At 39.0% G+C, this 72,089-nt stretch overlaps 3 protein-coding genes and 2 pseudogenes across 3 annotated transcripts; 3 read left to right on the forward strand and 2 right to left on the reverse strand.

Annotated features, from left to right (window-relative positions):
- Window positions 1-4,368: 4,368 nt before the first annotated feature.
- On the reverse strand, window positions 4,369-5,474 carry LOC118542648 (olfactory receptor OR51C1-like; annotated as a pseudogene).
- A 10,224-nt stretch (window positions 5,475-15,698) lies between these two features.
- On the reverse strand, window positions 15,699-16,644 carry LOC118542649 (olfactory receptor OR51C1-like; annotated as a pseudogene).
- Window positions 16,645-35,301: 18,657 nt separating this feature from the next.
- LOC118522368 (olfactory receptor 51E2) lies at window positions 35,302-50,716 on the forward strand. Its single transcript, XM_036071350.2, has 2 exons — window positions 35,302-35,358; window positions 49,524-50,716. The coding sequence occupies exon 2, from the start codon at window positions 49,573-49,575 to the stop codon at window positions 50,542-50,544; it is 972 nt and encodes a 323-aa protein (XP_035927243.1). The 5' UTR covers window positions 35,302-35,358; window positions 49,524-49,572; the 3' UTR covers window positions 50,545-50,716.
- On the forward strand, window positions 41,262-42,185 carry LOC118522371 (olfactory receptor OR51C1-like). Its single transcript, XM_036071355.2, has one exon. It carries the CDS (start codon window positions 41,336-41,338, stop codon window positions 42,080-42,082), a length of 747 nt encoding a protein of 248 aa, XP_035927248.2. The 5' UTR covers window positions 41,262-41,335; the 3' UTR covers window positions 42,083-42,185.
- Window positions 50,717-66,880: 16,164 nt separating the features above from the next.
- LOC118522369 (olfactory receptor 51I2-like) lies at window positions 66,881-67,841 on the forward strand. Its single transcript, XM_036071353.2, is given in 2 exon segments — window positions 66,881-67,623; window positions 67,625-67,841. Coding segments are annotated over 2 exon segments (960 nt in total).
- The last annotated feature ends 4,248 nt before the right edge of the window (window positions 67,842-72,089 follow it).

Genomic DNA, 72,089 nt, shown 5'->3' on the forward strand with positions numbered 1-72,089 from the left:
GATATGCATGATTTAGGGACAGGGAGAGGCTGGGAGCATTGCAGCCAGGGTTTGGAACTCATAGAAGGGATGCAGGTGCAGATCCTATTAACCACTTTGTGGATTCCATTGGGAAAACTTCCCACAAGTTAGTGGGGATGCCTCACCTCAGACCCCTTATCTGACCTATGGACACTCTCAGTACTGCATATACCTCAGCATCCATCCTCTGTGACTAGGTCCCTATATGCATCCCCATGGGTAGACTGTGCAAGCTTTTTGCAGATGGCCAGTGGACACACGAAGAACAGTGGATGGACTCTGCAGGATTGGGAGAAAGCACACAAATTGAATTAGAAGAACCATCCTAGAGAAAGTGATGAGAGGCTAGCAGCAGCCAGCCTGTCTCTGCAGGATCAAGAGAAGGCAAATAATCTTGGGACCCTTGGCTAGCTCAGTTGGTAGAGCATACCACTCTTGGTCTCAGGGTCGGAAGTTCTAGCCCCACGTTGGATGTGGAGGCTACTTAAAATTTTTAAAAAAGGCAAAACCACAAACATTGAAAAAAAAAGAGAGAGAGAAGGCATACAATCTTAAGAATAACTCCCCTCCCCAAGAGGAAACAAAATATGTGAGCAGTAGCATCCGGGCAAAAGATCTGAGTTGCCTCAGAATCCCTAACAAGGCTGAAACGTAATTTTCTTAAGACTTGTTTTCTAACATATGATTGATCCTAGAAAATGTTCCCTATGTGTTTGAGAAGACGTATTCTGACTCTACTGGAAAAAATGTTTCATATATGTCAGGGAGGTACATTCGGTGTAACAAATAGTTCAAGTCCAATGTTTCCTGGAAATCGTCAACTAGGTGCATTCCAGAAGATTATATGTAGAAATATGTGGTGAACCATGGAAGCACTTGCCTATAATTACTAGATACTTTTGCTATAATCAGCAGTCCAGATTAGAGCAACTAAGACAGCCCCTGTCATGGCTATATCAAACTTAACTGTGTTACATTTATATTACCCCACCATGCTAGCTATGAAAATACTATATCTCAGCTCTAGAATCACTATTCTCTACTATGCTTTGATATGAAAGCTGGAAATCAGGAAGCACGATTATCATTTGCCAGCTGGTTCCCTGCTATGTTCTGTTAATTGGAATATGCTAAAAGGAAACTGGAAGCTACTGGAAGGATGAGTATCCCAGCATGTTTGCTTGTTATTCCTGTCAATGTCACACAACAATGCCAACATCACTGGTTCCACATTCTAGTTTTATTTTTTCCCACACTCCCAGCAAAATCTCATCATGCTTCCTTGGAAGAAACAGAACCAGACACCAGTGGGGTGCTTTTCAGGAATCTGACTCTCAGGTCCCTGAGGGATCCTCCTCTTTGCTCCTAAGACATGAGCTCCAGCTATAAAATGCCCCTTCACAGCGGTTTCGGTCTTGGATTCTATGTGATCCATTCTCTCAGCTCCTGAGATACTACAACCAGCAGGATAGCACCTTCTCATATGGGTCTGAGTGTCAGCTCTAGGAAGACCTTCCACCAAGCTTCTAGGTTTTCATAAATTCAAACTCCTCTTTGTCCCCATAGACATACAGGTGGAAGTAACATCTGAAGTTATTACCTCTATTATTTCTGTATTCCTTTTGTGCCTTCAGTCCACCTAAACTTGTTTATCAAGTTCCTTGGATTAAATACTCCCAATGTTAACCACTGGTATGATTTCTGTCTTCCTAACTAGAGCATGATTAACATACCCACTTCAACATTCCTTGAAGAGAAAGTCCAATAAAGCATCACAAATCAAACCAGATTAAAATATCTCTGCCTCTGGTTCCTGGTACTTGTGAGATTATATTTGTCAAAAACAAAACAGACTTATTAATCATTAGACATGACATTAGTACTTCTGGAAAAAAAAAAACCATACACATTGTGTTGAATTAAGAAGAGTTATTTTTCTTTGGAGACATATCTAGTAAGAAGTTGCTGCAGCCAAGGTCAAAGAGGTTGATGCCTTTGTTCTCCTCTATGATTTTGATGGATTCCTATCTCACATTTAGGTCTTTCATCCATTTTGAGTTTATCTTTGTGTGTGGTGTAAGAAAATGATCCAGTCTCATTCATCTACATGTGGCTGTGCAATTTTCCCAAAACCATTTGTTGAAGAGAATGTCTTTTTTTCCATTGGATATTCTTTCCTGCTTTGTTGAAGACTAGTTGACCATAGAGTTGAGGGTCCATTTCTGGGTTCTCTATTCTGTTCCATTGATCTATGTGTCTGTTTTTGTGCCAGTACCATACTGTCTTGATGATGACAGCTTTGTAATAGAGCTTGAAGTCTGGCGTTGTGATGCCCCAGGTTTGGTTTTCTTTTTCCATATTCCTTTGGCTATTTGGGGCCTTTTCTGTTGCCATACAAATTTTAGGATTGTTTGTTCCAGCTCATGAAAAATGCCGCTGGTATTTTGATAGGGATTGAAATGAATGTGTAGATTGCTTTGGGTAGCATAGACATTTTAACAATATTTATTCTTCCAATCCATGAGCATGGAATGTTTTTCCATCTCTTTGTGTCTTCCTCAATTTTTTTCGTGTTCTATAATTTTTAGAGTACAGATCCTATACCTCATTGGGTAGGTTTATTCCAAGTATTTTATGGTTTTTGGTACAATTGTAAATGGGATCGACTCCTTAATTTCTCTTGCTTCTGTCTCATTGTTAGTGTATAGAAATGCAACTGATTTCTGTGCATTGATTTTATATCCTGCCACATTGCTGAATTCCTGTATGATTCTAGCAATTTTGGGGTGGAGTCTTTTGGGTTTTCCACATAAAGTATCATGTCATCCCAAAGAGTGAGAGTTTGACTTCTTCTCTGACAATTTGAATGCCTTTTATTTCTTTTTGTTGTCTGATTGCTGAGTCTAGGACTTCTACTACTATGTTGAACAACAGTGGTGAGAGTGGGCATCCCTGTTGTGTTCCTGACCTTAGGGGAAAAGCTCTCAGTTTTTCCCAATTGAGAATGATACTCATTGTGGGCTTTTCATAGATGGCTTTTTTGATATTGAAGTATGTTGCCTCTATCCCTATACTGTGGAGAGTTTTAATCAAGAAAAAGGCAAGAGAAACAAGAATAAAAATGAACTTATGGGGACTTCATCAAGATAAAAAGCTTTTAACAGCAAAGGAAACAGTCAACAAAACTAGAAGACAACCTACAGAATGGGAAAAGATATTTGCAAATGACATATCAGATAAAGGGCTAGCATCCAAGTTCTATAAAGAACTTATCAAACTCAACACCCCAAAAAACAAATAATCCAGTAAAGAAATGGGCAGAAGACATGAACAGACATTTCTCCAAAGAAGATATACAAATGGCCAATGACATATGAAAAAGTGTTCAGCATCACTTGGCATCAGGGAAATACAAATCAACACTACAATGAGATACCACTTCACACCAGTCAGAATGGCAGGAAACAAATATAAATGTAGTGATCTGAAGGAGTACCTGCACCTCAATGTTTATAGCAGCAATGTCCACAATAGCCAAACTATGGAAAGGATGAACTCTTACCATTTACATCAATGTGGATGGAACTGAAGGGTATTATGCTGAGCGAAATAAGTCAGTCAGAGAAAAACAATTATCATATGGTTTCACTCATATGAGGAATATAAGAACCAGCAGAGAGGATCACAGGGGAAGGGAGGAAAAATGGAATGGTAAGTCATCAGAGCAGGAGACCATCCATCAGGGACTCTTAACTATGGGAAAGAAACTGATGGTTGAGGGAGGGGAGGTGGGTGGGGGGATGGGGTAACAGGGTGATGGGCATTAAAGAGGGCACGTGATGTGATGAGCACTGGGTGTTATACACAACTCATGAATTACTGAACTCTACATCTGAAATTAATGATGTACTATATATGTTGGCTAATAGAATTTAAATTTTTTAAAAAAAGAAGAGTTATTTTTCATAGGCTGCTTATGCTATAAATCTTCCCAGAAGAGTTGTGGGAAAGTAAGAACATTTGATCAAAAAAGTTCAGGTTACTGACAAAGCAGTAAAACATGTATTGAAGATAACACTAGCTATTATATAAAAGGTTATGTAGTTCTAAGGCAGAGAAAAAGTAAAAATATTTGGAACAATTCCATAACCATGGGCAATGCCAATTTCATGTGCCAGATTTAGATGATAAAATTCAGTAACCGGCTATTGTTAACACACTTTTTATTCCTGCCTTCTTCTTTAAAACAAACATTTTGGTTATCTAATAATTGAAAACCTTTTATCACAAATGAATAAATGTTAACATCGTTGTGGTTGCCTGAGTAAATAATGATAGATAATTGTACCCTAAATTTTTCTTTTAGCTCATGGTCTTCTTACTTAAAGCTAAAGTGATCTTTTGAGATGCTTTTATCCCAAACATAAGTCTCAGCATTTAACTTCTATGATGGGCATTTTGCTCATCTATACAATAACAAGGAATAAAAAAAAGTGAAAAACCCATCTATTCCTTTGTTGCACTGGGCTGGAGAACTTTTAGCACAGCTCTGCGTATCTGTTTGGTCTACACACTATAGATGATGGGGTTCAGCACAGGGGGGATTAGCAGGTAGGCACTGGCAATCAGAGTATGTACATAAGGTGGAGACTGTTTCCCAAATCTGTGTACAAAGGACAGACTAATCAACAGAATATAGAATACAGCAACAGCCCCAATATGTGAGACGCATGTGCTAAAGGTTTTCTTCCTCTCTTCTGGAGATGCAATGCTGAGGACAGTCTTAATGATTAAAAAATAGGAAAAAATAATGAAGATGGATTCCACTCCAGCAGTGGTGATCAGGGCTATCAACCCAACTGCACTGTTGATCCTGGTGTCTGTGCACGAGAGCTTCATTACATCAGGGTGGAAGCAGTAGGAGTGGTGGAGCACGTGGCTGCGGCAGAAGGACAATCGTTTAAGAAGCAACACCATAGGAGTCAGTATTAGTGTCCCCCTGGTGATGATTGCTACTCCAATCTGTGCTATTTTAAGGTCGGTTAAGAGAGAGGATACCTAAGAGGACTAGAGATGGCCACAAAACGACCAAAGGACATGGCCAACAGCACTGAGGATTCCATGACAGTGAAAAGTTGAATGAAAAACATCTGTGACAAGTAGGCATTAAAGCTGATCTCCCTGACGTTGAACCAGAATATACCCAACATGGTGACCAGGGTGGATATGGACAGGCCGAGGTCAGTGGTGGACAGCATGGACAGGAAATAATACATGGGTTCATGGAGGCTGGGCTGGGTGACAATGGCAAAGATCAGGCTGTTTCCCGAGAGGGTGGTTATGTAGAGAAAGCAGAAGGGAATGGAGATCCAGGTGTGGAAGGCTTCCAGCCCAGGAACACCAGTTAGCAGGAAAATGATGCAAGAGGACGTGGTATTCTGGAAAGTTGACATGTTGAACTCAAACTGCATCCTGCAATGATAAACTGTATTTCTTTATAATGAATTTGACCTGAAAGTAATTATTTCACCTAGTAAACATTTATAAAGGACAACATCTGTATTATAGAAAGAGCTTATGAAGATTGGTTAAAAAATAAAGGAAGAAAACTAAGATCACATCTAATAAAGAAGCAGAAAACAGGAAATGAACAATTATGTGAGGATACAGAATTTGTATATAAACAAATCTAGCAGTGACCATCTTATTTAAATTCATTGTTAAGCAGACTACACCCATCACTTCCTGACTTTACATGGATACAGTCAATAAATACTTTTTGAAATGTGTATATTGGGTTGTATGAAATCTTAGATGAACAACAAACAGTACATGTAGGGATTCTGATATAGTAAATCAAGTAAATTGGCTTCTGAGGGCCCAAAAAGAATGTTCTCTTCATCTCCTGGATATGTTTTTTGAAGCAGGTTGAATATCTCCAGTCATAATAGCCTACATTTGTTGAGCCCCTACTATCTGGTAGCTGTTAGTAGTTGTAATAATATCCTGTATAGACATACAGTTTATCTGTATGAACTGTATCATAACTTGATACTGTATCTAATTAACTTTCATATCACATAACTAGTGTAAGCCATCAAGACAATTACAAACAGAACTATTTGAGTACAGAGGGTCTCAAAGGTAAGTATTAGGGGCGCCTGGGTGGCTCAGTCATTAAGCGTCTGCCTTTGGCTCAGGTCATGATCCCAGGATCCTGGGATCGAGCCCCACATCAGGCTCCCTGCTCCATGGGAAGCCTGCTTCTCCCTCTCCAGCTCCCCCTACTTGTGTTCCTTCTCTCGCTGTGTCTCTCTCTGTCAAATAAATAAATAAAATCTTTAAAAAAATAAATAATAAAATAAAATCTTAAAAAAAAGGTAAGTATTATGGATACTTTGATGTTTTAAATTTTTATTTGACATCCCAAATCAATTTTTTAGGACTGCATATTCTACATGCTGATGCATTCAAAGCATGGACTGATATATATATTGGCTAAGTTACTCACATGATAAGTTCCTAAATTATGTGTGCCCTGAACTTCTCCATCTCTAAAGTAATAATAACATACATACCCCATAGAATTATTATAAGGATTAAATTAGTTAATGTATATGAAAAACTCAGGGGGTATTTCACTGTGATATAAAAGTCACCAAGTACCAGCTATTATATTTTTAAAAATTAAATTTAAAATATTATATAATCATTTCTTTTCCTTCCTCTCCCACATCTATTTGCATGCCACTCCTCCTTAGCCATGGGTCTTATTGTCTGAGCTGAGACAAAAGATGAAAATATTATCTAAGTCTGATTTTGGCAATGACTGCTGGTTAATAACTTCTTCATATTCTTCTTCATATTCCCTTCTTCCTCCACAGCTAAGATTTTCTTCTTCATTCTTACATGATTCAGAAGAAGAAGAACTCTTGCTCACTTCCAAAGACAACCCTACCCACTATGTTGCCTCTGAATCAATTCTAGATATTTGTATAGTTTAACATTAAATTACTGAATGCATGCTGTAAACCAATAGAGGGATACAGAACCAAATTAAACATGGCACCTGCCATCAAGGATACTTAAAAAAGGATAAGGTACTTAGAAAAACAAAAATGTAAATGAGCAAATAAAATGCAATGTGATATATAAAATAATGAGTTTGTGTTTAAAATACACAGGTTGACTATATTAGAACATCATGTGGGGGAAAGGTCAAGAGAGGCTTCCTTGAGCACATGAAGAACACTTGTGCAGGGATGATAAGTAAAAATCACCATGACAATATCTTAAGCATGTCCAAGTGTCATTTCAGATATCAGAAATGTCATGAAGATCTGAGATACAAAGTGCTAAAAGTGTTTAAAGGTAGCAAGAATCCAGTATAGAATTATTTTATCACCATCAAAGGGTAAGGAATTTGGATTTTTTCTAAACACTGAAAAAATAAAAAATACATAGATTTCTTTCTGCCCTGTGAAATAACCCCACCAATTTTCCTTCTTTATTAAAATTTGTTCATTTTCATTTGTACCATTACCACAGTCTATAAATATTTCAACTTCTTTCTCAACCTAATCATAACATGGTCTCTTTCCTGTTGTACATATCTCCTTCCCTTTACCAACAACTTACTAAACATTTGTCTATCCTCATTTCTCTCTTAAATGGTTCACACCTATCACTGAAATTTGCTTTTTCTTGGACTGAAGCATACTCTGTTGCATTCTATTGCTGCATAAAAACCTAGCACAAAGTCATGGTTCGAAACAAGACATTCATTACCTCACATTTCAGCAAGTCAGACATCTGAGCACAGCATCAGCAGGATCTCTGCTCAGGGTCTCACAAGGCTAAAATCAGGCTTTCAGCCAGGACTGTGTGCTCATCCAGACATCAGGGTCCCTTCCAGACCCATCCAGACTGTTGGCAGCATTGCATTCCTTGTGGCATATAATTGAGGTCTCCTCTTCCTGGCTGGCCGTGGACTGGAGGTTGCTCTCAGCTCCTAGAGACTGCCCTCCACCCAGTCATGTGGACCTCTCACCACATGACGGGGGCAACTTCCAATCCAGCAGAGGAATCTCTCTGCTGCTTCTTGTCTCTTTTAAAGGCTCACATGATTGGGGCAGGCCCAACAGAATAATCCCCCTTTTGATTAACTCAACATCAAGTCATCACAAACCCTACTGACATCTGCAAAGTCTCTTTGCCATACATACAACGCAACACATCCCATCACATTTAGAGGCCCACTCACACTCAAGGGGTGGGTTGCATACTGCACTGTACTCATAGAGGACAGCCATCGTGAGGGCCCTTTTAGAATGCTGCCTACCACAACTGTCTAGGCCAGCCAATCTACAAACCTTTATGGGTTTGACTTCTAAAATGTCCTTTGACTGACCATCCTTACCCTCCACTTCTATCACCTCTATTGTAATAACAGTCTCATTAGTTTTTGCAGGAACTACAGCAATTTTCTCATACGTAATTTCCCTGCCCTGAGTTTCAAGTGTTTACATACTTTCTCCATATTGATGCCAGCATGATCTCTCAAAAATACATCTTCATACAGAGGCCTTCATTGCCTTCAGCATGAAGTCAAAACTCTTTCCCCCTTTATTACAGCAGTCAAGGATCTTCCCAATCTGACTGAAATCTACTCTTCCTGCTGCCCAACTTCTTTCTTACCCAAGGGACCTTTTGATATGATCAGCCTGGACCTTTCCTACTTCACCAAACTACCAAATACAGCAAGTTATTTCACAGTGCTTTGTTTAATTCATATACCTCCCACTCTTCTTTGAGTGAGCCTAAATTCTTTAGACGTATTGTTTGCTCCATGGATCCATTCATAAATTCCACATTAGTATATTATCTTTAGGAAGCATTTTGTGGCATCACTTTCTCTATGTCAAGGCAGAAAGAATTACTTATTCCTCTGGAGTAACATTCTTTTTTATTTATACATCTAGAATAGCATTAATTCCATTGCATGATCATAAGTTATTTGAAAATATGCCTCTCCAACTGAAATCAGCTACTGGCAGGTAGACCATTGTTTTTGATCATTATATTCCTGTTACCATGCCCTGTATTGTGCAGTGTGGGAAATCAATAGGTATTTTTTGATAAAATTAAATCCAAGAGTTGTAAACTGACAAGGGATTCTGGAAATATATCAGGATCTTGACACATTACAGCCTTGTGCACTTAATTCAGGTTGTGTGGCCTCAGATTACACAGGTGACTATTGGAAGAATCTCAGTGAACTCTTTTAGTCCTATAAAATGAGGTGTGTGTGTGTGTGTGTGTGTGTGTGTGTGTGTGTGTGTGTGTTGGGTTTTTTTTTAATGAAAGACTTGTGGTACTATTTTAGGGTAACTTTCTATGTGCCTCCCTCATTTCTTGATAGTAATTCTCTCTTATACAAAAACAATAGTCCAGTCCCATTGTAAGAGCATTCTGCAGGTCCTGTGCAGGACTACCTTGAGTTAACTCTCTCCTCTAATTACAGAAAGTCACTAATATGGTTGCAGGGTAAGGCAAATATAGTTTTAAATGTTGGCTCTGGAAATAAGTCAAACAGAGAAAGACATGTATCATATGACCTCACTGATATGAGGAATTCTTAATCTCAGGAAACAAATGAGGGTTGCTGGAGTGGGGGGTGGGGTGGGAGGGATGGGGTGACTGGGTGATAGACACTGGGGAGGGTATGTGCTCTGGTAAGCACTGTGAATTGTGCAAGACTGTTGAATCTCAGATCTGTACCTCTGAAACAAATAATGCAATGTATGTTAAGAAAAAAAAAAAAGAAGAAGATAGCAGGAGGGGAAGAATGAAGGGGGGGAAATCGGAGGGGTAGATGAACCATGAGAGACGATGGACTCTGAAAAACAAACTGAGGGTTCTAGAGGGGAGGGGGGTGGGAGGATGGGTTAGCCTGGTGATGGGTATTAAAGAGGGCACATTCTGCGTGGAGCACTGGGTGTTATGCACAAACAATGAATCATGGAACACTACATCTAAAACTAATAATGTAATGTATGGGGATTAACATAACAATAAAAATTTTAAAAAAATAAATAAATAAATGTTGGCTCTGAATCAGAGAAAGACATGTATCATATGACCTCACTGATATGAGGAATTCTTCATCTCAGGAAACAAACTGAGGGTTGCTGGAGTGGTGGGGGGTGGGTGGGATGGGGTGGCTGGGTGATAGACATTGGGGAGGGTATGTGCTATGGTGAATGCTGTGAATTGTATAAGACTGATGAATCACTACCTGTACCTCTGAAACAAATAATACATTATATGTTAAAAAAAAAAAAAAGAAGAAGAAGAAGAAGAAGAAGAAGATAGCAGGAGGGGAAGAATGAAGGGGGGGAAATCGGAGGGGGAGATGAACCATGAAAGACTGTGGACTCTGAAAAACAAACTGGGGGTTCTAGAGGGGAGGGGGTGGGAGGATGGGTTGGCCTGGTGATAGGTATTAAAGAGGGCACGTTCTGCATGGAGCACTGGGTGTTATATGCAAACAATGAATCATGGAACACTACATCAAAAACTAATGATGTAATGTATGGTGATTAACATAATAAAAAAAAAGGTGGCTCTGCCACCAGCTAGCTGAGGTTCTCCAAAGAAGCACTTCATATTAAGTTCTACTTCTGTAAAATTAAGTTTACCAACAGCATTAACTGTAAGGATTAAGTGAGATAGCATTTGTGAAGCATTTAACGTGCTAATTAGTACATGGGAAACATTTAACAATGGTAAATGGGGATGAGAATAGTGAATAGGGATGGGGTGGTGGGTGGTGGCAGCCGTTCAATGATTTTGAAATGTAGAACAACTAACCAGAAACTCACAATTGCAAGGACATGCCAACAAACTGCTCCAAGCATCAAGATATGTGGTCCACAGATCGACTGAACCCCATCAGTCAGAATATAATGTACCTGAATACAGATTTCAGCAAAAAACTTTTCATAGTTTTCCTGAGAAGCCCAGGAGAGCTTTTTGCAATGAATTAGATCTTCCTCATTCTGAAGGAAACCAGTGTGTGTAAAGCTTGATGTTTTCCCTGAATTCAGCAGTTTTACTTACAAAGTATGGAGCTTGTTCTTTCCTGCCCCATTTGCCAGAAAAGGGCTTGAGGAGCTGTGGAGGCTTTCTCCTCAGGGATAGACAGCATATATAAGGAGCCATGACTCAGGCTGCATAAAATCTCCTAATCAGAAAACCCCTGGTGGACTTTTCTGTGGCCCCTAGAGTATAGTATCCCAAGGGTTCATTCTACCTCATGACTTCCCTCCCTTTCTACTTTACTACACTTACTTTTGTCATTTCCATGCAGGGACTAGTATTATAGTGCCTGGACCTTGCATCACGGTAAAATTTTGCTAAAAGTAAATTTGTGAGTAAAAATTCCAAAACAAAACACCTGCTCTATGTACAAGCTCACTCCTGTCCCTACCTTACCTCAACACCCAAAAGATGAATGTGTCTTCCTCTAACATCAGTTGGGTGAATTTTGTACATTTTTAAGAGACCCCTTCATTCATGGGGGGAGAAAATCTTCATTGATTCTTTCATAGAACACTTTTAAGTATCTATCACATTCCAGGATTTTGCTACTGATGATACAAAAAATAGAACAGAGTCACTTTCCCCAGGGCTCACAAGCCAGTGAGGAAAGAGGCATCAAACTCACTGATTAAAACAGGGCATAATTACAGTGAGATCACAGAAGAAAGAGAATGTATTATCCAGGTCAGCACCCAGTCTGTATGGAGACATGGGAGAAGAGAACACCGAAAAACCAGGAGTGATAACATGGTCAGCACGTCTGGAACCCTGTGTACAAATGAGAGAGCAGGTGGCAAGTACAGCTAAATAGGGAGGCAGAATCTATGCCACAGAAGATCTTACAGGCATTCTAAAGCCTTGAAGTCTAAATAATGTAATAGAAATTGCACAGGATGGAATTTAATCTTTCTCCTTTCCTAGAAAAAGGCATTTCTACATCCTTGAGAAGCAACTGAAGGTTTCAGGCATCTTGTTTGAGGCTACATAATATATTGCAGTTCCCTGCTTGGTACAATATCAACCTGAATGATACAAATCTTAAATTTTACATCTAAGCCACAATACATTAGTTATAGTGAAGTATCTATCAATTAGGAACATTCTCAAACAGAACCTCAATGAGCTCATGTGGTTTTGGCAGAACACTCAATCACTTACCCTTTCAAATTCTTCATCAGATGAACCAGACTATTATTTTCAACATTGGCTCAGATAGTCATGAACAAGCATTGTTTCATAAGTCTATAAACAAAAGAAAAATCTGAAAATACATAGACCTCTGTGTTTGATGATATTGAATTCACAGGAAAGCACAGCTAAAAAGGAGTGAAAAGTGTTGCCTGTAAGATTAAAAAAGAAAAAAGTATATTTAGGTATTTTTCTGTGAATTATATCACTTTACAAAGAAGGAAAAGAAATATACTTTAAATTTTATTAGTGTACATATACCTCTTGCATGCAAAATGATATGTAATTTCTTATTGAAGCATAAGTCAACACTGTTGCTTTTCTAAAAACATTCTCTAATACATTTATGTTTTTAAAATTTGAACAGATGGTTTCCCAATTTACATTCCCACAAACAGTGCACTGGGGGGGGGGGGGTGACTTGTCTCCACATCCTCACAAACACTTGTTGTTTCTTGTTTTCTGATTTTAGCCATTCTAACAGGTATGAGGTGATATCTCATTGTGGTTTCGATTTGCATTTCCCTGATGATGAGTGATGTTGAGCATTTTTTCATGGGTCTGTTCGTCATCTGGATGTCTTCTTTGGAAAGATGTCTATTCAGGTCCCCCACCCATTTTTTAATCAGATTGTTTGGAAAATAGTATTTAGGTTCCTCAAAAAGTTAGAAATAGAAATAACATGATCCAATAACTCCATTATTGGGTATCTACCCAGAGAAAATGAAAACACTAATTTGAAAAGATATATGCACCCCATGTTTATTGCAGCATTATTTACAATAGCCAAGATATGGAAGGAACCTAAGTGTCCATCGATAGATGAATGGATAAGAAAAATGTGGTATGTACACACACTAAAATATTACACAGCCTTAAAAAAGGATGAGATCATGCCATTTGAGACAACATGGATGGACCTAGCAGTTTCCAAATTTCTGCTAAGTGAAATAAGTCAGACTGAGAAAGGTAAATACCATATGATTCTACTCATAAATGGAATCTAAAAAAAAACCAAATGAATAAACAAAAAGCAGAAGCAGACTTATAAATGCAGAGAACAAAGTGATGGTTGGCAGAGGAGCAGGGGAGTGGGGAGTTGGAATAATGGGTGAGGGGGAGAGATAGATACAGACTTCCAGCTATGGAATGAGTAAGTCACGGGAATAAAAGGTACAGCATAAGGAATACAACCAGTAATATTGCAATAACAATGTAACAGGAGAGATGGTGGCTACACTTGTGGTGAACATAGCATAATGTATAAACTTGTCAAATCACTAAGTTGTACACCTGAAACTAATGTAATATTGTGTGTCAACCATACTCAAAGAAAAAAATATATATGTTTCCTCACCTTCAAAGTTCTCCATTTTCCAAACTTTTCCTGAGAATCCATGAAATTTGAATCTCTTATGTTCATACTTTCATTGCTTAGAATTGAATGTGTATTACACCTCCTCTGTTAAACAGTAAATTTCTAGGAGCTATATTTTTCTCTTCAGGCTAACAGCTTCCCGAGTTATTGATATTCCCTTTAATTCAGGTTCTTCCTGGTAAAGAAAGAAATCACCATCCATGATTCCTCTTAGTATCTGCTTCAATGTTTTATCCAGTCTCATCCAAAAGAAACAACTGGCTAAACATTACTTCAATTTAGAAATGTTTAGTCAGATTGTTATTCCCTAAAAATAGAGACTATGTTTCCATTTTTCACTGTTTTAACACCAGTACCTCCCATAGTCCGTGCCAAAATGGTAATGCCCAGATTATGTAAGAAGAATATTTGCAAAGTTATGTAAAAATCAAGTTAATTCAATAAGCATGTATCAAATTAGCTATTATTAAGTACTATATTTGGGTCTGTGCATGATATATCAATCCCAAAGTACACTGCCTATTTTCAAAATTTTTACGTCAGTCAGGAAAGATGGACCTGACTGCCTGTAAGACAACAATTTATTAACGGCACCTACAAGAAGGACAAAAGCAACTAGAAGGGGAAAAAAGCAGGTGAATAATTCATTCATAGAGAGCAAAATTTTCAAAAAGGCAAGGAATTTATTGCGCTTTTTCAAAAGAGAAAACATCCCAGAGGAATGTTACCCTAACACGCATGATAACCTGTAGGTAGCTTGTTAAAATGCGAATTCTTGGGGTCCACCTAAAGAGCTTCTGACTTAGTTCCAGGGTGGGGTTGAGAATATTAAGTGGTTCTGATGCATTGGTTTTGGACCACAGTCAGTATAGTGATGGACAAAAACAGAAAGTGGATGTCATTTTATAAACCAGTAGTGTAGAAGACAGATTATGAAGACACATGGGAATGAGAATGCAATGGAAGATGAAGAACAAAAAAATTATTGTGTTTTGAAGTGGGTGTTAAATGGAAATCGATTATTTCATTATCTGAAAAATTTTAAAAGCTCATTATTGAGCATTTATAAACTGCAGGAAAGTATAAAGAAAATATAAACAAGCCAATCCCAGATGTCAAAAAAGAAGCACTTTGACATTTGGAACATGTCTATCCATACTTTCACAATGTATATGTGTGAATGGGCATGTGTGTACATGTGTGTGTATATTCACATGAAATCCATACACAGTGATAAATATCCTCTATACTAATCTTTCTTTTCTCTTAATAATATAGCATTTATATCTGTATCAGTATTTAGCTTGCTGCATGATAGTTTATATTTTATTTAATCAATACCCTAAAGTATTTGTTTAAGCAGTTTCCAAATTTTCATTGCAATGAATAATGATATCTTGAACATCACAATGCATCTTTGCCCACTTTCCCCCATTAAATACATATTTTGAAGCATAAATCATTGGATATTACACAATTAACTTTTAATACATTTACCAAAGGGACCTGAATAACTCTTTTAAGAATGAGGAAAGTATGCTTTTCATTTGATTTCTTTTTGTTTTCTATGCTTATTCATGTTCTGTAGTCATGAATAATAGTCTATTTGGGGAAAAAATAATCATTACCAATAAACGGTTAGAATTACTGTCATTTAGGCTTTCCTACTGATGTAAATGATATCAGACATCCCTTGAATTGCTACACCTTAGAGCTTGTAAGACCGTCTAAACTGTAAAGTCAATTTATGACTTCATTTATCCATTTCGTAGACATATTTTCACTGTGGTCCCTATTCTGTGTCAGCTGAAGCATTTGCGACTAGGCTAAAGGTACACGAGATACAATCCCTATCTCAAAAAATGCACAGTCTAGAACTTGGTAAATAGCAAGTTATTGCATCATCAGAATAGAATGAAAGCTTTTATAAATAGGCTTTTTCAAATCTAACAAGTAGCCAAATATGAGTCAGAGAGACCATGGAAAGAAAAGATATAATGAAAAATCCTTAAATGAGCTTCGAAGAGAATATTTTGAGCATGGCTTTGCGAATTTGCTTGGTCTTCATACTGTAGATTATGGGATTCATCACAGGAGGGATGAGCAGATAAACATTGGCAATGAGAGTGTGCACAAGAGGAGGGGCATGCTTCCCAAATCTGTGCACCAGTGACAAGCTGATCATGGGCATGTAGAAGATGGCAACAGCACTTATGTGTGAAACACAAGTACCAAAGGCCTTTTTTCGCTACTCTGGGGAGGCAGTGCTGAGCACAGAGTGGATGATCAGAACATAGGAGAGGAGGATCAAGATAGAATCGACACCAGCAGTAGAGATGACAATGGCCAAACCAAATGCACTGTTGGTCTTGGTGTCTGTGCATGAAAGCTTCATCACATCAGGGTGGAAACAATATGAATGGTGCAGAACATGGCTACGGCAGAAGGACAGATGCTTTAGAAGTAAGAGTAAAGGCACTAGAGCCATTGTCCCTCTAATAAACAATGGCAAAGCCTACTTTGATGATCCTTGAACTGGTTAAGATTGTAGCATATCTCAGCGGGTTACAGATGGCAATAGAGCGGTCAAAGGCCATTGCCAGGAGCACTGAGGCTTCCATGAATGTGAAACCATGGATAAAGAACAACTGGCCAATGCAGGCATCAAAACTGATTTCTCGAGCATTGAACCAGAAAATACACAGCGTGGTGACCAATGTGGACAGGCACAGCCCTAGGTCCGTGAAGGACAGCATGGGGAGGAAATAGTACATGGGTTCATGGAGGCTCAACTCAGTGAGGATGACAAACAAGATCATGCCATTCCCAGAGATGGCAATGGCACAGAGACAACAAAAAGGGATGGAGAGCCCGGCATGGTAAGTTTCAAAACCAGGGATGCCAGTAAGAAAGAAGACTGCAGGGTAGAAAATGCTCTGATTGAAGGACGGCATGATGAGTGAAGGAAACGGATTTCCCTGTAGGAAAGGACCATATCCTGTAAAGTAGGCAAGAAAGACGTTTTCACTCTTCTACATATCATACAATTTAGGATCGCTAGTGAGCCTTGTCTTGTCTTCAGTGGAAGCGCATACCCAGTTATCCTTTTCCTAGATTTAGAATTGATCTTGCATGAACTAGGAAAAGAGACAGAACATTAAATTGTATGAGGACACCTGGGTTTTAGCAAGAGTAACATGTTATATCTAGGCTTCAGTATATTTCCATATATACATGTATAAAAGAGGTTGTTAGAGTAGATCATGGTAATATATTTTCCAGCTCTATGATTCCATGTACATGGAGAGACAGGACATTTCTGGGCAACCCCGAGACAACACAAAAGGCAATTCATCCTGTTTTCTTCACTTCTCAGTTGCCCTTAAGAAGTCCATTAAGAGGGGACGCCTGGGTGGCTCAGTTGGTTAAGCATCTGCCTTCGGCTCAGGTCACGATCCAGGGTCCTGGGATCAAGTCCCACATCAGGCTCCTTGCTCAGTGGAGAGTCTGCTTCTCCCTCTCCCTCTGCCTGCTCCCTTGCTTGTGCTCTCTCTCTCTCCCTCTGACAAATAAAAAAAAAAATCTTTAAAAAAAAAAGGAAGTCCATTAAAACATAAGTCCTTATGCACCCAAGGAAAATAGGATCATAAAGACAATAGTAAATATTTTCTAGAAAAATATCACTGAATAAATTAATACACAACAGCTATTAATGAAAACTAACTACTACAGAAGAACAAATTCAATCTGGCAAATAGACAGCAATGGGTGACAGCTGATAAAAGTATTTCATTATTTAGGTAGTAGCTATGAATCTGGTATTGTTTAAGGGAAATTCTCCCTTAAGAAATATGACCCAAAGTTAACCTTACAAGAACAAATGTACTAACTGCAAGCTAACAGATAATAATTGGAGCAGAATTACCTGATTAAGATCCTTAATATTCCATTATTGCAAAAGGATAAGGAAATGGGTGGAAGGTTTAGGGGGTGTGGTCCCTCAGAAACCTTCATGAGTCTGGATTTATCTCCATTCAAGTGGAGGATGATGACTATGAACCATCTCCTCTCTGAGGATATGAGCACGTGGTCCCCCAGATCAAGACATCTGTAGGATCAAAGAAGTTCCTCTATACTGATTCTTGTCCTAAGTTTCCTGACACCCTATTTTTATCTACAGAAATAATGCTTGGTTTTTAAGGTATATGCTCCTCTTTTATTCATTCATGTATGTATTCACTCAACAAGTATTTAAATATCTACAAAATGTCAGTGAGTGCAGTGGACAGAATTAGAATTAGATCTGGTACTCTAAGAAGAGACATCTGTCCATAACTCTGGGAAAGAATATATCTAAGTGTAAGTCAACTTGATGAGTTTCATTCTGTTATATGAACAGGCAGTGGCTTTGGCTAGAGTGGGAATAATTCATTACATGAAGACAGCATTTGAAGAGAAGAAAAGAGAAAAAAGTTCAATAAAAAAATTAATGGTTAGAAAATTTGAATTGCAGGGCAATGTATAACAAAATAAAATCCATGAGTTTTGTGTCAATACTTGGACCTCAGTTGGAAGACAAACCTGACTTTTTCACCTGTGACTTCCATGCAAGAACTGGAATATGTACTTACCTTTACTTTCCCTACAAAGGGACTCCTGCCTTGATAATAAGGCTTATGAGTTGTCTAACTGATGGCTTGTTTAAAGTCACAGGAGCAGTGAAAAGGAGGTCAGAAGAAAGAGCCCTGGAGAATAGCAGTATTTTCAAAAAAGACAGTAGCAGCACCTAGTGATGAGACAGCAGAAGCATGCCACTAAGGGAAAATAACCCCCAGGAAAGAAAACACAAGGCTCTCATCAGTTTTTCTCAGACCTCTGATCTCAGAGGCAGGAAAAATGCCTGGCAAAACAGTTTCTAAGAGTATCTGTTCAATGAATGAATTCATTGTATCTGATAACAGTAATAGGCCCTAGACACTTAATATCAGGCATATATTGTGATTCCTGACAGATAGCCCCTTTGAATTATGAATAAAGTTCATAACCATATGGGCATGTATTAAAATAGGAGATCAGCTAACATTTTTCTGATTAATCTGGTATTTATCCTTGGTACTATGACTTTGCTCAAAGACAGACCCGGTGATAAAAATAAATTTTTCTATGTGAAATTGTAAGAACCTTAAATCATATCCTCTTTATTTTGAAGATGAAGAAGCAGGGTCTCAAGTTAATGCTCTTTTTATTACAGTTAAATAAATTAAGGGACCCCAATGGATTATCTAAGTATCCAAACTAGTCTTCTATGTAATAACAATAGTGATAATGTATTAAATGCCTACTATGTAACAAACAATTTACTTCATTGTATCTCTTTCTCTGAATCCTCTTTCCACTGCTTTGCATGCTTCTAAAGGTCTCTTTTTGAAAGGGAAACGGAATAGGACTATTCTAATGCAGGAAACTCCATTAGTAAAGCTTGTGGGAAAAGAATAGCTTTTTTTTTTTTAATTCTATGAGTATTAACCCCCCTTGGGTCTTCTTGCACTAAAACTAATGAGCAAATATTAAATAACTATTCATGGAAAGATATACTTAAATGTCTCTTTCTCCCCAATGGAGAATTCTCCCAAGACAAGACAAGGGCTTGTATGACTTACACATCCTTGTAACCAGGCTACCAAGAACATATAGACTGCCCCTACTACAAAGCTTTGCATCTATCACTATCACAAAATGCACTGGGTCTTATGAGCTCCTTTTTACAGATGAGAAAACTGAAGCTAAGATTAGAAAACCAAGGCTCAGAGGAATCATGTTGCTTTCTCACATTTATCCAACATGACAATGGCAAATCCAAGAATTAAACTCTGTTTTCTCTGACTTCAAATTCTGTTTTGCCACTACTTATTTAAAAGGAATTTAATTTTGGGGTTCCTGGGTGGCTCAGTCATTAAGCAGCTGCCTTTGGCTCAGGTCATGATCCCAGAGTCCTGGGATCAAGCCCCGCATCAGGCTCCCAGCTCAGTGGGAGGCCTGCTTCTCCCTTTCCCACTCCCCCTGCTTGTGTTCCTGCTCTCACTACCTCTCTGTCAAATAAATAAATAAAATCTTTAAAAAATAAAAATAATAAAATAATAAAAAATAAAAGGAATTCAATTTTTAAAATATGTTGAATGAACACATGCTCATAACTTCATGACTTTAATGTATATTTTATTACATTATTTTTAAATTGATATAATACATGAATATATATAATATATGAATTAGTTGAATATGTACTACCAAGTTCACCAATTTTATCTGACCTGTTGGTTTCATAAACTATCTGAAGATTGTACAGTTCTTGATGTATTTAGAAAAGATTTCAATGCACTAAAACACTGACCTCATGCAAAGAAGAAATCTTGAGTCTGGAAAGGTAGGTCATTTGCTCCTATGCCCTGCTCTTTGAAGAGTCATCCCAGGCGGCAGGAGAAAATTTTTTAAAGCCAGAGAGAGAGAGATATTATCTCAACCTCACAAACTTATGGGCAGAAAGATCCTTCTGTTCTAAGGCTAAGGAAACACTCCCTGATCAGTCCTGTCCCCTTAAACCAACACCAAAGTTCTCTTTTGCCAAGAAAACTCATAGAGAATACTCAGGTATCAGCTCTCAGAAAAGCAGCCTCTCTAAGGGGCCCAGAAGTTGCCTGGTAAGAGCCATTTTCCCAAAAGAGAATCAAACTCCTAGGAGAGAACTCTACACACCTGTGTCCCACTAACCCTTTGTGCCCTGAAAAGCAGACCATGAAGGGCAATTTCTTTGCAGTCTAGCTTCATTCTTACTGCACCAAAGAAAAATCCTGGAGATTCCAAGGGTCCAGTCTCATTCAAGAGCTTTCTGACCCCTGAACAGCTAGCTGTAAAGTTTATAAAGGAAAGCTTTGCACAGAGTAAAAGTAAGAGAGAAACAGCATTTAATGGATCACCCATGAGTTTGCTCACCAGGCATTTGCCAGTGTCACAGAAATCATGACATTGAACCAGGTAGGAAAGGAGTTGCTGAATAAATATATTCACTGAGGCTAGTGCAATAGTATTTGGTTCAGAGCCCATGACTGTTCCTGGGCATTCAGAATATCTTGGGAGTGTTGCTAACTTGTACACAGGCATACAAAATGATAACTTAAAAGAAAGTGATTCAGCAAACAAGCATATCAAAAGATGTTCCGCATCATATGTCATCAGGGTAATGCAAATTAAAGCAATAATGACTTTAGAATGGCCAAAATCCAGAACATTGGCAACACTGCCAAATCCTGGCAAGGAAGTGGAGCAACAAGAACTCCCATTCATTGCTGGTGGAAATGCAAAATGGTACAGACACCTTAGAAGACAGTCTGGAAGTTTCTTATAAAACTAAACATATTCTTACCATACAATCCAGCAATTGCATTCCTTATATACATACCCAAGGAGTTGAAAACATATCTACACAAAAATTGCACACAGATATTTACAGTACCTTTTATTCATAATTGTCAGAATTTGGGAGCAACCAGGATGTCCTTGAGTAGGTGTGGATAAATAAAGTATGATATAACCACAAAATGGAATATTTTCAGTACTAAAAAGAATTAGCTATTAAACCATGAAAAGTTAGGAAAGAAACCTAAATGCATATTATTAAGTGAAAGAAGCCAGTCAGAAAAGGCAACATACTGTATAATTCCAACTATGTAACACTCTGGAAAAGGCAAATTATGCAGACAGTAAAATGATCAATGGCTTGTCTGGGGCTAGGGAAGAGTCCTTGAGGAATTAATAGGCAGCACATTAAGGATTTTTAGGGCAGTGAAAATACTCCATGTGATACTATATAATGGTGAATACATGGTCATTATAAATTTGTCCAAACCCATGGAATGCACAACACCAAGAGTGAACCCTAATGTAAACTATGGACTTGAAGTGATAATGATGTGTCAGTGAAGGTTCATCAATTGTAAGAAATGAACCACTCTGGTAGGGGATGTTGGTAATGGTGGGAGGCTATGGATATGTGGGCACAGGCGATATATGGGAAATCTCTGTCCCTTCCACTCAAATTGCTGTGAACCTAAACTTCTCTAAAGAACCGGGTGTTATATACAATTGATAAATTATTGAACACTACATCTGAAACTAATGATGTACCATATGTTGGTTAACTGAATTTAAATTAAAAATTTAAAAAGGGGGGCGGAGCAAGATGGCGGAGGAGTAGGAGACCTGGATTTCCTCTCCTCTCAGGAATTCAGCTGGATAGGGATCAAACCATTCTGAACACCTACAAACTCAACAGGAGATCGAAGAAAAGAATAGCAACAACTCTCTAAACAGAAAAGCGACCACTTTCTGGAAGGTAGGACGTGCGGAGAAGTGAATCCGAGGCGTTATTCGGGAGGATAGACGGCGGGGGAGGGGCCTCCGTCGGCACTTCTGGCAAGTGATAGAGCCACGGAGCACAAAATCGGAACTTTTAGAAGTCTGCTCCGCTGAGGGACATCACTCTGGTGGCGAAGTGGGGGGTGGAACCCTCGCGGGACAGTGTGGTCTCAGGACCCTCGGGGTCACAGAAAGACCGGGGGTGCCTGAGTGCGGCAGAGCTCCCAGGTATCGGAGCAGGGAAGCCGGCTGCAGAGACGGAGCCCAGGCGTGGGCTCTCAGCTCGGGGTTGCTATAAACCGTGATCCGCGGCACAGTCGGGCCACTGCTCCTCCAGCAGGGACCCAACAAGCGGCAGATCCGGGGAGACTCACCTTCTTCCCCCGGGAGGAGAGGTGCGGGAGCGCACCGCGGAGATCGGCTGAGTTTGGAGACTCCGCACGGGGTCGGGTGCCAGATAGAAACGCGCGGTCACAGGCCGGGTGAGCGCGGAGTGTGGCTGGAGACCGCGGAGACGGGAGTGACTGACTGCTTTTCTCTGGGGGCTCGCTGAGGAGCGGGACCCCGAGTTCTCGGCTCCTCCGGGGCGGAGACTGGGAGGCCGCCATTTTCACTCTCCACCTCCAAAGCTGTACGGAAAGCTTGCAGGGAACAAAAGCTCCGGAGAGCAAACCCGAGCAGATTACTTAGCCCGGACCGGCAAGGGCGGGGCAATTTTGCCTCCGGCAAAGACATTTGGGAACCACGGCAACAGGCCCCTCCCCCAGAAGATCAGCGAGAACAGCCAGCCAAGACCAAGTTTACCGATCAGTGAGAACGGCAGAACTCCAGCGCTAGGGGAATACTGCACATAGAATTCATGGCTTTTTTACCATGATTCCTTAGTCTTTCAAAGTTAATTATTTTTTTTAACTGTCTTTTTTTCTTTTTTCTTTTTTCTTTTTTTTTGAATTTTTCTTTTTCCCTTTTTCAACCAACATCTTATCAATCCCTTTTTTAAAAAAAAAACATTTTTATCTTTCATTTTTAAAGTCATATTCTATCCCTTCATAGTAGTTACTCATATTTTTGGCATATATATATAAGTTGTTCTCTCTTTAAAATCTTGAGATAGTTTCTTCTAACAGATCAAAATATACTCTAAATCTCTAGTGTATGGTTTTTTTCTACTCCCCTGCCTGATCACATTCTCTCCCTTTTTTCTTTCTTTTTTTTTTTTTTAAATCCTCTTCTTTCTTTTTTCAAACAACTTATCAAATCCTTTTATAAAATTTTTTATAATTTCCATCTTTACAGTCATATTCCATCCCTTCATCATATCAACCCTTATTTTTGTACATATATAAGTTTTTCTTTCTTTAAAATTTTGGGAGGGACTTTCTTTTAACAGACCAAAATACACCCAAAATCTAGTGTGTGGCACTGATCTATAAACCAGCCTGATCATATTTGATCACATTCTGTTTTTTTTGTTTTGTTTTGTTCTGCTTTTGTTTGTTTTTATCTTTATCTTTTTCTTTTTTCTTTTTTTCTTTCTTTTTCTTTTTTTCTCTCTTTCCCTTTCTTTTCCCACTGCTTCAGGTCTTTTCTGATTTGTTTAGAGTATATTTTCTGGGGACGTTGTTACCCTGCTAGCATTTTGTTCTCTCATTAATCTATACTCCTCTGCACAAAATGACAAGACGGAAAAAATCACCTCAACAAAAAGAACAAGAGGTAGTACCGACTGCCAGGGACCTACTCAATACCGACATTAGTACAATGTCAGATCTAGAGTTCAGAATCATCACTTTAAAGATACTAGCTGGGCTTGAAAAAAGCATGGAAGTTATTAGAGAAACCCTTTCTGGAGAAGTAAAAGAACTAAAGTCTAACCAAGTCGAAATCAAAAAGGCTATTAATGAAGTGCAATCAAATATGGGGGCGCTAACTGCTAGGATAAATGAGGCAGAAGAAAGAATCAGTGAGATAGAAGACCAAATGATGGAAAATAAAGAAGCTGAGAAAAAGAGAGATAAACAACTACTGGATCATGAGGGCAGAATTCGAGAGATAAACGATACCATAAGACGAAACAACATTAGAATAATTGGGATCCCAGAAGAAGAAGAAAGAGAGAGAGGGGCAGAAGGTATAATGGAGCAAATTATAGCAGAGAACTTCCCTAATTTGGGGAAGGAAACAGGCATCAAAATCCAGGAAGCACAGAGAACCCCTCTCAAAATCAATAAAAATAGGTCAACACCCCGACATCTAATAGTAAAACTTACGAGTCTCAGAGACAAAGAGAAAATCCTGAAAGCAGCTCGGGAGAAGAGATATGTAACCTACAATGGTAGAAACATTAGATTGGCAACAGACTTATCCACAGAGACCTGGCAGGCCAGAAAGGACTGGCAGGACATATTCAGAGCACTAAATGAGAAAAATATGCAGCCAAGAATACTATATCCAGCTAGGCTGTCATTGAAAATTGAAGGAGAGATAAAAAGCTTCCAGGACAAACAAAAACTAAAGGAATTTGCAAACACGAAACCAGCCCTACAGGAAATCTTGAAAGGGGTCCTCTAAGCAAAGAGAGAGCCTAAAAGCAACATAGACCAGAAAGGAACACGAACAATATACAGTAACAGTCACTTTACAGGCAATACAATGGCACTAAATTCCTATCTTTCAATAGTTACCCTGAATGTAAATGGGCTAAATGCCCCAAACAAAAGACACAGGCTATCAGATTGGATTAAAAAACAAGACCCATCGATATGCTGTCTGCAAGAGACTCATTTTAGACCCAAAGACACCCCCAGATTGAAAGTGAGGGGGTGGAAAACCATTTACCATGCTAATGGACACCCAAAGAAAGCTGGGGTGGCAATCCTTATATCAGACAAATTAGATTTTAAACCAAAGACTGTAATAAGAGATGAGGAAGGACACTATATCCTACTTAAAGGGTCTATCCAACAAGAAGATCTAACAATTGTAAATATCTATGCCCCTAACATGGGAGCAGCCAATTATATAAGGAAATTAATAACAAAAGCAAAGAAACACATTGACAACAATACAATAATAGTGGGGGACTTTAACACCCCCCTCACTGAAATGGACAGATCGTCTAAGCAAAAGATCAACAAGGAAATAAAGACTTTAAATGACACACTGGACCAAAGGGACTTCACAGACATATTCAGAACATTCCATCCCAAAGCAACGGAATACACATTCTTCTCTAGTGCCCATGGAACATTCTCCAGAATAGATCACATCCTAGGTCATAAATCAGGTCTCAACCGGTACCAGAAGATTGGGATCATCCCCTGCCTATTTTCAGACCACAATGCTTTGAAACTAGAACTCAATCACAAGAGGAAAGTCGGAAAGAACTCAAATACATGGAGGCTAAAGAGCATCCTACTGAAGAATGAATGGGTCAACCAGGAAATTAAAGAAGAATTAAAAAGATTCATGGAAACCAATGAAAATGAAAACACAACTATTCAAAATCTTTGGGATACAGCAAAGGCAGTCCTAAGAGGAAAGTATATAGCAATACAAGCCTTTCTCAAGAAACAAGAAAGGTCTCAAGTACACAACCTAACCCTACACCTAAAGGAGCTGGAGAAAGAACAGCAAATAAACCTAAACCCAGCAGGAGAAGAGAAATAATAAAGATCAGAGCAGAAATCAATGAAATAGAAACCAAAAGAACAGTAGAACAGATCAACGAAACTAGGAGCTGGTTCTTTGAAAGAATTAACAAGATTGATAAGCCCCTGGCCAGACTTATCAAAAAGAAAAGAGAAATGACCCAAATCAACAAAATCATGAATGAAAGAGGAGAAATCACAACCAACACCAAAGAAATACAAACAATTATAAGAACATATTATGAGCAACTCTATGCCAGCAAATTAGATAACCTGGAAGAAATGGATGCATTCCTAGAGATGTATCAACTACCAAAACTGAACCAGGAAGAAATAGAAAACCTGAACAGACCTATAACCACTAAGGAAATTGAAGCAGTCATCCAAAATCTCCCAAAACACAAAAGCCCAGGGCCAGATGGCTTCCCAGGGGAATTCTACCAAACATTTCAAGAAGAATTAATACCTATTCTTCTGAAACTGTTCCAAAAAATAGAAATGGAAGGAAAACTTCCAAACTCATTTTATGAGGCCACCATTACCTTGATCCCAAAACCAGACAAAGACCCCATCCAAAAGGAGAATTACAGACCAATATCCCTGATGAACATGGATGCAAAAATTCTCACCAAAATACTAGCCAATAGGATCCAACAGTACATTAAAAGGATTATTCACCACGACCAAGTGGGATTTATCCCTGGGCTGCAAGGATGGTTCAACATCCGCAAATCAATCAATGTGATACAATACATTAACAAAAGAAAGAACAAGAATCATATGATCCTCTCAATAGATGCAGAAAAAGCATTTGACAAAGTACAGCATCCTTTCTTGATCAAAACTCTTCAGAGTATAGGCATAGAGGGTACATACCTCAATATCATAAAAGCCATCTATGAAAAACCTACAGCGAATATCATTCTCAATGGGGAAAAACTGAGAGCTTTCCCCCTAAGGTCAGGAACGCGGCAGGGATGTCCACTATCACCACTGCTATTCAACATAGTATTGGAAGTCCTAGCCACAGCAATCAGACAACAAAAAGAAATCAAAGGCATCCAAATCGGCAAAGAAGAAGTCAAACTCTCACTCTTTGCAGATGATATGATACTTTATGTGGAAAATCCCAAAGACTCCACCCCAAAACTGCTAGAACTCATACAGGAATTCAGTCAAGTGGCAGGATATAAAATCAATGCACAGAAGTCAGTGGCATTCCTATACACCAACAACAAGTCAGAAGAAAGAGAAATTAAGGAGTCGATCCCATATACAATTGCACCCAAAATCATAAGATACCTAGGAATAAATCTAACCAAAGAGGCAAAGGATCTGTACTCAGAAAACTATCAAATACTCATGAAAGAAATTGAGGAAGACACAAAGAAATGGAAAAACGTTCCATGCTCATGGATTGGAAGAACAAATATTGTGAAGATGTCAATCCTACCTAGAGCAATCTACACATTCAATGCAATCCCCATCAAAATACCATCCACTTTTTTCAAAGAAATGGAACAAATAATCCTAAAATTTGTATGGAACCAGAAAAGACCCCGCATAGCCAGAGGAATGTTGAAAAAGAAAAGCAAAGCTGGCGGCATCACAATTCCGGACTTCCAGCTCTACTACAAAGCTGTCATCATCAAGACAGTATGGTACTGGCACAAAAACAGACACATAGATCAATGGAACAGAATAGAGAGCCCAGAAATGGACCCTCAACTCTATGGTCAACTCATCTTTGACAAAGCAGGAAAGAATGTCCAATGGAAAAAAGACAGTCTCTTCAACAAATGGTGTTGGGAAAATTGGACAGCCACATGCAGAAGAATGAAACTGGACCATTTCCTTACACCACACACAAAAATAGACTCCAAATGGTTGAAAGACCTCAATGTGAGACGGGAGTCCATCAAAATCCTAAAGGAGAACACAGGCAGCAACCTCTTCGACCTCAGCCGCAGCAACTTCTTCCTAGAAACATCGCCAAAGGCAAGGGAAGCAAGGGCAAAAATGAACTCTTGGGACTTCATCAAGATAAAAAGCTTTTGCAAAGCAAAGGAAACAGTCAACAAAACCGAAAGACAACTGACAGAATGGGAGAAGATATTTGCAAATGACATATCAGATAAAGGGCTAGTATCCAAAATCTATAAAGAACTCATCAAACTCAACACCAAAAGAACAAAGAATCCAATCAAGAAATGGGCAGAAGACATGAACAGACATTTTTCCAAAGAAGACATCCAAACGGCCAACAGACACATGAAAAAGTGTTCAATATCGCTCGGCATCAGGGAAATCCAAATCAAAACCTCAATGAGATACCACCTCACACCAGTCAGAATGGCTAAAATTAACAAGTCAGGAAATGACAGATGTTGGCGGGGATGCGGAGAAAGGGGAACCCTCCTACACTGTGGGTGGGAATGCAAGCTGGTGCAGCCACTCTGGAAAACAGTATGGAGGTTCCTCAAAAAGTTGAAAATAGAGCTACCATATGATCCAGCAATTGCACTACTGGGTATTTACCCCAAAGATACAAAAGTAGGGACCCGAAAGGCTACGTGCACCCCGATGTTTATAGCAGCAATGTCCACAATAGCCAAACTGTGGAAAGAGCCAAGATGTCCATCAACAGATGAATGGATAAAGAAGATGTGGTATATATACACAATGGAATATTATGCGGCCATCAAAAGGAATGAGATCTTGCCATTTGCAACGACGTGGATGGAACTGGAGGGTATTATGCTGAGCAAAATAAGTCAAACAGAGAAAGACATGTATCATATGACCTCACTGATATGAGGAATTCTTAATCTCAGGAAACAAACTGAGGGTTGCTGGAGTGGGGGGTGGGGTGGGAGGGACGGGGTGACTGGGTGATGGACACTGGGGAGGGTATGTGTTCTGGTAAGCGCTGTGAATTGTGCAAGACTGTTGAATCTCAGATCTGTACCTCTGAAACAAATAATGCAATATATGTTAAGAAAGAAAGAAAGAAGAAGAGGAATGTAGCAGGAGGGGAAGAATGAAGGGGGGGAAATCGGAGGGGGAGAAGAACCATGAGAGACGATGGACTCTGAAAAACAAACTGAGGGTTCTAGAGGGGAGGGGGGTGGGAGGATGGGTTAGCCTGGTGATGGGTATTGAGGAGGGCACATTCTGCGTGGAGCACTGGGTGTTATGCACAAACAATAAATCATGGAACACTATATCTAAAACTAATGATGTAATGTATGGGGATTAACATAACAATAAAAAAATTTAAAAAAAAATTTTTTTAAAAAAAAGAATAGTCTAGGGGTGCCTGGGTGGCTCAGTCGTTAAGCGTCTGCATTCTGCTCAGGTCATGATCCCAGGGTCCTGGGATCAAGCCCCGCATCAGGTTCCCTGTTCAGTGGGAAGCCTGCTTCTCTCTCTCCCACTCCCCCTGCTTGTGTTCCCTCTCTCACTGTGTCTCTCTCTGTCAAATAAATAAATAAAATCTTTAAAAAAAAAAATAGTCTATTAAAAACATAAGCAACTAAAAAAGAATACAAAATTTTGTGAGTCCCTTGTATGTCCCTTGCAATCTTACAAAGGCACTAGGGTGCTCTGATAACTGGTCTAAAACTGACACTAATACATTCAGCTCTGTGGTGGAGACATTAACCATGTTTGGCAGACAGCTTCTGTTAAAAATGTGGGTACTCATAAGTAGCCTCCAACCTTTGGCCATTAATACAACCTTACACAATTACTGGCAAATTGAGAGGGTTGGTAGTTTCAGGAACATTAACTAATTAAACATACTTCTTGGCATAAAAAGCTATGCGCCAAGAGGACATTACCTTGCAAAGATCTGCTATACAGAAAAAGAGAATGATTTATTGTGATTAGCATTGCTGCAGAGGCCTTAATTATCCTGTTTAATTTTTTTGTCTTCTGTCACAAGATTCTAGATCCCCAGGAAAGTCTGGAAAGACACAGTTCATTCCAGGAGTTCATCCAAAACCTGATAAAATATGCTATCCATTTAGGATCTTCAGGACTAATAGAAAAATAGTCTTCCCACAGAAAGCGCTTCAACAGATGGGGTAGACATTTTCACAGCCCTGGGTAAGTTTGCCATGAAATGACTGAGACTCGGGGGGAGAAAATGCACAATTCAAACAGATGTTTCCAAGATACAGAAGCAAAGGGGGATGCCCAGGCAATTACAGGGATATATATGTGAAAATCTTGCTAGCCATGCTAAGCATTCCAATCTAAAGAGCACTGGTCAATGAGCAGGGCTGCAAGAGATGGTATATTGTTAGAACATCTGGTTCTTTTCCAGTGCAAACTGAGGGATTTAAACCATTCAATAACCCAAGTTTAATGATTAGTGGACACACAAACAAAGCGCATAATAACCAATGTTCATTCTGTTGATAGAGTGTCTCTTCTAATTGGCCTGTCCCAGGGCTTGAATATTTTGAATACCTTCTCTGCACTCACCTATCCATTTAGAGTTAAAAAGCATTGGTTAAAATCAAAGTATTTAGAACCAGCCCAGGCTCCAAAGCTCAGCTTTGTCACCAAAAGTGTGACCTTGGGCCAATTACGTAACCACTTCACTTCCATTTCTTCATTTTTACATGGGGAAAATAATTATATCTGCCTCATAGATTTACTTTTAATAATAAACAAAGTGACCCAATATCAATCCATAGAAAAGTCAGCACAGTACATTTTGTACTCATTCATAATAGGTTATTTAATATTTATTGTTATTGCTTGCCATTACAATTATTTTTTTCATTAAGATAGCGATCTTAATAAATTATTGTTTAGTGACTGACACGTATCAGATACTATGCTCCAGATATCAAGAAGAAAAGGTATAGTCTCTACCCTCAAGGAGTTCACGTTTCTGACAGGTAAGAGAGCCATCATAGTAAAACAAATCTGATTAGGACATCACCCTGCTTCCAATCCTTTGGCTTCTCAGTTCCCTGAGGAATCTGCTTTGCAGGACTTTTGGCTCCAACCTAAAAGCACTGTCTTTCCACTCTCTCTGCTTTACCCTATTGAATTTATCTTCAACTCCCTAAATGAAGGAAGGGAAAGCTAAAGTGGGGGGGAATCAGAGGGGGAGACGAACGATGAGAGACTCTGGAGTCCAGGAAACAAACTGAGGGTGTCAGGGGTGGGGGAATGGGTTAGCCCAGTGACGGGTATTAAGGAGGGCACGTGCTGCAATGAGCACTGGGTGTTATACACAAATAATGAATCATGGAACACTACATCAAAAACTAATGTATGGTGACTAACATAACATAATAAAAGAAAGATTTTATTTTTTATTGACATAAAGCTTACATTATATTAAAATTAAAATAATTTGTTCTAAGATTTTATGATTTGAAAATTAAAGATAAATTAATGGAAGCTGAATATTGTGGAGTGTTTTATTTTCCTTTGTTTTTGTTTTGTTTTGTGTTTGTGTTTGTTTTTTAGCTCTCTTGCATTACAGTTCCCCAATATTATGTTCAGGATGCCTATGGAATAAAACACCACAGCTGTTGACCGTGCCCGCAACATTTCCCTAAACTTCTATCATCTCCTCACCCTACCCTCTATGTTACTATCCTCATCCCTAGATCCCTTCAGGAAGTCCTTATTTCCTCAGATCTCATTATAGCAATTTTATTTGGTGAGCCTCTCTTGACCATATAGGGCAAGGTCTCAACATCCATTTGACCTACATCGGTGCTTCTCAAACTTGAATGTCACATAAGTCCCTTAGGTATCTTGCAAAAATGCAGATGATCACTCAGTATATCTGATATTCTACATTTCTCACAAGCTTCCATGTGATGCCAATACTATTGGTTTTTTAGTAGCAGAAATCTATTAATTTTCCTCCTTTAGAGTAACTATAGCACAGTACTGTAATTTCCCACATACTTAATTTTATCCTCCACTAAACTCTGTAACATCTGGGGCAATATCCATTGTGTTCACTGTTACTACACCTTCAAATCTTACTCAGTAACAGACATATAGTATGCATACAATATTTTTGTAATGATAAATGAATGCATGAAGAATGTTGATGGAAGCATGTATAAGACATAGTGAGAGCAGAGAGGAATGGGATAAATAGGAATAATAGGAATAGCCAGAGGAGATGATAGAGAGAGGAAAGTAAGAGCTACATTTCTTTATCCACTAAAATTGAATGGTTAATGTTGGCCAAATTAATAGGGTAGAACTACTGGTAATTCAACATGACTGAATCCAGGAGAAGAGAATGAGACTGTCACCAGACCCCGGAGGGCCTGCAGGAGTTGTAGGACCTTAGTATTTTTTGTAAATAGCAAATAGGTTGTTTCTAAACACAGTTACTGAGGCAGGAACCAGTTTTTGTTGTTATTGTTATTCTTTGCTTGCTTTTAGGTTTGCTTCTACAATTGGATATATTAACCCTCGATTATCTGATTTGCCTCTTGCTCCTGTCTCCGACTGTTTCTTTCAGAACCTACACTATTTACTCCCTTAGAAAACTCTCAGTCCTGAATTCTGTTTTCCCATTTCCTGATTCAAGATGACTATCCACATCAGCTGCTCCATGCGTGAATTTTAAAGGTCATAACCTATGACCAGATAAAATACTTATTTCTGTGTCATTGAGAATTTTTGTTACCTACATGTTTTACTACTGTAGATAATACTGCAATAAATGTTCTCTATATAAAATGTGGCGTGTATCTCTATTTTTTCCTCTGGATAAATTTCTAGAAATAGAACATAATGGACCTTTTAAGCCAACAATATACTGGAAAATACACTTTCAGAAAGTTCATACAAATACTGTAAAACAGGGCTTAGTCCATGATAACACAGCAACATAACACTGTGTATTGTAAGTTTCTTAAAATTTTGTGATTTTATTGAGGGGTATTTTGCTCAGACTTTCAGAAGGTTGAACTGAATTACCAGCTACTGTTCTGCTGGGCTGGCATGAGAGTAGGGCAGTGAGAAGGACTGTAATTTGAAAGTACGAGTACAATGTGTGTCAGTGCTCTACCACTATGCACACCGTTCCATGCACATGCACCAAGCTCTGGCTCAGAGGATACTATAATATTATTATAACTCTATTGCTGTGAGAAAAAGTAACATTCTTTTGGCCAGGGGATAAATAAACATAATCCCCAAGAAGTTTCTGAGACTGATGGGAACGCAGTCACTGCCCTAGAATTTGCCCAGACTGGTAGAGAAAATGTTTCCAAAGGTCTCAAGAAGTTCACTGTAAGGAGATATGACAGACCAAACTTCATATACAAAATGTAAGCATACACAGGTGACAGCGTGTTAACATCCAGGCTAGCACATAAGCATGCACACATGCTGTTGGGTTAGAACAATTGGAATTGGAATTAGTGGTAGATGAATGATCATGTGAAGATTCTCTAGCGAATGAGTTTTAAAACCTGAAGGGTTTCCAATAGCCCAAGCTTTAAATAGTGGTTGTCACACTTATTAACTGAGAGACCTAAGTAAGTTACTTATATTTTCTAATCCTTGGTAACTGTAATAAATCAAAGTAATAAGGGATTCTTCCATCAAATTTATTATCTTACAGTTGAGTAGGTCAGAAAACTGATATGAATCTCACTGAGCTAAAATCAAGGCATCAACAGGGCTGCATTATTTTCTAGAGAGCATAAGGAAGAACAATACCCTTGCCTTTTCTCCTTCTAGAGATTGCCCACATTCCTTGGCTCATGATCTCCGTCGCTCTGCCATCTTCAAAGCTAGCAATGGTGGATCAAATCCTTCTCAGGCTGCCACCTCTCTGGGTCTCCACTTTTAAGGACACATGTGATTAGAATGAACCCACCCAGATGATTCAGGATAATCTCATCTCAAGGTCTTCAAAGTCAATCACATCTGCAAAATCCCTTCTGCGTGTTAACGTAACATATTCATGGGTTCCAGGTATTAGGACGTGGACATCTTTGAGGGGCACTATTTTCTCTACCGAAAACACTTCATAATACCTTGGGCACAGAATGCATGATAAAGTGTTGTTGTTACATCATAAAGAATAAAGTATTTCAGGCCAAGATATTTTCTGTGGTGAAACAGACTGGGTGGTAGGGAGAGATAAGGATGGAAGCAGGGAAACTAGTTAGGAAACTACTGAAATTATCCAAGTAAGAGATAATGGCAACTTGGAAAAAGGAGGTATTTTTGGAGGTGATGAAGAGTGATTACATTCCAGTTATAGTTTCAAAGATATTAGGATCTGAAGACTTATATGCAGAGTGTAAGAGACAGAAATCAAGGGTAGATTTCAAGACTCATATGCTCTAGAGTGGTCCAGTAATGGTGAGACCATCTGAGGATCTAAAGGGACCATAAGTAGAGAAGATGGACAGTCTATAGCAATTTGTGGGCACTCTATTTACTGAAGACTAGAGAGAGCAATTGTCGCCTCTTTTCAGATTGCATCATTGGCCAGATCCATCACCCACATACTCAAAGTCCTTAGTACAATGTAAGGTCCTCAAAATTTAAACACAAGTGGGGAGAATCTCAAATTATTGTTGTTAGTTTCCTTCCAGTTAGTGGTCTGGGATTCAAAACATAAAATAGGTTAAATTATGAAAAAATAAATAGAAATGTATTTTCTGCACACCTAATTGTAGACTGAGATTTTTACCTATGACATTCTCCAAGTACTTGGTTCATGCCTCTAAGAGAACATTTTCATTGATTATCAGTATTGGTAATTATCAGTTAACTGTGTGTTTCTAAACTAAACCAAGAGACCATGGACAGTAAGAACTGTGTAGTACACCCCCCCTTTTTTTTAATCTCCAGCAGTTAGCATGATGTTCGGGATATAGGATAGTCTTATGCAATATTTACTGGATGTATGTATAGATGAGTAAATTATTTTTTTTCCTAGTTATAAGAGACAGTCTGCTAAAAAGCACAGACTAATGAAACAGGACTGCCATAAATAGTAATAGATGCTTACAAGTTACTGAGTGGAATGTGATTTGCACTCACCAGAGGAGATTCCTTTTAGCAATTTAGTATAATATTTCATTTTTTAAAATACTCTTTAGGGTGACTGCTTAGGGGCATGGGATTTCTTTTTGCAGTAATAAAATTTTCTAAAAGACCATGATGATGCTTGTACAACTCGGTAAATTTACTATAAACTATTGAATTGTACATTTTAAATGGGTGAATTTTATGATATGTGAATTATGTCTTAAAATTATTTTTACAAAAAAACACTTCAATAAAAGGGCACAAGGACAAAAAAAAAATTACATCAGCCTATAAAGCACATGACCACAATAAGTAATTGCGTAATGGAACAAACAGACAAAGACTGTATAAGGCAAAAGAAGTCTTCTGGGAACCACCATACCCCTGGAGACACAGTGAGTGACATCACCACCAGGAATGGGCCTCTCAGCTCTGTGCCTGTCTCCATTCAGGCTGGAACAAGTCTCCTCATAAACTCGGTCCTCCCCCTGGAATCTGAAGTCTCCTCAACCTTCTGAGTCAGCCTGAGAGGGACAAGCTGACTGCTGTACAAACTCTGTAAGTAAAACCGTTTTGTTCGATGAAAAGACTTGACTCTAGGTGAGCCAAACTTTCTTATCCACAGGAAGAATTTCCTCACAATGTTCAGAATTAGATAAGATAATGAGATGGTGGGCTGAGGTGGACAGCAGAATTTATAGAATTATTTATTCTCAGGAAACCTGCAGAGAAAGGACATTTTGTCTGCCCCATGTGGTTTGCATAGTTTGTGGTTTGTTAAGCAAATAGCTTAATCAGTTATATATAAGTTATCATAGTTAGTGGTTTGGTGCTTGAGAAAACCAAAGAGGTTGTCAGGAGCTGAATAACACATTTCTAAGCCCAATTATTCTTACTAAAACTTTTAAAAAATACCAATTTAGAACACTTACTGCATGTGAGGCACTGTATTAGGTGCAGTATATAGTCTACCTTATAGATGAGGAAACTTGATCAAAGAAAGTTTACACTACTTATACATGAAACCATAGTTTGGGGGAGCATAGTGTGGGAATTTTTTTTTAAAAATTGGGTTTAAAATCCCAATTCTGACACTCACTAGCTGTGTGTGATTCTGAATATGTTTCATAACCTCTCTCATACTCGGTTACCAGAAAAGAGGAATCAAAGTGAATTTAGTAATACTTGCCAAATGATGTAATAAGAATTAAAAGAATGTTTCTCAAATGCTTAGCTCTGTAACTTTCACAGAACAAATTCCAATAAATGGTAGCTGTTGTTATGAGTAATATTTTTTATTATTGCTACAAAAAGTCTCAAAACTAGTTGGTGTCTAAGCAAGGACCTGAACCCAGATCAGTCACATGTTACAGCGATGCCATTAGCAATGGCTTGGACAATATTGATAATGCTATATGGTTGTTCAGGAGTTAAAGACATAGAAGCCATAGCTCATAATGGTTCAATGAAAGAAGAGCATCACTGTGATCTGGGAGGACAGGAAAATTAATTAGGAGACTATAGCTTATCTCTTACAAGAGAAAAGGAAGGTTGTACATGGATTGGAGAGGATGGATTGAACAGATTCCAGGGTGATAGCAGCACAGAGTAGTTTGGGGGAATTTTAGTACCTCCCCCTGATAAATCCATTAGTCCCCCTTTATTCTTTGATATGAACAGGTAAGTCTGTTCAATTAAGGAAAGCACAATGAAGTACAGCTTCAAGCACCCACTATGAACCACATTGCTATTACTCAGCCCTCAAATAGAAAACTCTGGATTCTCCAGTTTTTGACATTTTAGAAGTAAAATCAATAAGTATTTAATGAACACTGGCATGTAGGGGATGAGAGAGAGGGAGAAGAGTGTGTGTATGTGTGTGTGTGAGGGCAGTAACTCTGATGAGATGATTTGTTAGTTTGATGTCATTTACAGACAAATGAGGCATAGGAGAGAGAGTCGGGTTTGGAATGGGGGAAGGAATGAGATCCATTTGGCTCATATTGTGATTGGGGTATCTGAGGGATTATGGGTGGGAGTATGCCTCAAGGGTAGATAGTTCATTCATTTTTTTTCCACTGGCACTAAGCAGAGGGCTTTGACCTGTTCTCCAAACTGCTGCCCATTAGTTTTTCAAATTGCCTACTTGATCACCTCACTCTAGTTCCAGGATTCATGACTGCCTTCAAGTTTCAGCCCAGACATTTTGCCATGGCTTCAAAGATCCTGTTAACTTTTGAAATATAGAACTCAGGAGAATCTATAATTAGATTTCAGATTCGCGTGTCATCTGAATATAAGTGCTATTTAAAGCTGTGGGAAAAACTAAGATATCCCAAGGAGAGTATACCAGAGAGAAGAAAAAAACAGGGGCTTCTTTCTATGAATCGTGGATCACTGCATCAAAAACTAATGATGTATTGTATGGTGACTAACATAACATAATGAAATAAAATTAAAAAAAACAAACAAACAGGGGCTTCTTGAAAGAAAAGGACTCTTAAAGAACACCACAACTGAAAAGACAGAACAAAAATACTGTTCAATAAAGAAATTAAATAAAAACACAGAATAACTACACTGAAGCTAATGAAGGAGAAAGTGCCTAAAGAAAAGACAAAGAAAAGGTGCCTAAAACTGTGAAAATTTGAGATGAGAGAGAGGAAAACAAATCTGAAGATAAACTTTTGGACTTGGTATTTAGAAAGTCATTGGTGACATGAGTTGGAGAATTTCCTGAGAGTCATTAGAGAAAGAACCCAGATTATTACTGAAGGTGAAGGGATAATAAACACAGGCAGACTGTCCTTCAAATAATATGTTTTGTCATTATAAAAGATAAGGCAGGAAATTGAGAGAGAAACAGGGTTTGTCTCTTATTTCCCATACTAACAAAGCACAGGGGCCAATTAAGAAAGACGGTCAATATATCTTAGTTGAATTGAATGTCATGTTGAAAACATCTATATAAATGTGTGGGAAGCTTTCATTAATGGCTTGGGGTATAACTTGAGAACTGAAGCTGCAGAAAGGGAGCCACTGGTACTACCTAAGATACTAAAGAAGGAAAGGAATTTTGTTAGGGTTAAGGGAGAAGAAATGAGAATGATTTGTTTAGTTATTCATAAAATATTTGGAAATGCCTAGCTCTTGATGCTCTGCAACTAAAATCGAAGTTCCCTCTCCTTTCCATGGAATGAAAGATGTTCATGTCCTGGCCCGGCTGATTTCTCTTGCTCAGCTCCCACGTCACCCAGCATCATATTTAAGGCTCCAGCATTTTAATTTTGTTGTAGTTGTCCAACCAACCCTGTTATTATTTCATTTGGTTTCTGCTCATGTTTTTATCTATGTCAAGAACACCATTTTCCTGCTTTAAAACCTTGTAAACTCACATCCACCCATCAAAACATTACACAGTTCTAATTCATCTACTCAGTTAAGAGTTCTTGGAACTAATTCTTCTTGACACACACAGACACATTCATGTATACACACACTCAGAATCTGTCGCTCCAAACTATCCTGTCTTATCACTTAGAAATACCTCATCCAATGCACTCTACAGCTAGAGGTATTTGTCTCTGAATCCTCTTATATGCAGTGTGCCTGGCATGTAGTAGGTGTTCCCCAAACTGGTAATTTTTCATTTTCATAGGAGTCACTGGGCTCTTATTAAAGATACAGTTTTCAGCCTTAAAAAGATGAGGTGTTGACAACCTCTCTGGTTTTCTCAGGCACCAAACCACTGTCATTTTATTTGCTTCATATCCTTACTGCTGACACAATACCCAGTGAGCTCCCAGTTTGATACTGAAATGAACTAAGCATTGGTGATGGGTGATCAAGAGCTTAGATGGAGTTATTGGCTATGAAAACCAATAAGGAATCTTCTATGTCTGCACCCAGCATGGATGAGGAGAGGGTACAGGAAGACACAGTTGTAGAGCAATGGAAAGGAAGGAATTTGAGGGAGTTCTCTTCTGCCAGACTCAACTCAGATCAGTTCAGCCTACACATTATGCTTTTCTTCTGATCCCTCAACAAGAAAAGGAAGGGAAAAAACTGACAAGAATGAAAATGTGTAATGAATAAATTGTTTAAATTAATAAAATAATGTAAAGGGAGCCATGAAGAAATTAGGATGAAAGAGAAATTGTTCCAATAGCAATTTAAAAAAAAGATCTCTTATGAAATTTCCTAGCACTCAATAACAAAAGTTACACCTCAATCATTGCACGTCATAGCAACAAGCATCGTGAAAATCTTCATGACAACTAGACATAAGTGACATGTATGGAGGCACTCTGCACCCCCAGAACCCTTTTTTGTCATTCACCACTGGACCCTAGATGTTGAAGTTATTTATAAATGGTGCTATTCTTTCTCCCTCACTTGATTTTAAACTCTTTAAGAGTTCATTCTGGCTCAACACTTTCACATATGCCATTCTAGTAGCCTTGGAATACTTCATTTCTATCTACACAAAACATAGCAATCTTTCAAGCACTGATTTTCCTAAGAAGACTTCTCCATACCCCAAGCCTTTTACACACAGTTGAACTGTGCGTGCAATTATGAACTTTTTCATAATTACTCTAGCTTCCATGGACCCCAGGAAGTTGTTAACCTCAAAAGTTGAGACCCAGGTTCTGGAAATTAATAGTAAATAAACAGGTCAAAGACTTGTGGAACATGAGAGGTGAGCCCCTTTTTTTTAATTATCATAAGTACTATTCATTTAATAAGTAGAGTTTTAGTTTGCCTTTCTGATCAATATGTATTTTTAAAAACTATAATTACTAAAAATGTTTTCAGAAATCAATATATTTATGAAAAGTGCTAATAGAACTTGTTAAACATCAAATTTGTTAAACTTGTTAACTTTCAAAGTTTCATAATTAACTGAAATGCATGCTAGTTGAGCAAGTCTGTATCCAATTCATTTCAGCATAATGTCAGTTGTATTCATGACACTCAATAAACAGGCACCAGAAGCACTGCCAAAAAGAAAATGCTCCCTTTCTTAATGAATGTTTCCTTTCTGTCAACTCTTACTCCTATTAGGAGGTTTGATCATACATTTCTAACAGTAATTTCATTGGTTCCCTGAGGACATTCTTATGACTCTAAACTGTAGAGTCTAAAGTTATAGTTTACTTATTGTGTCAATTCATGTAACTTAGCACTTCTTTTTCCTCTAATTTTTCATTGATTTCAATTTATATTTCCCAATTTTTTTAAACTAAGATTTCTTTAGGGAATCCTTGAGGTACTTTATCTGGGTGAACTTGAGTGGTCTGGAAAACATTTAGGTTCCCCTGAGGAACAGTTACCTTACTGACTGAACCCTCTCCAGTCACAGCCCTAATGTCTGCTTTCCCAAGACTCCCATTTCAACTCATACATACCCATCTGAAGAGCCTGAAATTCTGTACTCAATGAAAAATGAAATGTAATGTTCACAGTAAAGGTATATCTTTCCCTCCAAGGCAAAACAGTAAAATTCTATTAAATATCTCCTGAGAAGTATGTCTTAACAAAATGGAGAACAACCAATCTTCAGGCAGATGAAGAGAGAACTCTATCTGTATAAGGCAGCATGCTATATCATATGGGGGGGTGGGAGGGACAGAGGCCTCTAAGGTGGTAGGTCTGTGTTCTAACTCCACCTCCCAAATGAGACACCAGATGCTACACTGCAGGTGTCACTTTCAAGGTTAGATACCATAGACAATCTGCACATGACTGCACTGGTGCCTGAGCCATTTATTAGCGTGTCATATGTGTTTTGTATCATAAGTATCTCTCTCAATATTTTCTGGCTTCCCAAATTGTCTATAAGCTTCTCTGCTTTCTACACTTGAGGCCGATGTAGTATTGCTGCTCCACAGTCCCAGTCTACTTTTCTCCAATGCCAACTATATGGAAAAACTAACCTGCTACCTCTTTATCACAATTTGAAAATCCAGAAAAGGTGAAATATAATTGACCAATCTTGACTAAAGTGACTTCCCTTCGTCCAGTCATCTCTGGCTGGAGAAATGGAAGGAAAGGTCACACAGTATGAACATAGCTACCAGCAAAGGGTCCCAGGAAAGAAAAATGATGGGCTGAGGTACATATAAGAAAAAGAATGGTACCTACTACAGCAGTTGAAATCTTAATGATTCCTTTATCAATTTCAATGAGAAATTCATTTTTACATAGTATATAAATATTTGTCTTCGGTTACTTTTGGTTGAATAAAATTATTTGTAATTGGATTAATACCAAAAAATGCAGTTTTGTTGTTGTTCCAGAGTTTCATCTTGGAACTCTGTATTTTTAATCCAGCATTTCAAACTTCTGGAATACCACATCTACTTCCATCATTTTCCTGCTAACTGGTGTTCCCAGGCTGGAAGCCTTCCACACCTGGATCTCCATTCCCTTCTGCTTTCTCTACATAACCACCCTCTCGGGAAACAGCCTGATCCTCTTCGCCATTGTCACCCAGCCCAGCCTCCACGAACCCATGTAGTATTTCCTCTCCATGCTGTCCACCACTGACCTCAGCCTGTCCATATCCACCCTGGTCACCATGTTGGGTATATTCTGGTTCGACGTCAGGGAGATCAGCTTTAATGCCTGCTTGTCACAGATGTTCTTTATTAAACTCTTCACTGTCATGGAATCCTCAGTGCTGTTGGCCATGGCCTTTGGTCATTTTGTGGCCATCTCTAATCCACTCAGGTATGCCACCATTTTAACTGATTCCAGAATAGCTCAAATTAGAGTGGCAATTGTCATCAGGGGGACACTAAGGCTGACACCAATGGTTGCACTTCTTAAAAGACTGTCCTTCTGCCACAGCCACATGCTCCACCACTCCTACTGCTTCCACCCTGATGTAATGAAGCTCTCGTGCACAGAAACCAGGATCAGCAATGCAGTTGGGTTGACTGCCATGATCTCTACTGTTGGTGTGGACTCGATTCTCATCCTCCTTTCTTACATTTTGATTATTAAGACTGTCCTCAGCATTGCATCCCCAGAAGAGAAGAAGAAAGCCTTCAGCACATGTATCTCCCATATTGGGGCTGTTGCTATTTTCTGCCTTCCATTGATCAGTCTGTCCTTTGTTCACAGATTTGGGAAACGAGCCCCAGCCTATATTCATACAATGATTGCTAACACGTACCTCCTGATCTCTCCTGTAATGAACCCCAACATCTACAGTGTGAAGACCAAACAGATATGCAGAGCTGTGATAAAAATTCTCCATTCCAAAGATACATAGAATCACAGAATTCTAGAGATGGCCTACATTGTCAATTTAAAACAAAACTGGTGATCATGAAACAAAAATTTAAAATTAAAGCTGGAATATATTTAGAACATCAGCTAGCTTGACTTTTTATTTTACAGCTGAGGAGACAGAGACATAAAAATAGAAGGAATGAACAGTGTAAAGCCCTAAATCTATCATTTCTCCCACCCATCACTGTTCATTCTGAACTGTTGTTTATCCTGCCAACAAACTGTATCTTCTGACTTTGTCCACTTTAGAGCAGTTGGAATGACACATTATGAGAAAGCTGCTCCTTTAGGAGAAATAGGTAGTATTTTTCTAACTGCAATAATAATTTTTACTAACATTTATTATTTCCTTTGACTAGTCACGGTTCTTAGTGTTTTTTCCATTTACTAACACATATCTAAAACAACATTATAAGGTAGTTACTTCTCTTATCAATGAGAAAGTTGAGACACAAAAATGTTAAGTTACTTGCTTAAACAGCTCATAAACAACAGAACCATATTTCACATGCATGCAAACTGACTCCAGGGTCCCCCAACTCTCAACTTTAGCTATACTTCTACCGATAATATAAACTAAATATAAGTATACATGTATATAATTTGTATATATACATATATATGAGTCTATGTAATTTGTACTAGGGGACATAAAGAAGCAAAACAAATAAACAAAAAACCCCACAACTCTATCCTCTAGAAATTTTCAACCAAATTATGGAGAAAAAGCCCAAAACATAATTTTCAAACCTGAAAAATACAAATGTATTTCTACCTGATATTCTTTCCAAACTAAACATATTCCAGAATTTCTCTCTGCCTTCCATCAACCTTCTGCCCCAGCAGAAACTCAAAAATGACTAAGAATTGCAAATGAATTTCGCTTTGTGTCATTTACTTGGAAATGTTTAATTTGTGGCATATGCTTCATATAATGGCTTAATTCAGGAAGTTAATTATTATTTCCAACCTGGGGATGTCCATTAATTCTCAAATATTTAAAGCACATATTTCAATGACACATTGGTATCGCTCAGTAAAGATAGGCCTTATAGGTGGTATCAGATCCAGCAAGGAAGGATTAGTCAGTCATATCTACAGGGAATTTGTTAAGTGACAACAGTACTATCTAATAACCAGGATGGTGTCAAAATTCTCAGTATGTTTGACAATAACATTTTCAGTCTCCATTATTGTTGGTCTTCATTTCCCTGATCTTTGTATGTTGGAATGTTCTAGGATTTTGTTCTCAGACCTGTTTTTCCTTCATTATATTCCCATTTTTGGTTATCTCATCTAGCATCATGGCTTTGAATCCCTTCTACATGCTGGCAAATCCCAAATTAATATTTATAGTCCAGACTCATATCCTGTGTATCAGTACTCCTACTTGAATGTTTAATAGTCATCTCAGACTCATCATGTCCAAAAACATATCCTAATATTCACATCAATCATGTCTTTCCTAACTCAGAAACTCTATTTTTCATGTCGCTGAGATACAATTCTTGGAGTTACTACTGATACCTGTCTGTCTCTCCCACTCCACATCCAACCTATCAGCAAATGCTGATGACTCTTTTTCAGATATTCCAGATATTAATACCTGGAATCTAGCTACTTTCTACCACCTCTACTGCTACCACCATGTGCCAAGCCATCATCATCTTGGACCTGAAATATAATAGTCTCCTAGTAGATCTTCCTTCATCCACTTTTGCTTTACTTTCCCCATGGTAGTTAGAATGATTATTTTAATACATAAAACAGATCATGCCACTTCCGTTCAACATGTCCAGTGGCCCCCTGTCTTACCCAAGGAAAATTCTATTCATTATAGTCATTATAATATCTCATGAGGATCTATATGATTTAACTCCCCTCTACCATCCCAACTTCATCTCCTGCTACTCTCCCCTTTATTCATTCTACTACACCTGCACCACTTCTAAATATTTCCTTAAACTTACCATACCATGCTTCAACATCAAACTTCACACTTTGTTTTTGTTTTTTAAGATTTTATTTATTTATTTGACAGAGAGAGAGACAGCAAGAGAGGGAACACAAGCAGGGGGAGTGGGAGAGGGAGAAGCAGGCTTCCTGCGGAGCAGAGAGCCCAATGCAGGGCTTGATCCCAGGACTCTGGGATCATGACCTGAGCCGAAGGCAGACACTTAAAGACTGAGCCATCCAGGCGCCCCAAACTTCACACTTTCTGTCCTCCCTACTTGGAATATTCTTCAGACACCCTCGTGACTTACTGCCTCACCTCATGCAGGTCTCTGCCTAAGTGTTACCTTCCTACAGGGCCCCTGACATTAAAAATAACACCACCAACTCTCCCTCAATTCCTGTCTGCATTCACTCTCTTCCTTACCTATCTTATTTTTAATACCTGGCACTCCCTACACCCACCAAAATATTGCATACCTATTTATTTCTTCTCTAGTTTCCCCATTACCAGGTAAGATCTTTGAGAATAAGAATTTTGTTTCATTCATGCTGCCTTCCAGACCCCAAACCAGGGTCTGCCACATAATAAAATAATAGTAACCCTGAATGAACTGGCTCTATTTACCTCTCAAGGCTCATTGCTTGCCCTCTGTTCAGTGCTCCAGGCACAACAAACCACTTGCATTTCTTAGTTGTGATTGCTCTGGATCACTCATAAGCCTTTGCACAAGCTGTTACCTCCCTCTATAGCACCCTTACTATTTCCCTTCTCCTGACTTAGAATAGAAGTGACTTTCTCTTGGAGACATTTCCTGATTTCTCAAGCCTGTCTGGTGTCCTTTCCAGGTGCTTCTATAGTACCTTGTGCTTCTTTCTCAGGACATCCCTTTTCAGACTCTCCTATAACTGTTTCCTCACCACAGACTCTGTGCCCACTTCCCAAGACCAGGGACTACAACTCACGCATTCACTGTTGGAAAGAAGTGAAAAAGTTCAGATGATGTAGATTTATAGGCTGGATATTTGTTTGTTTGTGGGGGGAAAGAAAGAAACTTCGAGAAGAATGATGGCGTACACAGAGTTCTAAAAATCAGAATGAGAAGGAACTTCAGTCTAAAAAGCCAGACAGCCAAGATGTTCATACTACTTCTACAGATGTTTCTCTCCTACCTCACCACCCCCTACACACAATAACCTATGGATGGCCCTACTATCCAACAATCCTGAAAACTTATAAGCTTTTCTCACTAGGGAGTGGGTAATTTGGACAATTTGGGAATGGGTGATTTGCAGAGCAAATGTCACCTCTGCCCAAAGTGGACAAGCTCACAATGAATTGGAGACTTTCCTGAAAGCCAGGGCAATAGTAGACACATGGCTGCTGTTGTAGCTGCCTGAATTCAGTCTCCAAGTTGAAATCTTTAACTGTCCTGTAAAAAGTCCTATAAAGCCCTATATGATCCAATTCCCTATTATCTATCTCTATCTATCTCCCTATTATTCTTCTCTTTGTTCTCTCTGCTCAGGCACACTGGCCTCGTTATTCTAAACCCCCAGATATACTCCCTTCTCAGAAGCTTTGCAGTTTCTGTTCTTTCTCCTTTGGATGGTCTTCCTCAGAGATCTCATGGATATATTGCTTACTCCGTCCAGAATTCTCCTCAAATGTCTCCATTATGTGAGGCATTCCCTGCCAACTTCATTTAAAATTTCAACTGCCCATCCCAATATTTACCTGTTCTCTTCTTCATTTTTTCTCCTTAGGTAGTCATAAGGAGAAACTATTTAGTTTCTCATATTAACCATGGACTGTGTGTCCCTCTCATCAGGATGTATAATCCATAACGGTGGGCTTAAAAAAATAATTGCATATCTTGTTACATTGCAGACCCCTGATAAATATTTGTTAAATGCAAATGAATAAAGAATCAGAATACCTAGTTCTCTGACCAATATTATCACTAATAACCCTGCGACCAAGGCAAAGAGCCTTCATCTCATCCATTCCCTATCTGTAACACAGGTGCAACAGAGTGGCTTCCCTACCTCAAGGTCTATTTCATCAACTGAAAGAAAAGCTGGGAATGAAAAACTGAAGTGCATGCCCTTATTCTGAGTTATGGGAATTAGTGGTTTTGTGTACCCATTTTGGTTTTTAAAGAGGATGTGAACTCTCAGAGCCCAGGGACACAACTATACATCCATGTTGCCTGTCATGTCTAGCAAAGTGGCTAATGAGGAAGAGCTCTAACCACTGCTGCTACCTGGGGGAGTCTGAGTTATTTGGAAGAATGGGGACAGATTGCCAAGAGCCCTGGATGTGTAAGTGTGGGAGTGACGGCAGAGGCAGCAGCAGTGCCCCCTTCGTGATCACGCCCCACAACACACACACACCAGACAGAAACAGTGGGAAGCCCATGGAAGTGACACACAAGTGAACATGGAGATACTGTCCCCTGCCTGCCAAGCCCCAGGGGCCTCAGTCTGTACTCCCACAGCCTGTTCCCATGGGCCTCCTAGGCAGCATTATAAATAGGCCTGTGCTTGAAAGGGTGAGCCAGCTCCAGCTGCTCTCTCCTAGAATTGCATGGTTTTCAAGTGAGTGCACCCTCACTCGGGACTGGGAAGGCCAAACTCCTACCATCCTAAGAGACCCTGAGGACTCCACAACTGTCTCATGGCAGGAGGGGGAAACCCAAATGCATCTTCATGGGCTGAGAAGAAATGTCCCAGAGCACTAGCAGACAGTCCAGAAAGGCAAATAAGAATGAACGCAAAAGCCACATTCAGACCCAAAGAGAAGCTAAAATTGGTTCTAGCCAAAGGTCACTTTAGGCAGAAGGCCAGACAACATGGGAGAGAGATATGAGGTCTTCTGGGATAGGTAACTGGGGAGACAAGATAATGGTCCAAAGTCTTAAACTGCTACTAGAAAAGCAGAAAAGATGCACTGCAGAAAGAGGAGTCAGGAAAGGATCCAACTCTGTGGCCAACAAAGACCTTTATATCTGTGGGTACTCACACTGTAGCATGGGCAAGAGGCTTAGGGAAAGGGGAAATACATTACTGTGCTCTCCCTGCAACCCCTCCATGCCTTTTCCTTCATCCTGGGCCCCATTTCTCTTGGACACAGAGGTCCAGTGAGCTGGCCTCCCTCCAGGGAAGTTTCCTTAGCATTACCCATACTTTTCAGCCTGACTTGTTTAGATTTCTGAATCTCTCTCCCTAAGCTACCCATGATAGATACGTAGATGGTTGGATGGATACAAGACATAAGCTATCTTTTATCTCACTGAAGGATGCAATTATATGCCTATTAAAAGGGCTTCTCATTCTCTGATAGCAGCTTGTGGCCAAATTTGGGATCTCACATTTGTCAGGAGAGTAGCTATTATGTCTTTGCATAAGATCTGAGGATAGGGAGAAGAGTAAATAGTGGTCAGAGGTGTGAATTCTGTGACCTTTGAATCTTGGATTTGTTCTTCCTTGCTTATTCATTATGGGGATAATCCAAGTCAAATCTTTTAGTTCCTATTTTATCACACTATATTTTAAGACTGCTGGTCTCCAAACCCTCTCCCCTAAAGCCAAATGAAAGAGAATCTCCCAGTTGCAGTATGGACCCAGATTAGGAGTGAAGAAGAATCCTGGGGAGATGAAGAGTTTTAGGTAACTACCACTGATGAAGACACCTGCAGAGTTAATTCCCAAGATTCAGAGGTCCTTTCCTTAAAGCCAAGCCTTTAGCTCTTTAGAAACAATTAGCTCTAAAGACCAGGGTACCTAAGGAGCCTAGCAGAGAAAGTGTTTGATGAGGTCAGATACTAGGTGTTTGGGCAGGGCAGGGGCAGAGCAATGCTGGGCTTCCGAAAACAAAAAGCTTTCCCTAACATGAATGGCTTGTTGGCAGAGGTTCCAGGAAAGACAAAGCTCTAGGAGTATCAAGACTCGACCCAAGTTCTCCTTGGGGTAAGGCGTGTGGCCTGGAGGCAGCTTTCAGGTGTGGAGAAACACATCAGCCAGGAGCAAAGAGAAAAGCCTTCACAAGGGACCATGCCAGGCAGCTAGGATCCGCTGGAGGCCACACACCCTGCCAGCACCTTCATCTCCAGATAAGTCACTGGAGGGAGCTACTCCCTTTCATTTGATGACCTCCAAAGGAGTTTCTTTCTTTTATTTAACAGATTGACTTGTGGTCTTTTTTTCTTAGGTTTTTTCCTCATCTTTTAAAAATTGCCATTTTTGTGTTTCTTTTTCCCCTTGCTGACCTTAGACCTGGGGACCCAGAATCCTGAAAATTTGAAGGGAAAAAAAAAATTCCCTATCTGCACTGGCTTCATATACCCATTATTCTCTTCTCTGCCTAATTCCTACTCATGTTTGAAGACGGAACCAAAGGATTATCTTTGCCAGGGAGGTTCCTCTGATCATGCCTCTCCCCCTCCCATGCATTAAATGCACACCTTAAGCTAACACTTATTCCAAAACTCTAATAATTGGGTTACTTGTCTTTCTTCCACCATAGGTAGGGCATCTGAAGGGCGAAAGATGTGTCTTTCATCTCCGTATCATGAGCATCTAGCAAATAGCCTTGTACATAGTAGGTCATATAAGTAGATGCTTATAAAATGAATGAATAATTGAAGGAAAGAAAAGAAAAGAGAACATACCTGGAAAGGGTTCTCAATAGAGTATCTGTTAACACCTATCTGAGAAAAGGACCATCCAATATCCAGGGAATGAAGGTGTGGGCCAGGAGTCCAAAGGAATTTGGAAAGGATACATTTTGGGATAAGCATTGTTCTCCCCAGGTTCCATTTTTATTTTTATTTTTTTGAAGATTTATTTATTTATTTATTTGAGAGAGAGAGAGAATGAGAGACAGAGAGCATGAGAGGGAGGAGGGTCAGAGGGAGAAGCAGACTCCCCGCCGAGCAGGGAGCCCGATGCGGGACTCGATCCCGGGACTCCAGGATCATGACCTGAGCCGAAGGCAGTCGCTTAACCAACTGAGCCACCCAGGCGCCCCCCAGGTTCCATTTTTAAAATGTAAATGGGAGGTGCCTGAGTGGCTCGGTCAGTTGGGCATTCCAGTCTTTGTTTCAGCTCAGGTAATGATCTTGGGGTCCTGGGATCAAACCCCATGTTGGGCTCCACACTCAGCGCTGAGTCTGCTTATCCCTCTCCCTCTGCTCCTCCCTCCAATTGTGCTTGCTCTCTCTCTCAAATAAGGTAAATAAATAAATCTAAAAAAAAATGTTTAATGTAAATGGACCTTGAGAGGAGCAATTGATAAATGAGTTTGAGCTATCCTTTTTCCCTTTGGAAGAGGGCTTCAGAGCTTATGAAAGAGCCTAAAGGGCTTGGAAGAGTGAGAGAGGAGAGTAGGAGAGGGAGAGCTAAGGTGCATACAGTTCCCAGGTTTCCAGGGTTGGCCTCTCTGATTGTGCTCCATGTCCTAGCAGGCTAGCAGGCTGCCAGGGTGACCTCACCCTCTCCAGCACCCCCTTCTTGATGCCAGCTATGAGCTCCTGCAACTTCACACATACCACCTTTGTACTTATTGGTATCCCAGGATTAGAAGAAGCCCATTTTTGGATCGGCTTCCCCCTGCTTTCAATGTATGCCGTGGCAGTGTTTGGGAACTGCATCGTGGTCTTCGTCGTAAGGACAGAGCGCAGCCTACATGCTCCCATGTACCTCTTTCTCTGCATGCTGGCAGCCATTGACCTGGCCTTGTCCACATCCACCATGCCCAAGATCCTCGCCCTCTTCTGGTTTGATTCCCGGGAGATTACTTTTGATGCCTGCATTACCCAGATGTTTTTTATTCATGCTCTCTCAGCTATTGAGTCCACTATCCTGCTGGCCATGGCCTTTGACCGTTATATAGCCATCTGCCACCCACTGCGCCATGCAGCAGTGCTCAACAATACAGTAACAGCCCAGATTGGCATGGTGGCTGTGGTCCGTGGATCCCTCTTCTTTATCCCACTGCCTCTGCTCATCAAGCGGCTGGCCTTCTGCCACTCCAATGTGCTCTCACACTCCTACTGTGTGCACCAGGATATGATGAAGCTGGCCTATGCAGACACGTTGCCCAATGTGATCTATGGTCTTACTGCCATTCTGTTGGTTATGGGCGTGGATGTCCTCTTCATCTCCTTGTCCTATTTTCTGATTATACGAACAGTTCTACAACTACCTTCCAAGTCAGAGCGGGCCAAGGCTTTTGGAACCTGTGTGTCACACATCGGTGTGGTGTTAGCCTTCTATGTTCCTCTCATTGGCCTCTCAGTGGTTCACCGTTTCGGAAACAGCCTTGATCCCATTGTGCATGTTCTCATGGGTGATGTTTATCTACTTCTGCCTCCTGTGATCAATCCCATCATCTACGGTGCCAAGACCAAACAGATCAGAACTCGGGTGCTAGCTATGTTCAAGATCAGCTATGACAAGGACCCTCAGGCTATGGGGAACAGGTGATCCTTACCACTCCACTTTCCCTTATCTTTAATGGCTTGACATAAGGATTTCCTAATGCTAGCTTAATTCTAGTTGCCTATAAGCGTATCGATGATTTTCTCAGGGGTGGCCTCCGAATTCTGCCTCTGCTTGGGGTGAAAGTTTGGAGGCTACCATGATTTCCTTCCATAGGTCAAAATGTTATTGATATTATTATTGTACCAAAAGTTTAAATTAGAAAATCCACCAATGTCCCAATATGTAGTAAAAAAACATAAAGAAGAGTGACAAAAAATACAACTGGCTTTTTAACAAGGGAAAAATTATTCTACCTGACTAGTAATCTGAGAAGTCATATATTAAAATAATAATTAGGCAGCATTTTTGTCTACTAAATTAGCAGTTTTTATTAATGAAAATTCACAATGTTGAAATATAAATTCATGACCATCAAAGGTGATGGTGTAATTGGCATATGTAGCAAGAACTTTTTAAAGGTTCTATGTTTTAATGCTATATTCTCACTTTTGGAAATTTATCCTAACAAAGTATCCCTAAGTGCAGAAAGCAGGTTTTTCATAAAATATATTGGTTACACAATTATTTAGAGAAATCATATTAAAAATACTAGGATATAATATATAAAAGTAAGGAATAGTAAACTCAAGTATGGTCCATTTATTTAATGGAATATTATGTGGAATAATCTATATAAAAGGAATATTGTGTGACTTTTAAAGAATCTGCTATAAAATGAAACATGCATATAATGTTAAAAAATAAACAATAAGGACACATGATTGAAACTAACTTGAAAAGCACCTCTGCCTTGAAGGAAATGTGCTCAAATTAATAGTGATTCATTTTTGTTTTTACTTTCTAAATTTCTTTATTATGGAGATCTTGTTTAGCTGATGTGCAACTTTCAAAATGAAGAAAATGAAACTGACAATTTACATAAAATAAAGCTTGTCACAGACCTCACTGTTGGTTTACTATACATTATCTGGGAATTTATCTAAGCCCTACACAATAATGCCAATGAACATGTCTTGAGTGCTTATCATGTTCTAGGCACTATGCTAAGTGCTTTAGTGGTTTTATCTGATTTTTACAACAACTTTTTAGAGTAGGTACCATTTTTGCCCCCCATTACAAGTGAGAGAAATGAGATTTTCATTAACAAGATAACTAAGCCATACAGTTTGTGGGTGCTGTGTCAAGATCTGAAATTGAATTTGATAACCAAATACAGTAACTTAATTTCCATGTTATATTGCTTCCTGTTTAACATCTGCCATTTATTTCCCCAGCTTGTGCAAATCCTGTTTTCTCTCTGCTGTGTGCCTTATAAGATGAATGTATTTGTGTTGAGACATAACCCTGCCCTCATGAGCAACAAATCCAGAATACTATTCAGGTTTTATAGCCACTTTTCATGTTCCACAGCCTGCTTCTTCCCAGATTAAGGAAGAATATTTTTGTCTATTTATTTCTTATATATTCTCAATAATATTTCCCTTTTTTAAGTATATTCTGTACCTGTCAAACATTTTGAATGTCTGGGTTTTAACTTAGGTATAAGATATAATAAAATTCTATTTTAAATTTTGCTAAGTGTTATGTCTATTGCTTTTATACTTATAGAATCCTATAAACTCAGATTTGAAGATATAGGAGGTTCCCTAGTCTACTTTCCCACCCCAGGTACTGTTTGCACAACTGTAAAGATGCTGAATGCATCAAGGTGGGATATTTCCATTGTATAGTTGAAATCAGATTTCATGAGAAGCTGAAATCTGACTACAATCATTGGGTTCCCTTAATAGCTTCACTGAACAAATCTTGGGTGGGGGACTTGGGTGGATAAACCATGAGGGAGACTCCAATCTGTGGGCTCTTTCTTAGGAGAAGGAAACCTCAGACACTTAACCTCTCTCCTGGAGAAGGGCCTTCCTAGTATATGTATCTGTAAGCATCCAATTGTGATTCCCTGCTCAAAGGTAGTAAAGTGGCCTCCAAAGTCATGCAGCTAATCAACGCAGATAGAATAGGCTGAATGAAAGAGAGAGGATGGAGGAAATGGGTGACTTCCCTAAAGAAACAAAGAGATGCCCATGCTCTATAAAAGCAGAGATTCAGGTATCAGGACTTACCCCAAATAATTTTTATTTTTTTATTAGATTGAACCTCAGTAAGTCTCTCCCTATAACCTCCATTCTCCTCTATCTTCCTGTGCATTACTCGACCTTAAATCGTACCCTCCTGCCTACCCCCATATGCCTAAGAGCATGGCCAGATCGACAATTTAATAAAGCATGTATGTTTTGCTTTTAAAACTCTCACAGTATCCCAGTGCAACCCAACTTATTCATATTCTATTGCCATCTCCCCCACCCTTCCCTCTGCCCTAAGATTTTCATTTTTTTCTTTTAAACACTGCTTTCATTTTTTTAAGTTTTTATTTAAATTCCAGTTAGTTAACATACAGTGTAATATCGGTTTCAGGCGTACAATATAGTGATTCAGCACTTCCATACAACACCCAGTGCTCATCACAAGTGCCCTCCTTAGTCCCCATCACCTGTTTCACCCATCCCCCCACCCACCTCTCCTCTGGTAACCATCAGTTTGTTCTCTATAGTTAAGAGTCTGTTTCTTGGCTTGTCTCTCCCTCTTCCTTTGCTCATTTTTTTGTTTCTTAAATTCCACATATGAGTGAAATCATACGGTATTTGTCTTTCTCTGACTGACTTATGCTAAGCGAAATAAGATTTTCATTTTTTAAAAGTAGTTCAGGGACACCTAGGTGGCTAGATCGGTGAAGCATCCGACTCTTGGTTTCAGCTCACGTCATGATCTCGGGGTCCTGGGATCAAGCCCAGCATACAGTCTGCTTGTCCCTCTCCCTCCCCCTCTGTTTCTCCTCTCTCTCTCTTTCTCTCATAAATAAAATATTTTTTAAAAAGTAGTTCAAAGACTTGTTTGCCAATATTCATAGCAACATTATATTCACAATAGCCAAAAAAGTGGAAATGACCCAAGTGTTCATCGACAGAGAAATAGATAAACAAAAGACGCTATATACATACAATAGAATATTATTCAGACATAAAAAGGAATAAAATTTAGATACATTTGACAATATAGATAAACCCTGAGAATATTATGCTAAGTGAAACAAGCTACACACAAAAGGACAAATATTGTGTAATTCCATTTATATGAAATATGTAGGACAGGCAAATTCATAGAGATAGAAAGTAAGATAGAGGTTACCAGGGGCTGGGGTGAGGGAGGATGAGGTGTTTTTAATGAGTACATAGTTTCAATTTGGACTGACCAGAAAGTTCTAGACATGGATAGTGGTGATGGTTGCACAACAATGTACAACTAATTTAATGCTACTAAATTGCACATTTAAAAAATTCTTAAAATGGTAAATTTCATGTTATATTTATTTTACCACAATAAATAATCATGAAAGAAAAAAGGTAAAATTTTCATTATCATTATCAATTTTTTATCAAGAACATGTTGAGGAGCGGCTGGGTGGCTCAGTTAATTAAGCATCCGACTCTTGGTTTCGGCTCAAGTCATGATCTCAGGGCTGTGAGATAAGAGCCCCATGTTGGGCTCAGCACTCAGCACAGAGTCTGCTTAAGATTCTTCCCCCTTCCTTCTCCCTCCCCCTCTGCTCCTCTCCCAGCTCAAACTCTAAATAAATAAATAAACTTTAAAAAAAAAAAAGAATATGTTGAAATGATTATATTTTGGATATATTGAGTTAAAGAAAATACCCTTTTATAAAAATACCCAAAGAGGATGATATTTAATCTCCTGTATTAAGGGAAGGAAAGAGCCCTAGGATGGGATTTATGAGCTCTGAGCTATAGTTCCTATTCTACCTCTAGGTGGGTGACCTTGTCTAATAAACATAAATCTCTCTGAATTAACTCTATAAAACATGGTGATTAAATTAGATAATCTCTAAATCCCATCCTATTTTGAATATTATGTGCTCTGAACACTGGGAAGCCTTGAATAATTCCAAAGGGCCTGCAAGGCTGGAACCCTGCAGGGATTCCTGGAAACAGCCTTCTGCCTCACATATGAAAGCCAAGTCCCTTCCCTGAGGCCACACCTGCTATTTGCCCAAACAGTATTTATCAACTTGATCTCCTACCCCTGATTCTGCCATTAAGGCTCTTCCAAAACTCAAAACTGCTCTCAAAGATGGGGATTTTCCACCCCAGAAAATATTCACAAACTCTCTAAAAGGAAGCTCAATCCAATAGAAAGAGCAAACAGTTCTGACTCATCAAGCCAATTCACCCTCTGTGAGGCTTGTTTTCCTCCTCTGTTTATTAGGGATGATAATCGTATCTACCCCTCAGGGTTTTATGAGAATTATGTGCAACAATCGACACATAATGCTTAGCACAGAATTTAGTACATAGTACGAACTCAATAAATACTCATTATTACCATGGAGGGGGTGGCAGGTGACAATCCCTGCCTCACAGTGATATTGAGGGGATAGAGATGTGAATTTCCGCCTGTGGCAAGCAAGCCACAGATTCTTCTTAAACACTCATCTAGTTAGTCATTAGCCTGGAAGCTTGGAGTTTAAGAACTGGGTCTCTCTCTCTCACCTATACCAGGACTAAGTGTAGTGAATGGGGGAAGTAAGATCCAACTGGGATTCAAATGGGATTGAAATGATTTATCTTATGCACAAAAGGAGGAAAAACAACAGAAGGCCATAGTTTTCAAAGTTGTCCCAGGAAAATGTGATTGCTTTCTAGAAGGTGGCAAACTAAAGGGGGTGTTCTGGCCATTGCTTATTCCTTGTTCACGTGGACCACAGTCCTGGGAAAGTGTTTGCCTTTTGGTTCCCATTGATCTGGAAGGGCTTCCAGGAAGAGGGCCTCTGGAAACTTGGAGAGGTGAGTCAGTTCATAGAGGTGGTCCCAGGCAGCCCCTGCCGTGAGAGGCCTCTGGGTCTTAAGCAAGTACTCACTGAAGTGAGAGTATCTTTCCCAGTGAACAAGGATCTCCAGGGACTGAAGATCATAAAAACACTGCCCTGTTCCCAGTCATGTTTATGTTGGCCTGGTCAGTGGAGGGCACTAGTTTAGGTAGCCAATTCCCCTTGAGAGCCAGAGTCTGAGGTTGCCCGATAAGCAGGACAGCTCCCATCCCCAGCAATTTCATTTAGCCCCCATCTCTGAGCAGCAAACCATTTACTCCAGATTAGACTGACAAGAAATAAGGACAGAACATAAATTTGTTTTTTTCTGGGGCCAGACATTTCCCCAAGCTTTTTTTGTTATTAGAAGAAAAGATTTACCGTCAATACGTATTTACGACGAGAGATTACCAGCATCACATATCTGAGATTCTTTCCGATGATGATCACCACCAATTCTCCCAGCCCATGTGAAAATTCATGCCCAATGTCCATTTTTTATATCATTCAAAGTTAAATATTCAAGAATCAGTTATAATGTTCTGGGCCCTATAAAAGGTGAAAGGAATACAAAAATAAACAATAGTGGATATTACAGTGGGTGTCAGATATTATCCAAAAACAAGAGATAACAAGTGTTGACAAAGATGTGGAGAAAAAGGAACACTTGTACATTTTCGGTGGGAACGTCAATTAGTACAGTCACTATGAAAAACAGAATGAAAATAATTAAAAATAGGACTGCCATATATGATTCAGCAATTCCACTTCTGTCTGGATATATATCCAAAGGAAATGACATCATTATCTCAATGAAATACCTGTACTCCCATATTCATTGCAGTATCGTTCCCTATAGCTAAGATATGGAAACAAGAAAAGGCATGGAATATTCAGCCTTAAAAAAGAAGGAAATCCTGCCATTCGCAACAAGATGGAGGAATCTAAAGGTCATGATGCTACATGAAATGTGCAAGAAGAGAAAGATAAATACTGCATAGTACCACTTATATGTGTGATCAAGAAGAAAACAAGTCAAATTCATAGAAACAGAAAGCAGAATGGTTGTTGCCAGAGGCTGTGGATGGGGAAATAGGGAAGTTGGTAAAAGAATATAGACTTTCAGTTATATAAGAAGAATAAATGTTGAGGATCTAAGTATAACATGGTGAATACAGTTGATAATACTATATTGGATAATTAAAATTTGCTGAGAGAGTAGAACTTAAATGTTCTCAGAAAGAAAGAAAAGAAGGAAGGAAGGAAGGAAGAAAGGAAGGAAGGAAGGAAGGAAGGAAGAAAAAAAGAAAGAAAGAAAAGAAAGAAAGAAAGAAAGAAAGAAAGAAAGAAAGAAAGAAAGAAAGAAAAAGCAAATATGTGAGGTGATTGATGTGTTAATTAACTCAATGGTGGGAATCCTTTTACAGTGTATACAGATCACCACACTGTAGCCTTTAAATATATACAAATTAATTTGTTAATTGTACCTCAATACATATATAAACTAACTCAAAATTGACCACTGACTTGAATGTAAAAAAAAAAAAATTAATGTAAGCATAAATCTAAAACTTTTGGAAAAACTTAGGAGAAAATCTTCAGGATAGAGGGCAAAGTGTTCTTAGTCTTGTCACCAAAAGCATGATTCTTTTAAGGAAAAATTGTTAGATTAAGATTTATTAAAATTAAAAACTGCTTCTGTGTCAAAGACTCAGTTAAGAGGATGAAAAAACAACCTACAGATTGGGAGAATATATTTGCAAATTACATATCTAAGAAAAGCCGAGTATCTAGAACAGATAAAGAACTCTGAAAACTCAACTAGAAAAAAATCTAATTAGAAATAGGCAAAAGACATGGAAAGACATTTCATGGAAAAAGAAACAGATGCAAATAAACACATAAAAAGTTCAAAGTTATTAGCTAGGGGGAAATAAAAATTAAAAGTACAGCGAAGTATCACTACACAACCAACAGAATGGCTTTAAAAAAAAAAAAAGTTGAAAACATCAAATGCTGGCAAGGATATGGGGAAACTGGATCACTCATACAGTGCTGGCTGAATGTAAAATGGTATAGCCAGCCACTCTGGAAAACATTTTGGCAGTTTCTAAAAATACTAAACATGCAACTAACATATGGCTGAGCATTTGTACTCCCAGGCATTCATCCCGGGAAATGAAGAGTTATGTTCACCAAAAGCTTTCACACAAATGTTTATAGCAGCTTTATGGATAATAGCCCAAAACTGGAAACACAGGTGTTCTTCAGCAGGAGAATGATTAAACAAACTGTGGTACAACCATGCCCTGTAAATACTACTCAGCACTTAAAAGGAATGAACACTTCACACACAGAATAAGCTGGATAAATCTCCAGAGAATGATGCAGTGGGAAAAAAAAACCCCAAACAATCCCAAAAGATTACATATTGTATGATTTCATTTATATGACATTCTTGAATGACAAAATTATAGAGCTGTAGAACACATTAGTGATTGTCAGAGACTAAACGGGGGATGGGAGGGAGAAAAGTGGATGGGGCTGTAAAAGGACAACATGAGGGATCCTTGTGGCTCTGGAAGTGTTCTGCATCTTTGCTGTAGCAATGTTGATATCTTTATTTTGATACTGCATTATTGTTTTGCAAGATGCTACCATTGGAGGAATTGGGTGAAGGGTACACGGGATCTCTATATTAAATATTACAACTGCATATGAATCTAGAAACATCTCAAAATAAAAAGCTTGAAAAAAATCTTAAAGAGTCAATAAGGTTGGAAGATGCTGTTGGAGTAGGAGGACCCTAGATGCACCTCGTCCCACTAACACAAGTAGATAACTATCAAATCATCCTAAATACTGCAGGAATCAACCTGAAGACTGGCAGAACGGACTCCACAACTAAAGGTGGAGAAGAGGCAACACTGAAGAAGGTAGGAAGTGCAGAGACATGGTCTGGGGAGAAACAGATCATGGCTGCTGCAGTGGGGAGAGAGCCAGGGTCACAGAGGAAGGGCGAGAGACAGACCAGCACACAGCGGAGCACACGGGGAAAATGAAGCCCCATAGCAGTTGGCTTGGAAAGTGAGAGAGGGGCTGAATTTCATGAGTTCCTGCAACCAGTGGGGCTTAAAGCCTGGAGTTTTAAAGGTCAGCATGTTTGGCTTGGGAAGAGCCTGGAGGGCACTGGGGGGTGCTCTTAGAGAGGAGGCACACAGCCCACAGACCTACAGCATGGAAAAAACAATCTGAAGAGCGCGGGTGGCACACAGTGGGGAGGTTATTTGCTCTTCTCAGAGCATGTCCCAGAGAGACAGCAATCAAGGGGAGACCCCTGCTCGAACAAAGGAACTGGTCAGCACCATTTCCCTCCCCTGCCCCTCAGCATAAGCACTAGCCACCAGTGGGAACCAGCACAGTGCTGACACTCAACACTTGCTTCCACCAAGCCCCGCCCCCGCACTCCGGCAGAACCGCCCCTCCCGGTCACACTTGCCTCAGTCTCAGAAGGGGGGGCCACTTTCCCCAGAAGACCTACCCAAACCCCTATTCACACCTTGTCTTCTGACAAGGGAGTTTTGCAGAGCTATGGTTCCTGTGGCTGTGGCAACAGGCCTCATTTCACAAACAGACACGAACACACCTAGTTAAAATGCACCACATTCAGACCAGGGACCAAACACTGCCCACAATAGGCAAGGAGGGCCTCTGCAGATGACTGGCCTGCAGGATAGAGGGGCCAGGACACACCAGCAGAGCACATGCCGCACACACTGGAGACACTCCCAGGAGTGCCAGGCTCTGGGAAATAGGGGACACTGCACTGCGGGGCACTCCAGGACCTCTTCTTCAGGATAGAAGCTCTATCAAGAAGACCAAACAGTTGTAAGTATTTATACACCCAGCATGGGAATACCCTGATACATAAAACAGTTAATAATAAACATAAAGGAGCTAATCAGTAAGAATACAATAGTAGGGGACTTTAACACTCCACCTATATCAATGGACAACAAAAATCAATGAGGAAACAAAATGGCTTTAAATGACACACTGGAACAGCTGGATTTGACAGATATATTCAGAACACTCCATCCTAAAACAGCAGAATACACATTCTTTTCAAGTACATACAGAACATTTTCCAGAAGAGATCACATATTAGCCCACAAAACAAGCCTCAACAAATTAAAGATTAAAATCATACCATGCATCTTTTCTGACCATAGTGCTATGAAAGTAGAAGTCAACCACAAGAAAAAATCTGGAAAGACCACAAATACATGCAGGTTAAATAACATGCTACTAAACAATGAATGCGTAACCAGGAAATAAAAGAAATTAAAAAGTACATAGAAAAAAATGAAAATGAAAACGTGATGGTCCCAAATCTTTGGGATACAGGAAAAGTGATTCTAAGACGGAAGTTTATAGCAATACAGGCCTACCTCAAAAAGCAAGAAAAATATCAAGTAAACAGCCTAACCTTACACAGAAAGGATCCAGAAAAAGAAAATTAAACAAAACCTTAACCTAGCAGAAGTAAAGAAATAATAAAGATTAGAGATGAAATAAATGATAATACAAACAACAAAACAAAACAAAACAGTAGAACAGATCAATGAAACCAGGAGCTGGTTCTTTGAAAAAGTCAGTAAAATTGATAAACCTCTAGCCAGACTTAGCAAGAAAAAAAGAAAAGGACTCAAATAAATAAAATCACAAATGAGAGAGAAGAAATAACAACCAACACCACAGAAATACAAACAATTTTATAAGAAAATATTATGAAAAACCATATGTCAACAAATTGCACAACCTAGAAAAAATGGATAAATTCCTAGAAACATAAACTACCAAAACAGAAACAGGAAGAAATAGAAAATGTGAACAAATAACCAGTAAAGAAACTGAATCAGTAATCAAAAAAAGTCCAAGACCAGACGGCTTCACAAGTGAATTCTACCAAACATTTAAAGAAGAGTTAATACCTATTCTTCTCAAACTTTTCCAAACACAGAAATGGAAGGAAAACTTCCAAATTCATTCTATGAAGTCAGCATTACCCTGATATCAAAACCAGATAAAGACTCCACTAAAAAAGAGAACTACAGGCCAATATCCCTGATGAACACAAATGCAAAAATCTTCAACAAAATAAAGGCAAACCGAATTCAACAATACATTTAAAAAAATCACTCACCACAATCAAGTGGGATTTATTCCTGTGTTGCAGAGTGGTTCAGTATTTGTAAATCAACCAACATGATACACCACATCAATAAGAGAAAGGATAAGAACCATATGATCATTTCAACAGATGCAGAAAAAGCATTTGGCAAAGTACAACATCCATTCATGATAAAAACCCTCAACAAAGTAGGTTTAGAGGGAACATACCTCAACATAATAAAGGCCATATGTGAAAAACCCACAGCTAACATCATCCACAATAGAGAAAAACTGAGAGCTTTTCCCCTAAGGTCAGGAATAAGGCAAGGATGTCCACTTTCAGCACTTCGATTTAACATAGTACAAGAAGTCCTAGCCATAGCAATCAGACAAAAAAAAAGGCATCCAAATCAATAAGGAAGAAGTAAAACTTTCACTAATTGCAGATGACATGATACTCTATATAGAAAACTCTAAAGACTTCACCAAAAAACTGCTAGAACTGATAAACTAATTTAGTAGAGTTGCAGGATACAAAATCAATGTAAAGAAATCTGTTGCATTTCTTTTTTTTATCATAAAATTTATTTTTTAAACTTAAATTCAATTAGTTAACATATAATGTATTATTTGTTTCAGGAGTACAGGTCTGTGATTCATCAGTCTTATATATAATACCCAATGTTCATTACGATTCTGTTGCATATCTATACACCAATAATGAAGCAGCAGAAAGTGAAATTAAGAAAACAATCCCATTTACAATGGCACCCGAAATAATAAGATACCTAGAAATAAACCTAACCAAAGAGGTAAAAGACCTGTACTCTGAAAACTATAAAACATTGATGAAAGAAACTGAAGATGACAGAAAGACAATCCATGCTCGTGGATTAGAAGACCAAATATTGTTAAAGTATCTATACTACCCAAAGCAATCTATACATTTACTGCAATCATTATCCCAAAATACCATCAGCATTTTTCACAGAACTAGAACCAAAGCAATTCTAAAATTTGTGTAGAATCACAGAAGACCCCGAATAGCCAAAGAAATCTTGAAAAAGAAAAGCAAAGCTGGAGGCATCACAATTCCAGACTTCAAATTACATTACAAAGCTGTAGTAATCAAAACAGTACAGTACTAGTGCAAAACCAGGCACACAGATCAATGGAACAGAATAGAAAAACCAGAAATAAACCCACAACTATATGGTCAATTAATCTTTGACAAAGCAAGAAAGAATATCCAATGGGAAAAAGACAGTCTCTTCATCAAATGGTGTTGGGAAAACTGGACAGGAACATGCAAGAGAATGAAACTGGATCATTTTCTTACACCATACAAAAAAATAAATTCAAAATGGATTAAAGACCTAAATATGAGACCTGAAAACATAAAAATCCTAGAAGAGAGCATAGACAGTAATTTCTCTGACACTGGCCATAGCAACTTTTTTCTACATAGGTCTCCTGAGGCAAGGGAAACAAAAGCAAAAGTAACTATTGAGACTTCATCAAAATAAAAAGCTTCTGCACAGTGAAGGAAACAATCAAGAAAACTAAAAGACAACCTACAGAATGGGAGAATTTGCAAATGACACATCTGATAAAGGGTTAGTATCCAAAATATATAAAGGACTTATAAAACTCAATATCCCAAAACCAAATAATCCAATTAAAAAATAAGCAGAAGACATAAGCAGACATTTCTCCAGAGAAGACATCCAGATGGCCAACAGACACATGAAAAGATGCTCATCATCACTCATCATCAGGGAAATGCAAATCAAAACTGCAATATCACCTCATACCTGCAAGAATGCCTGAAATAAAAAACACAAGAAACAACAGGTATTGGTGAGGATGTAGAGAAAAAGGAACCCTCTTGCCCTGTTGGTGAGAATGCAAACTGGTGCAGCCACTGTGGAAAATAGTATGGAGGTTCCTCAAAAAGTTAAAAGTAGAGCTACCCTATGATCTAACAATCATACTACTGGGTATTTACCCAAAGAATACAAAAACACTAATTCAAAGGGATACATGCACCCGATGTTTATACCAGCATTATTTATAATAGCCAAGATATGGAAGCAGCCCAAGTGTCCGTTGATTGATGAATAGATAAAGAAGATGTGGTATATATATATATTATATTACTCAGCATAAAAAAAGAATGAAATCTTGCCATTTGCAACAACATAGAAGGAACCTGAGAGTATAATGCTAAGCAAAATAAGTCCGAGAAAGATAAATACCATACGATTTCACTCCTATGTGGAATTTAAGAAACAAAATAAATAGGCAACGGAAAGAGAGAGATAAATCAAGAAACAGACTCTTAATTACAAAAAACAAACTGATAAACTGATGGTTACCAGAAGAGAGGTGGGGGGGATGGGTGAAATAGGTGATGTGGACTAAGGAGTGCAGTTGTTGTGATGATCACCGGGTGATGTATGGAATTGTTGAATCACTATATTGTACACCTGAAACTAATATAACACTGTATGTTAACTACTTGAAATTAAAATAAAAACTTAAAAAAACTAAATAAATAAATAAATAATACAAATTATTTTTTTTATCTCAGGGGGAGAAAGGTAGACCGGCTGGGCCCAGTTCAGCTGGGAGAGTGCAGCCAAAATCAAAGAGGAGAAAAGTCAAGGTATCCCTAGAAAGCAGCTCCAGGTGAATGACCACAGTCCAAACGGATTGAGGAAGGAGCTGAGGTGAATTTGTGGCAGAACTCTCCAGAAAGTAAGAAAGAATGGAGACAGAGCTTGTATGTGGTGAGGAAAACAGAGCAAGAATCCAAACCCTTGTCTGCCTGGCTCTGTAGTACATGTTCTTTCCACTGTCCAAGTTCCCTCCTTTTTGAACTTTAATTCAGCAGGTCAGCCCCAGGCTGAGTGTGGGAAGAATCTGTGCCAGCCCTAGGCTGGAGCTGCAAGCCCAAAGTCCTGGTGTCTGTCCTAGAATAAGTGCTGAGAGTTTGGAACAGGTCTGTGGGCCTTTCAGAAGTCCACTCCCTCTCCTCTAGGAAGCCTTCCCTGATTCCCTCAGGCTGGGTTAGGCCACAACTTCTAGACTCCATATCTCTACCCTCTAGAAAGACTAAGAGCTTCTGCAGGATTGATCCTGGGGCCTGGTCAAGAGGCTTCAGGAATATTGTCTTGGAAGGATCTCAAATGCAGATGGGCTATTGAAGCTGATAGTCTCTGAATATAACCATTTCAACGTGGTGGGATACTGTAGAATCCATGATTCAGTCTCTCCCTTGACCCCTTACTGTTTAGTTCCGCCAAATGCTTCCCCTGATTCCAAAGCTAGCCTTAACTTTTCCATTCCCCAGGGATCTGAGCAGAGTGACTCTTCAGTGACCGAAGTCGGGCCTCCCTTGGAGATAGGCACTGCTGCCAAGATGTCCCTGTGTAGTGAGATAAAATTCAATCCCTCTGCCACAAAGATATCCTGGGCTCTTGCAGGATGTGGAGTGGTAGAGCAGCCTGGAACAACAGCCAGGGTGAGTAACCTGGGGCCCCAACACATCCCCTTCTCCACTTCCCAGATGGGTGGCCGCCAGCACCTTAGCCTGAGATGGAGATAACAGTGGGAAGGGTCTGCAAGTAACACAGAAGAAAGAGAAGTAATAAGTCTTGGACCATAAGAGATACTAGTCCCATATCCTGCTTGGAGAAGATGGCCTGAAGGAGGCTGTCTACCTGAGGTTCAGGAGTTTAAAGCTCAGACCACATTCCGGGAGAGATGTCCCTCATCGTCTCTCCAGAAAGTGGATGAGAAAATGTGCCAAGTTCTCTTCCCATCTGGCTTTCTGAGGTCATCTGAGCTCTGGTTCAACATCTCAGCTATCCTTCTCCTTGTCTGGACTGCATTTCTCCACAGGCATTCTCTGTCATACTGGTCTGGCTTCCCATAGTGGCCCTTTGGTGGTACAGAGTAATTACCTGATTACCAGGTACAGAGTAATTAAAGTCCTGATTACCAGCACTCTGTGATCCAAGTGGTGAAAAACAGCTGGGAAGTCTCACCTTTCCTCAATTCCCTTGTTTTCAATACTGTCAATCTTTCATTTCTGTCTGGCATCTCTGAGTCCAGAACCTTGCTGGGAGAACTTTTCCAGAAAGTAACCTGTCTTCTGCAAGAATGCAAGGGACAGGAGAAGGAATCATATACCTGTTCCCTAGAAAATCATCCTGTTTTCAATCCCATTCCTTACTCTTGCCTTTATCAACTCTAACTCCTTAGTTCTTTTGACATGGATGTGTGGCATAACCTCCTCTCTACGAACTTAATCTTCTATTTCTGCCAGTTTCTTTCCACTCTTCCTATTGTTGATATACCTTATATCCCATCCTGTTCTTCTGCCACTGTCAGATAATATTTTTTTTAATTTTTACTATCATTTAAATGAGATTTTGGAAAGAGTAAAGATTTGTGTGCAATTCACCATGTTTAATTAGAAAACTCTTCCCATTAAACGTTGTCACTTTTTATAGAGTAAAACTGTTGATTTATTAATATTTTATCATGAAAAATAATAAAATCCTCTCTCAAAATTAGAGAGAAGACAAACTTGATCTCTATATACCCATACCTAGCTACCAAAATCATCAGCTCATAGCCACTCTTGGCAGCTGGCACTACACAATTCCTACCATCGGTGGCCCCCACTCCCCCAATTATTTTGAAGTCAATATAATGTCCTTCCTTATTTTACAAATATTTTCAAATCTTAAAACATAGCCATAGTATTATAATCACACCAAAATAAAAGATCATCATCAAGAATTCAACCAGGATTTATATTTCCCCAATTATCCCATATTTCTGGATGCTGGACTATTTTTCTCATGTTATTTTCTTTGGCTTACCATTTTGGTATTCACTTTTTTTTATTATCAACTCATTTTTATACCCTAATATCAAAAATTTTAATTTGGTTCATGATTTCTTTATTTATTTATAAAATTTTTATCCATAATTTTCTTCTCCTTCCTTAATAATTCCTTATCTCAAAGAGTATTTTTACATATCTTTAACATGTTTTATCCCTTTTAATTTTTATATAATATGTCTGCACAAATTCTATGTTGGAATTTTTCTGTTACTCATCCTTCAATGGGATGAGCTCTACCAGGGATTAATTTTTGTTCAAAATAGTGTTTGAGAGAGAAGAAATGGAGGATGACAGAACTGACACTGTCAAAACTATATTTATTATGAATACAAAAATTCATTGTATTCTCCTTTAAAATATTCTATTAGAATATATGCAATCTTTTTTAGAGACCCAATGCTGTCACCTCCCCCAAAGGAAAAAAAAAAAGTCATTCTTACCTTCAGAGTGAGTTTATCACATTGGCTAGATATGGCAAAACTGTACACCCAGCGTTCATAGTAAAACCCCTTTAGCTCTCGGATTTACTTTTGGTGTTTTTTTTTAATCTTTGTTAAAAGATATTTCAGTGGGGCGCCTGGATGGCTCAGTCGTTAAGCGTCTGCCTTCAGCTCAGGTCATGATCCCAGGGTCCTGGGATCCAGCCCCGCATCGGGCTCCCTGCTCGGTGGAGAGCCTGCCTCTCCCTCTCCCACTCCCCCTGCTTGTGTTCCCTCTCTCACTGTCTCTCCCTCTGTCAAATAAAATCTTTAAAAAAAAAAAAAATAGATATTTCAGTGACTGTTTTCCTTATGTTGTTTTTATTGACCTATCTTTAGAGAGTTTTTTGTTTATTTACTTATCTGTTTGTTTGGAAATTTAAAGGTGAATCCAAGTAAAGAAAGATAACAAGCCCATGCCATCAACCCTTCAGGCTTCCATCATATGTTTGCAATTTACTTCCATGAGACCACTGTTTCTTGTTTAAAATAGAGCATTTTTGATTAGGCTTTTTAGGATCATCTCACATTCTTAAAGAAAGCACTGCTTTCTTCAATATATGAAGAAATCAGTGTTTTATACTATAAAATGACACTGTTGTAGTCAATAGATTTAAATTATAGTTATTCTCTAGTTGACTTTTAGGTGGAGTACATTTTTAAATCCCTTTACATTTCATATTTGCTAATATGTAGGAATGCATGTCACCTAATATCAGAGCTGGTATATTTTCCAATGATTTTATCCTTATTTTTCTTCCCTGACTGAAGAGGCCACATCTTTCTGGAGACCTAAACTACTTTCCAAAGATGCTCCCTTCCCAGTCTTATGTCAACATCTCCTTCTTCCAGCCACATGCCTTCCTGATGATTGGCATCCCAGGGCTGGAGGCTGTTCATGGATGGATCTCCATCCCCTTCTCCTCCATGTACACTGTGGCCCTCACTGGAAACTGCCTGATCCTCTTGGCTGTGGGGTGAACTCCCAGCCTGCACCAACCCATGTACTACTTTCTGTCCATGCTGGCCCTCACCGATGTGGGCCTCACCCTGTCCACACTGCCCACCACCCTGGCTGTGCTCTGGTTTGACCATCGGCTCATAGGTTTCAATGCCTGCCTGGTCCAGATGTTCTTCCTCCACTCCTTCTCTGTGGTGGAGTCGTCGGTGCTCCTGGCCATGTCATTTGACCGCTTTATGGCCATCTCCAACCCTCTTCACTATGCAGCTATCCTCACCAATAATGTCATCATTAGGATTGGACTGGCCATTGTGGCCCATGCTACCCTTTCTCTCTTCCCAGTGCCCTTCCTGCTTAAACGTCTGAACCTCTGCACTAACAAGATCCTCTTGTCCCACTCATTCTGTTTCCATCCTGATGTGATGAGAAGAGTCTGTGCTGACATCACCATAAACATCCTCTATGGGTTCTATGTGGTACTGTCCACTGGTGGCATAGATTCTCTGCTCATCGTCCTCTCCTACGCTCTCATCCTACACACAGTGCTAGGACTGGCATCTCCCAGGGAACGCATCCAAGCCTTTAACACGTGTCTCCCATATCCTGGCTGTCTTTGTCTTCTTCATCCCAGGCATTACCATGTCCATGATACACCGTTTTGGGAGGCACCTACGCCCCATTGTACATGCCCTGGTTGCCTATACATACCTGGTGGTGCCCCCTGTGCTCAACCCCATCATCTATAGTGTGAAATCCAAGCCCATCAGGGAGGCCATGATTAGGATGCTAAAGAGGAAAGACCAAGGCTGATGAAACTATGAAATATAACAGGGTCTGGGTACCATAAAAGAAACTTCCTGTTCCTTGCAGGAAACTGCTACCCTCAGCAAGCACTGAAAACTCCTAGCCAAGGCTAGTGGGAAGACCATCAGGATTATTCATGTTGCAAATTTACAGTCACCATTTACTTTGTACTGGAAACAGTGCTGAGGATTAAAGACTGAAAAATATATTAAACATGATCCTTTCTCTCCACAAACACAATCTTGTATCAGGACAAAGGCAGAATACAAGTACCATAATAAAGTTCTGTGCAAGAGATTACTAGAGGAACTGCAAATTAGTAGTTGCCAGAATTTGCCTGGGAAGATCAGACAAACCTCAACAAAGGAGAGAATGCTTTTAATTTCATCTTGAAAAATGTATAGGGTTTTTCTAGGCAAAGTAGGAATTCAGTGAAAAAGAGAAAAACCCAGGAAGAAAGAGCAACATGAAAAAAAAGACTCCATGTTTCGAAGAAGTAAATGTTTTGTAAAAAGATAAGCATTCCTGAACTTCTTTACCCCTCTACCACTTGTTATATCTATACAAGTGTGACTGTGGCATAGAGTTTGAAGAGGGAGTGGTACAGGATGAAACCAGAAAGGTTGTACAAATTGTACACAATTGTACAGAACTACACATACTATACTGAGTAGATTGGTTTGTCCAAAAACGTATGAATCATTTATTAAATATTTTTTACTATAAAATAAGTGAGGAGTATGAATTGCAGGTTAGAAGTGTGTTGACATATAAGCAAGACTGGAGCCAAAAAGACTATCAGCTTAAGCTCTTATCTGGTCTCAGGGTCTTCTCAGACACCATTTACTCTGCCTGTAATGTTCTCATCTCCCCCCATCCCCTTATCTATGTATCATTTCTACCTTCGCTTCTCATTAGTCAAGTAGAAGTTAATTTCTCAGAAAATCCTGTCCAATTTTCTTTTCTACATTATTCACTGGACTGTGCTTGTCTCCTATGCAATATATGTACATATGCAATAGTCTGTCCCTTGACTAGACTGTAAACCCCAAGCAAGGGTGCCAAAATATACTCAGTTTCTAGTGGTGTCTGTGGAATAATAGCTGCTTAATAATTCTTTTGAATGTATATATGAATTTGAATGGGGAAAAGGGCAATAGATTAATTAATTATGAGATAATTTGGAAATGTTTACTCTGGTCTTTCAGAGAAAAGAATACATAAAAATAATTGCAAAGTCTGTGAAAAGGTTTCCAGTTGAGCTTGGATAGCTGACCTGGAGATATGCAGTGCAAACCAACTGATTGAACTAAAGTCCCTCACCTAGTGAGGCTTTCCTACTTTTTCACCATACAGGATCTCCCGGGCCATTTTCCCAGAATTTATGCCCTTCACACCTCAGTGAAATACTTTGGCTCCATACAGAGTTTTTGTAGGAAAAAAAAATTACATTACTAAGATTTGTTAATATATTTCTGTTTGAGTATACCTTCTTTTTTTTCAAGATTTATCTTTTTTTTTTTTAAGATTTATCTATTTTAGAGAGAGAACACACATGAGTGAAGGAGGGGCAGAGGGACAGGGAGATGGAGAGAATCCAAGCAGACTCCCCACTGAGCACGGAGCCCAATGAGGGGCTTGACCCCAGGACCTGAGATCATGACCTGAGCTAAAATCACAAGTGAGACACTGAACTGACTGAGCCATCCTTGCACACCTCAAGTGTACCTTACAAAGTGAAGCTGAAAGGAGATGTGTGTCTTTCTTCTTAACCACCCCCCTATTTCTCCCAAAAGTATGAGGTTCAATATTACAAGATCTTAGTATATGGTGTCTGCACTGGGTAAGTAGACTCATGTGTTATAGTGGTTAAGAACACAAAATTTAGAGTCAGGAAACAAACCTTACTCAAAATCTGTCAAACCTGTGTCTATACTAATCAGCTATCTAACTTGGGAGCATTTTACCTTTTACGTTTTAACAAAAAGTTTTTTTTTTCTTTAGTGACCCCTATGTGCCAGGAACTCTGCTAGGTAATGAGAATACAAAGGTACCAAAATCAAACTTGATTTTTTTTTATATTTTATTATAGAATTTCATTGAATTTTCAGAAAGAAAAGATACATCATCTACAAAATACAGAAAATTATTAACATCAGAATTCTCATCAGCAACAACAGAAGCCAGAGGATAGTAAAACTTTAAAATCAAAATCTCCAAATTGACACAAGTAAATAACTACCTAAAATTCTAATTCAAATGAAACCTCTGAAAATGCACAATATAATGTTGTGGGTTTTTTTGTTTTTTGTTTTTTGTGTTTTTTTTGCTCTATGGCACCCAGGTAGGTCCAATATGCTGGTTTTATTTTTTTTTTTATGGAAGGAATACACATCAATTAAATATCTGACTTCTTCTGTCACCAGCCACAGAAATGTCTCTTCTTTTAAAGGCTCTTGTAATTATCTCAAGCTCATCTGGATATAAATTCCCTATCTTAAACTCAACTGTGCCATCTAACATAACACAATCATAGGAGTGGCATTTTACCATATTCAAAGGTTTTTGGAACTAGACTAAATATGTACCCAAATAAATGCAAATTTGCAATGACATTAAGGACATTTAGGCTCCTCCTCCCCTAGTAGACTATAAGTTCAATGAAAGAAGAGTCTGAGCCACCTTTGTTCTGCATTGCATTCTCAAGGCAAGATTTGCACTCATTTTAATAGCACTTAATGTTAATAGCACTAAAAATGTATTCAATGACTGTATTAGTTTTCCATTGCTGCAAAAAAGTATTTAAAAAATTAGCATCTTAAAACAACATCCATTTATTACTTAACATTCCGCAGGTCAGAGATATGGATGGGCTTTGCAAGGTTCTCTCAACGGGGGTCTCATAAAGCCAAAATGAAGGTGTTAGCCACTTGGGTTCTTATCTTGAAGCCCTGGAGAAGAATCTGTTTCCATATTCATTTGGCCTGTTGGCAGAAGCCAGTTCCTTGAGGTTGTGCAACTGTTGTCTATTGGCCTTCCTCAGCTCCTTAAAGCTGCTCACATGACCCCTTTCATCACCAAGCCAGCAACAATGCATCACATCCTTCTCATGCTTTGAATATGTCTGACTTCTTCTGTCACCAGCTAGTTGCAGAAATGTCTCTTCTTCTAAAGACTCATATGGGCTCAAGCCCACCTATCTTAAGGTCAGCTATGCCATATAACACAATCCCATAAGTGATATTTCACATATTCAAAGGTTTGGGGAACTAGAACAGGATATTTCCGTGGGGTGTTTAGAATTCTGCCTACCACAGTGACTAAATAAATGGATTAATTAATGGATGTTTCTATGAAAGTACACAATCAGGGTATCTGGCCTGTTCAAAGGATTAGGAATGGCTTTTCTCAAAAAATGATAATTATGAGGATGTCCAAATTTTGAAGAGAAATTAACTAAGAAAAAGGAGAGTGTTTAGGGAAAGGTATATTAGGCAAAGAAAGCCTTGTCTCCAAAGAGCTTGTAGAAGGGGAAGCATGGTACAGTAAAGGAATGGAATGAAAAGTGGTGTGACTGGAAGTCAAAGAGCAAAGAACCTATGGTTCAAGACAAGTATGAAAACATAAATGAGAACCAATGAGAAATATGGAAAATAATTAATGTGTTAATCATGCATGAGGGTTGTTTTGACACAATCACATTTATTTTTAAAACAGCATTTTATATTGTGTTGTAGAGAACAGATTAAATTAAAGCTATCAGGCATGCAAATTTATCAGTTAGAAGGCCACTGAAATAGTTGAGATTTTGTGGAAACTTGGACGAGGTGTGTGGAAATAAAGAGAAAGAGATGGATTTAAACTTATATAAGTAGAAATTACATAACTTGATTTTGGATCAAATATGAAGGCTAAGAAAAGAAAAAGGAAAGGCCAAGGATGACTGCTAGTTTGGGACACTTCAGGGTAAATGGTGGTATCATTAACTGAAATATGAAACATGAATAGAGAAATTTAGTTGGGTAAAGAATATCATGAGCTTGATTATGGACACTCTGAGCCTGAATTCCCTTGAAGACATCCAAATGGCTCCCAAACCTTGCTAACTATCAGAATTATTTATGGAGGCTTTTTAAATTTATAGCTTGCTAAGCCCCTATGCCAGGCCTCCTGAATCAGAATCTACAATAACTACAGGTCAAAGCAAAAATGCAAAGGGGAATCACTAATTATTTTGAACTGAATGAAAATGAA

This window comes from Halichoerus grypus, chromosome 11 (genome assembly GCF_964656455.1).
Source record: "Halichoerus grypus chromosome 11, mHalGry1.hap1.1, whole genome shotgun sequence".
Classification (NCBI taxonomy): Eukaryota; Metazoa; Chordata; class Mammalia; order Carnivora; family Phocidae; genus Halichoerus; species Halichoerus grypus.

Coding starts and splice junctions, on each gene's coding strand:
- LOC118522371 (XM_036071355.2), top strand. CDS start 41,336: ATGCTGTCCACCACTGACCTCAGCCTGTCCATATCCACCCTGGTCACC.
- LOC118522368 (XM_036071350.2), top strand. CDS start 49,573: ATGCCAGCTATGAGCTCCTGCAACTTCACACATACCACCTTTGTACTT.